Below are 72,089 nucleotides of genomic sequence, written 5' to 3'. Positions count from 1 at the left end.
TTTCTTTACAAATTCAAACGTGTTGTGATTTAGGTCATGATAGTGTGTTCTCTTATAGAAGACTCTCTAAACACTGTTGTACAGTGCATGACTGTAAAAGTAAAAGTCCAATAGTTTAAATTGATCATATTTTCTGCTACTTGGTGACACAGATGTGTAATGACATAATCTTCCTTCCTTGCTTTATATTTAGTCTGCTCTGCTTGGAAACGAGCATGACCTTTGACCTTTGTCCTCACCCCTTAACCCTCTCGTCTACACACACATTTCTGATAATATTGTTGCAGTCGGTGTGTTTTTTCATCTTTACAGGTGTGTGTGTGTGTGTGTGTACGGTAAGGACGGACAGATTCTGTTTCTGAGTGTGATTTATGTGTCACACGCCACTTTACCACTTTATGAACCACTTTACACCCTGGTATCAATGAGCCAATCACACGCATATCTGATCACAGAACAGCACTTTTGGAGCTTGCATGAACGTGAACTGACACATTAGAGACCGCGTCTTCAGTTGATGGCACCCATACGTTGATTGATTATTATATTTCATGTTACAGCAGCAGGAGTAGAGCTTTTCTCTTGGTCATTTACACACGCAATCACATCCGTTCAGTGTTTTGATTCGATCTTGTGCTGTAACAGATACAGGACACAGGTTAATACCAGGTGTGAACACACTCAGGACAGCGCGGTCTCTCCCCTCCTCATCTTTACCTCCGTCTGTGTTTACCTACTCGTTACTAACGACTCTCTTCCTCGCTAACACGCAGCGCCGTCCAGAGCCTCATTAAAGGTGGAACCCAGCCAAGCGAGCTCTTCTTCGCTTTGCATAAATAAGCAAACACACACTCCACACACACTCTTCCTCATTTACTCATCAGCTGAGATGTCATCACTCAGCGTTTCAGCAGGGATTTATCACACGCACACACACATATTGTTATAACCGTGTCTTTTAGTCTTCACTGTGATTCCCTGTGTTTGTTCAACAGCTAAAGGTCTGCAGATCAAACCTCGGCTGAAGACGGCTGAGAGCAGCAGCAGCAGCAGCAGCAGCAGCAGCAGTGGAGCTCCAGGTTTGTCCTGACCTGTGTTTGTGTCTCTTTCCTCTGAATCCCTTTTACCTCAGGAAAGTTTTTATCCCGTGTGTCATGATGATGAAAGTGTCAGGTTTACAGAACATATCATATTTTGATGTTTGTAAGTTTTGTAAATGTCTAAAAATTTAAAAATAAATTAAATGAAACAAATCAAACTCCACTGTGTGCTGTGTTGTTGTTTTTTAAGTGTAGTGACCGCTGAGAGTGTTTGGTGAGGAGGGTTTTCATCAGAGGGAGGTGGTGACAGAGGAGTCAGAGGAGACGAGACACATGAGCACATTGTGACTTCATCCTCACCCGCAGCAGATATTTCCTGACCCGAGTCTGAACCTGACAAACAAGGGAGGGCAAACGTCGATCTGTCTTCTCTGCTATGTTGAGAAAGAAAACTGAGTTTAAAAACGGGGAGACGCCGTCTTTGATTTCAGGACTTCTCCTCGGTCATTGCAACACAGACGAGAATGACAGATGACTTCAAATTTAACTTGGAGTTTTAGATTGATAGATAGATTTCTAAAACACTTTCTTTAACAAATGTGCCCAATAATTCCATTTGGACTAAATTATTATTATTCTCTGGTGTATCTGTCACTGACCGACCCGCCTTTTTTCAAGTGTTTTCTCCCAGGTGATTCAGATGTGATGATGTGGTTAGAGAAGCTTCCTCACAGCCACAGGTAACACTCACTCTCTCTCTTCAATCTGTGCCTGTTTTATCAATCAATCAATCAATCAATCTTTATTTATATAGCCCACAGTTTACAAAACATAGTTTGTCTCACGGGACTTCACAGGGTTGGTAACATCCTCTGTCCTTAGACCTTCGACCAGGGTAAGAAAAAACTACCAGGAAAAAAAAAAAAACCCTTGTAAAAGGGAAAAAGGGTAGAAACCTTAGGGAGAACCACAGGTGAGGGATCCACTCCCTGGACGGACAGACGTGCAGTAGATGTTACCCAAAACATACAATACACAATGACATGACACAATGTTTTATGGTTTTTGTTTTCACATGCGAGGACAATTTCAACAAATAGCTATTAAATAGTGATAAAAATAGTGATAGCTGATCTACGGATCACACCCAAAATTTAATCACTTGTTGAAAATTTCATCCAAATTGGTCCTTTTCGAGTTATGTTGCTAACGGACAAAAACTCTGCATTTATGGCACTTTTCCAGTGTACAGTTCCAACTCTGCTCGACTCGGGATACAAACTAGTGACTTGTGTAATGAGTCATTAGAATCAGTTGATTCTAATTAGAGCTGCAACTAATGATTATTTTTGTCATGGATTAATCGTTTGGTCCAGAAAATGTTAAAAAAAAAAAAAAAACGTTGATCAGTGTTTGTCAAACCTGGAAATGACGATGTTCTCGACTGTGTTGTTTTTGTCCACAAACCACAATGATTCAGTTTTAATGATTTATTTGTTAATATGGAGCAAAGAAACGATGAAAAAGTTCACATTTAAGAAGCTAAAACAGTCAGAAATCTTGTTTTAATCATGAAAAAATCCCTCAAACCGATTAATCGATTATCAAAATAGTTGACGATTAATTTAGTAATTGATTAATTATCGATTCGTCGTTTTAGCTCTAATTCTAATGATTCGATCTTACAGTCAAGACTGAACTGGACTGAAATACGACTGAAAAAGATCGCCGGCTTTCAGCAGTGCTGTCGCTAAACACACCAGACTCCTCTGTACTGAGATTATAGACATTTCCTTTGCTAAATGTTGCAGATTAACGCACGTTTTCATGTCATTAAGTCTTTTTACCTGAGCTACAGTTCGGCGTCGCGCTCACGACTCTTCCAGTGACGACGCTCTCTGACCAATCGATGGCCAGGCAATTTGTTGACATTGCATTTTAGCATCTTAGCTTGGAACCTCAACAGAGCAGGTACTAAAATAAGAGTTGAGTCGAGCTAGAACTGTGTGATGGAAAAGCATCATTAGATACTTTTCTATTTGTCCTGAAACTGGTAGGGTCCCTAATTATTCGTTTAGCTAGTGCAGCAGATTCAATAGATTAGGTTTGAAATCTGGATCTAAAAGGGGAGCTCCTCTGAAGAGCCAAGATGGCTGCCAAGACAATTTTAAGTTAATGGTCATTTTTGTCTCAAAAGAAGAAGAAACAGTCGACACGTTGCTCCTCTGTCATGTTTGTTTTTTTCTGTGAACCGAGATTGCGATTGAGTCAAGAGTTTGACGTTGGCAGACTCTACGGGGCCCGACGCTTCAGGAAGTATCCGATCTCAGTGGCTTATTTTGAAGTTTTTGGTGTAAGCGCTTGTTCAAATCTATCACTTTTATCTGCCACTTGATGGTCATTCAGCAACTTGGAAACGTACACATTGTCACACACTGTCAGCAAAAATGAGTCCACTGCATTCTGTGCGCGCCTAACTCCTATTCTCCGTCAGGTGGACTGACAGCAGCGAGCGGAGATGGAGAGCTCGACACGTTTCTGGGGAAAAAGCAGGAGACAAGGGCCCATCACTCTTCCCTCGCCACACATTCTTTCCCCCCTCCTCCTCCTCCTCCTCCTCTCCTACGTAGCCTCCTCTGCCGCGCTGAAGACATAAGTGCCTTAGACAGATGTCTGCTGCCGCTTGTCTAAAACCCTCAACGTGAGCTGCTGAGCTCGGCAAACTCTAATTAAGATCAATATTTCAATTTTTAGTAAAAGCGGCACGAGAGCGAAGACGGAGCGAGAGAAAATCATCTGTCCACGAAGACTCGGGGAGACAAAAGGAAAGGTCAACAGTGATTGTTCATCATGTGTGTGTTTGTGTGAGTTAGAGGATAATAATGCCCTGTTCCTCTCCAGGAGAATTCTCTATTCCTTATTTTAGCTTCAACTTTCCTTTGTAGCTACTTGTTTTCTAAGAATCAACTGATCTTATTTCCTCAACCCTTCCTTCCTTGTTGGTGGTTTGATCCTTCCTTTTTTGGCCAAGACTGAACCCTAATTCAGAGATGATACCAGGGGAGTTGGCAGGAGAATCTCAGGACTCAAGACTTCTTCTGTTGACGTCTGGAGGAATCTCCAGAAACGACGACGAAAACACTGGTGCTGACTTTGAAAGTTTGAAACGGTACGAAGTATAGCTTCAAAAGTTGATCATTTTAGCCTTTCGTTCATCCTTTAACACCAATTAAATTTATTGGAGCATCGTTAGAAGTGGGAATTTCACTCGGAAAGTCGGCAACTGCACATTCCTTATCATAGGATTCCTTGATTCTGAGCAGTACTGGAAAAGTCAGGGACAGATTTGGAGGACGGTTTCTAAGAAGATACGTCATTGTCTAAGGAAAAAATCTAGGAGGAAGTCTAAGGAGATGAAGTTTTACCACCTATTGATCTCGTTAAACTACAGTGGTGTAAGGCCCACTTTTCATTACGCTTTTCGCGACTACGATGAAATTTCCCGCGGTCCGGACGCCACTATCGCGACGCCTTTAGTCTGCCCCAGAAATCTGGCAGGACACCCGCGGCGCTTACAACTTTCCTCTTTACTTGCTCGAACTGTGCGATCGTAGCCGGCCTCCCGCATCCGCTGTTGCATTTTTTACGTAGGCCATCTTGTTCCTGGGTCATTCCAGCTTCTTCTTCTGGATCTCGTCCTCCGACCAGATACTGATCGGGCGCTTGGTTTCGGAAGGTGCCTCCACGTACAGCGTCCAGCACCCTCCTTCACCCCCCGCCATATTTTTTTTTTTAGAACAAAAGTCCCGCGGTTTATGCTAATTAGCGCGCGCTATAATATAGCGCGCGCGTGACAGCGGGAGGTCTGGGTTTAGGCGATTAGCATATTATGCTAATCGCCTAAACCCTGACCTCCTGCTGTCACGAGCCCGACGCATTCTCTTTATACGCAAGTTGTCGGGGACTCCCGATGAGTTGTTGGGCGACAACTTTGCAGTTTGAAGACAGAGGGAATTGTCTTTACACGGGGTTCCCGCTGTCGCCAGTCCCGCTGTAAAGTACGCTGAAAATCGTAATGTAAAGTGGGCCTGAGAGGATAAATCATGGTCTAAGGAAAAAATCGAGAAAGAGAAAGTCATTTGCTCACTGGAAAGATAAGGGACTACTGTTTATCGACACTGGTCGACTGGGCGTTCCTCTTTTTGTCTCTTAAAAACAGACCAAAATTTACCCTTTCTTCCACACCAGATGTTCTCAAGCGTGTTATACCGAGCACAACTAGATCTCTTGAAGTTGCACCTTTGTCGCCAACGTCAAAATACAGTGGTGTAAGAAAGGCCGAGCAAAGTCACCTACGGACTGTTCGCAGATCTTTATTCCCAAGATCATTTGCTCTCTCATCATCATCCTCTTCCTCACATATACTTCCAAAGTAGTACGCGAGAACTATCGCTCTACATTCCATGATGTCAATTGGTCAACGTTGTCCTCAGTCCTTCGTTCGTCTTGTGCTAAAAATCCCTCATTTTTTTAAAGTAAGCCTCCACATCCTCGCACAATTACAGCTGATTCCTCCACTGCAGCATTAGTGACTTAACAGCGGTGACAAAAACACCTTCCCCAGGCCTCAGATAACCCTGAGCTGCAACCTCCTGGAGCTGCTCCTTTCTTACTCCTCCTCGCCCACCGCCTCAAAGATCCTCCACCTTGCTGATGTCCGTTCCTCTTAAATCGGTAGAAGTGCGTTCGCAGCGAAGTCTTCGAATATGCAAAGACACAATGGTAGGGGAGAAAGAAAAAAAAAAAAAAAACCCTGACATCCAAAGAAATTGATGTCTCAAGCCCCTCTCGGCCGCATACTCTCTCCTCTTCTTTCCCCCTGACAATGAACGGACCCCAGCAGATCTTCTTAAATGCTCCATTTCAATGCCGACTGCTGAGCTCGGCGTTTGACGGCCCGGCAAAAGAGAAAAAAAGCTGCTCTCTTCTAATGACTAAGCTGCACCTAAACTTAAAATACCTTGATATGATTTCCGTCGCTTCATCTCATGCTCTTCCTTTTCATCCTGGCCAGCAGATTTCAGGGAGGAGGAGGAGGAGGCGGCACATATTTCATGGCCAGTTTGGAAGTTGAGCTCAGCACTTGTCCTCAGCTTTTTTCCTGCATATCTGATTCCGAGCTCCACTCTACTGCCACCTGTTTTAATTTCCTCCTGTTGACCTCCTCCTGCAGCAGGGCCGCATTTGTATCACTCACATGGGACCCTGTGGGGGGGGGGGGGGGGTTACGAGGGGGCCACATGGGTCAGGTGCAGCCCCCCATGCCTCTTTCGCTCCCATTGTGGGCTCGACTTATCACCAGAATCCTCTTGACATCCATGGCTCAAGCCTTCCGCTGTGATTTGCCTTCACACCTCCCTTTAAAAGCTTCTCCTCAGCCCACTAACCACACACACACACACAGGGCTTAATTACCCGTCGGTCCACGGGGATGAGTCGCGGATGCAATTTGTGCTTAATTGCGAATGAAAAGCCCGCAGACCACCGCCGGGACGATCCAATCATACTTAACCCCTGCGTGTGCGCACGCACGCAGCCGCAGCCACAGCGCGGCCTCCTCACATCCTCGCGGAAATGCGGATTGATTTTTTTTTTTTTGGCGCGTGCAGGCTTTATAAATCGATCAGTGATTGATAGATTGTGGTTTCCCTGGAGGTTGGAGACAATAAGCTGATTTTAACATCTCTTTAAAAAATACACTTTATTATAGAGATGAATCCATTTCTTCATTTTCTCCTTTACAAGTGTTCTACTTTTACTTTATTAAAACACTTTTAAGTGTCTCCAAACGTGACCAATCACAGTATTACATGTTTCCAAAGTTAATTAGTCACATTACTTGTTTTATTACTGTATTATTTTTTAAAAATACACTCAAATTTTTTTTTTTCCAGTTTTGGAGCAAAAACAGTCAAACAGCAGCCTCTAAAAGCAAAAACATGACTTTCTCTCAACTTTAACTGTGTTCATTTACAGCGTCATCATCGTCTCCGGAGGAAACACAGTGACAGTGAGTCAATGCACTTTGTTATTATCAATAATTAATTGTGAATCCTTCATGTTTTCTGTTATAGAGGCCAAAGGTAAAATTTGATGTATCCATTAATTGACTGATTGATTGGCTCATTTGGCTCCCTTGGTCACCACGTGTTGAGCGTCAGTAACAGTAATATACTCCTATAATGATTAGCACTGTGGTGATTTATACAAATACATGTAATAAATAGACTTTTTTTAAATAAGTAGGGCCTCTGTAAATGCTCTTTCGTCTCCCTCCGCCGTGCAGTAGCATCTGCTCGGTCACTAGAGGGGGGGATCTGCTGCACCTGTTCTGCAGCCTCCGCCTCCTCCTCCTCCTCCTGCTGCTGCTGCAGCTCCGCTCTCTTCGGCTCCGCTCGGCTCCTCTCGGTTCTTTTTTTTTTTTTTTCTCCTCCTCCTCTACTGTAGGCGAATGCAAATGCACCGCTGCTGCGATCTCCTCCCATTGGCCCGTCACACCTCAGCGTGGGAGGGTCGCTGGTGTGGGGGGCGGGGGGGTCCCCCCCCCACGCTGTCTTTATAAGTGCAGCTTTGCGTCCGGCGCCTCAGTGACACTGTGCGTGTTTTCACCGTGTGAAGCTCTCCGGATGCAAAAGTGAGGGAGAAGCAACTGGGATTTATCGCCTCTTGCATAATATTAGTAATAATAACAACAACAACAACACGGTTTCAACGCGTCAGAGCAGCGCGCGCGCCTCGGTGAGGACACTGGAGCTGAACTTGTGAGTGGACTGAAGACAGACAGACTGCAGTGTGAGAATTGTCCTGCAGATAAAGATCAACGTCACCTTTGGGTGAACTTTAAAAACTTCTGCACGTGCCCACTCTTTCTCTCCTTTTTTGGGGGGGTGCGGATTTGAAGACTTTGGCACACTTTTTACGCACGCCTCCAAAGAAGAAAGAAGTGCGTTTCGAAACTTTCACGCCGTGCCATGCTGCAGTGACTCCAGTCCGCCGTAACGTGGACTTCATCTGAAAAGTTGTAAACAGCGGGACGGGACGGGAGGAGGAGGAGGAGAATGATGAGGGCGAAGCCTGGAAAGTAACTCTGACACACCCGAGCACCGACTGCTTGGATCGAGCACAGGCGAGGACAGTAAATCACACACACACACACACACACACAGAGAGAGAGAAGTGCACCGCAGAAGAGGTGAAGCGAGGACAAGACAGGTCGGTGTCTCCAGATTTCACCGGACTCGAGTTTCAGCCGCAGCGGAGGGGCCTCCTGGTATTAAAGCGCGCATTTGACGTGGGATAAGTTGTCAACAAGAGCAAGGCGAGCGGAGGTGAACTGGCAGGTGTACAACTTCATTTACATGCAGACGTATATTCACGCCACTATATATAGAAGTTGTCTTCGGGGCGAGCAGCCTTAATAAGTTCCTCCACTCTCCACCCGCTGGCCCTGCTGCTGCTGCTGCTGCAGCCCCCGCGCACCGGGCGTGTGCGTGCGTCTATATATACACACCACACAGGCTTTTATTCCTCTTCGCAATCTGTATCCCAGAGCGCTGCCCGCCGTCGGTTTGGCTGTGAGGGCAGGAGTCGTCGCATGGACTGACATGGCCACCGACCTCGCCATGAGCGCAGAGCTGCCCAACAGCCCGCTGGCCATCGAGTACGTCAACGACTTTGACTTAATGAAGTTCGAGGTGAAGAAGGAGCCGCCGGAGGCCGACCGCTACTGCCACCGCCTCCCGTCGGGCTCCCTCTCGTCCACGCCGATCAGCACACCCTGCTCCTCCGTGCCTTCCTCGCCCAGCTTCTGCGCCCCGAGCCCGGGCGCGCAGCCCAACCAGAGCCTCTCCAGCGGGGTCAACGGCAGCAGCGGCGCCAGCAACAACAGCAGCGGCACCAATAATCACAGCAACGCGGGCGGCAAGCCTCAGCTGGAGGACTTGTACTGGATCCCCAGCTACCAGCACCACATCAACCCCGAGGCGCTCAACCTGACCCCCGAGGACGCCGTGGAGGCCCTCATCGGCAACGCACACCACCATCACCACCACCACCAGGCCTACGAGGGCTTCCGCGGGCAGCAGTACGTCGGCGAGGACCTGTCCACGGCCTCCACGGCGCACCACCACCAGGCGCACCATCACCACCACCACCACCACCACGGCCACCACGTCCGCCTGGAGGACCGCTTCTCCGACGATCAGCTGGTGAGCATGACGGTGCGGGAGCTCAACCGGCAGCTGCGGGGCTTCAGCAAGGAGGAGGTGATCCGCCTGAAGCAGAAGAGGCGCACGCTGAAGAACCGCGGCTACGCGCAGTCCTGCCGCTTCAAGCGCGTCCAGCAGCGGCACATGCTGGAGACGGAGAAGTGCACGCTGCAGAGCCAGGTGGAGCAGCTGAAGCAGGACGTGGCGCGGCTCGCCAAAGAGAGGGATCTTTATAAGGAGAAGTACGAGAAGCTGGCGAGCCGGACCTACAACACCGGCGGACCCGCGAACACGAGAGATCCGTCCGGGAAACAGGCCAACACCGACTTCTTCATGTGAGAGAGACTCGTGATTTCTTTGTAGCATTAGACTGAACTTGCAACAACCACCTTCTTATGAACTTTAATTTATAGACTTTTTATTTTTCTTCTGCCCTTTGGTGTTTTTTTTATGTTTACAGTTTGACAGCAAAGACTTTTTAAAAAAGAAAAACCACCGCATCTTAACAAATACGCAGCAGTTGCGCACAAAAGTAATCCTTGTGCGCACTGTTTCAGTCTTAAAGGTGTTTTTTTTTTTTTTTTTTTTGTTTGTTTTTGGCTCAACTTCTGTTCACAGCCCACAGCGACGTGTCAAGTCGTGACGTGGACACATTGGGATCATGATGATGTAACATGACTGTCTTAACTCCGAGGTGCTTTCGTCTTAAAGCTTATGGGTGAGGAGTGTTTCTTCTTTTCCTTTTTTATTATTAATGACACATGGACTGAGACACAGAAGCAGACATTTAAAAAAAAAAAGAAGAAGCAATACACCGCCTCTCCTTTCCTCTCTCTCTCTCTCTCTTTCCCCATCCAAAAACAATGCAAGTCTATATATTATAATTTCCCATCCCCACGTGCAACCCAGCATGCAGGACATGTATGGAAACCTCCAGTCATCTCCCACGATCCTTCCACATGTATGGAAAGCATGGCCCACGGTTCTCTCCTCCTCCTCATCCTTTCAGGCCTGGGCAAACGCAAGAAGCCACCAAACAAAATGTGTTTTTTCCTCCATTTAAAATAGAACAAACTGAGAGACAACACACACACACACACACACACACACACATAAACAATCTGCTACTGCGACAACAACAGCAACAACAACAACAACAACAACATGGATGCGTCTTCAACTGCTATTTTCAATCATTTTTTTAATGTTTTAAAGATAAAAAAAAAAACACAGATAACCTGAGCCAGATTTTAGACTGTATTTATTTCCAAACGTGTACATAAATAACATGTGGAGAAGAGCAGTAAACTGTGGTCTTTTACCTTCTCTCTCTTTTTAAAACTGCTTTTGTTTGTTTGTTTTTTCCTCTCTTTGTTTTTCTGTTGCTCGGATTATTCGACAATGTCTTAAAATACAAATGTTTGTATGTTGCAGCATGAAAATCGTCTATGGTATCCTCTCCTCCTCCTCCTCCTCCTCTGCTGTGTAATGTCAAACGTATACTGCACTAAGATCAAACTGGGTGTAAATTTGATGGATTTGAGGGATCTGCATTCGCTGCTAAAACTCTATGCACCAACATGATGATTTTAAAACGAAGGGAGACTTTTAGATTTTTTTTTTTTTTTTTTACTTTAGATATTTGTGGAGGAACATTTTCTGGGGCCTGCGCGGGTTTATTTCCTCTGCAGCCTGGGTGTCTTAATAGGAGCTTGTGTCTGATGGATGGATGATGGATGATGGATGGATGGTTAAAGAAAGGAGGACAAAGCTTAGATATAATGTGCAATATTGTGCAGAAGTGTCCGATGATTAGAGCAGTCCACCTGTTGCATGGAGGCACGTGCAGGAATGGAGAGAGAGAGAGTGGGGAGAATAAGGAAATAAAAAGCAAACGCACACAAAAACATGCTGTTTTAATCTGAGATTGTATTTATTATTATTATTATTATTATTATTATTATTATTATAACTGGAACACAAAAGTGTGATTTATTGCGACCAATGTATAAATTTGAATAAAAATATTTAGGCGACACACAAATTCTCTTTTTTTAAATTTCCTATATATATATATTATTATTTTTTTTAATTTAAATAATAATAATAATAATCATCCAAATTCGATTCGGGAAAAAAACACACACAGTTAAATTAAATTAAACGAAATAATCGGAGGTGACCCGGAAGAGCCGACTTCTGCACAGTGCTGTTAATGTATATCTGTACATATGATTTCTATATTTATTCGCTGAACGTGAACCTTTACGTGTCAACAAAGTGGAGAGGAAGAAAACAAAACAAAAAAACGAACAAAAAAACAGTGGAACGTTGTTGAGAATCTTGTTTTCATAATGTTTAATAAAAAGTTCTGTCCCAACACACACTGCTGCCGCCGAGGTCTTTTATTTTGAAGGACGTGTGTTTTTTCTTCATATACATTTGAGTTTCATCTAAAAAAAACACATACATTTAAATAAGATAAAATCGAAATTAGAAATAGTGAAATTATGTTATTTTGTGCTCATAATTGTTTTTAAAAAAGACTAAATTTGAACCTGATTTTAATAATGTATACAATTCGTGTTTATTTTTGATAAAAAAAATATAAAAAATATAAATACATTTAGTCCAATTATGACAGACTGTCAGAATTATTATTATCATCATTATTTTTTATTACTGAGTGTGTTTATAATGTTAATGTCGGGCCTCTTGTGAGTAAAAGCGCATGAAATGTAAAATCAGCATAATTATGAAACTTCCTTATTTTAATTGATTTATTTTATTATTATTTTTTTGTGATTGTTTACTGTATGTGATTTGTTTTCCGTTTAGTTAAACTCCTTCAGTCGTCTAGATTTTTATTTTTATGTTTATTTATTTTTTTGTACCGGTCACTGAGAGTCCGCTGAAGCCGCAGTGAAGTGCACGTTCTCGGGGGAAGAAGCTGCTCTTTTCTCCGGTAAAAAATCAGCAGAGACCGTCGCACAAGCGGAGGCCGAAACACACGCACACACACACACACACACACACGCAGCTGCCGCTGTCATCAGGCCTCATCGGCCTCAGTGATGGATGGATGATGGATGATGGATGGAGCCTCCTCTCTTTCTCCTCCTGACAGGTGAGCGCATCTCTCGTTCCTCTCACTTCATGTCACGCACGTGTTCACTGACTGAGCAGCAGCTTTGCATGAGCATGATACTCCCCACGTGCACGCTCGGTGCGCGCGCGCTCGCCCGTGCACGCGCGCCCAGCTGCACTAAGTGCTCTCTCTCTTTCTCTTTCTTTCTCTCTGTGACATAGATGCCATCGATGTTCATCCAGATGTGACACCGCGCCTTAAGGCCCGGCGCGAGGCACTTTGGGAGCATAAACATTGACCTTGTCAGGACCAGTATAGTCCAAAACCTGGTCCTAATGGAGGCAGAAGCTCATTTCTAAAGGAAGCTGACTAAGTAAAGGTTAGTCATGAACACAGTGTGTGTGTGTGTGTGTGTGTGTGTGTGTGTATACTTGTATCTATTGCCTCTTGAGGACCCTTTGGAGCATAAACACTGACCTTGTCAGGACCAGTAGTCCAAAACCTGGTCCTATGTGGCAGAACTGGTTAGATTTGAAGTGGTTAGGTTAAGATTGTGTGTGTATCTTTGTGAGAAACCATCTCAGATTATTTTTGGCTGATTCTCACTTTCTGTCACACTATTCATGGATTAAGTCTTGGTTTTAAGGTTTTAAGTTAAGGGTAAGTTCAGACATTTGTTTTGTGATGGTCAAGGATGCATATATAGGATAAAGGACCTGGGAATACATCATATGTATGAGTAACACAAATGTGTGTGTGTGTGTAGTCGGCAGTGACGACGTTTCTGACACTTTGTCTGGTTCTCGTGAGTTTAAGGTTTGGCTTTTTTGAGGAATAATAATTTGTTTTAGTGTGAGTCAGCTCATGTGCAGGTGTGTGTTTGTTTACATGTTTACCTGTTTGCTTTGACACAAACATGTTTAAACTGGCATAATATGCCAGTTTAAACATGTCACATGTCAAACATTTACATAAGTGTAAATGATCATATTATGATCATTTACACTTATTATACTTACACACATATTATATATGCATATATATTTGCCTGCAGACTCTCAGATTCTCCCATTTAAAATTCTGATGTGTTTATTCGCAGACGTCTGTGTCGTTTCACACGTGTCCCTCGTGTAAACACAAACATCAACCACGTTATTTTTACACTTACATGTCAATGAAACATGGGGAGATTTCAATTGCTAAATTATGGATTTTAATTCATTCTTCTTTGATTTTTTTCCCTTATCAGTTTCATTTCCTCTTTATACACCTCTCTCTCTCTATCTTCCTTACTCCCAGCCTCTCCATCACTCTCCTCCCCCTCTTCAGTTTTGCTGATTCAGAGGAAACAGTGAGCAGTGTGACAGCCGTCACTGCTGTGTGTGTGTGTGTGTGTGTGTGTGTGTGTGTGAGAGAGAGAGATCACTATGACTACACAGTTGTGCTTTTCTCTCCATTCACGACGACAGCATCCGTCCGAGCGGCATCTGAGGAAAAAAGAGCAAGTGAAGAGAGGAGGACGGAGGAGAAGGAGAGAGACAGAGGTGCAGTGAGTCTCTGGCGTCTGGAGCTGCTGCTGCTGCTGCTGCCGCCGCCCAGATTCAACACAGTCAGCGTCTCTTCGGCTCAGCTTACCTACAGTACGCACACACACACACACACACACACACACACACACACACACACACACACACACACACACACACACACACACACACACACACACACACACACACACACACACACACACATCACACTCATCATAAACAGAGTCCAGACAAACACTGTGGGAGCCTCATGCTGCTGCTGCTGCTGCTGCTGATAGATCCACATCCTTTTAATAAGAGTGATAACGACCTCGGCCTCCACTTCCTGCACCTGTTGTTGTTGTTGTTGTTGTTGTTGTTTGTGCTGCACAGTAAATGTGAGAAGTGTCCCCGGCAAACTGTGTTCGAGTCTCTCGAGACGGAAAAAACCTCGTACGCGGGGACGTCCACATCCACGGTGTGTAATAGTTCAGAGGAGTTACAGCAGTGCTGTTCCTGTACGGGGGGGAAATGTTGAATTTAAATCTCTCCTGAGTGGTTTTCGAGCAGGAATACAGACTCTTACATGTGTCTGGTGTTGGGAATTAAAGTGGAGAGAATTATAAGAATAGCTTAGTCCAGATTAACAGTTTTGTCCTCTGTAAACAGTGATTACTGGTTAGAAACAACCAAAACAACCTTTAAGCTTAAGGAGCCATGGTTTTGTAGTGTTTAATTTGACCTGCATAGAATTTAAATACATGGTGACCTCACGCATCCAGACCATGGTAAACATATTAAAACTAATCACATATTGATAGTTTTGAGATGACTCTGTTGAGTAGTTAAAGGGATAGACCTGTTTATAATCTATGCCAGATTAAAGCTGCAGTATGTAACTTTTGGGGACATTCATTTTGTCATCAATTCTTCAGGAAAATGTTTACTGATGTTTTAAATCAAGTGAGAATTATTATTCTCCTTTTCTTATCAACTTCTATTCCAATTTGTTTTTCTTTTTAAAACCGGCAGGCGCCCCCTGGTGGCTGTTCAGGATATTCTTACATCCTGGTTAGCTTCATACTGTAGCGTCCCTGGTGGAATGACGGTCCGGCTCATAACTGATGGTTTAAAATACTTTTTTTTAAAAACAAACAAAAACATTTTTTTAACCTCGCTTTTAGCTCTTTAAAGATGATCACTGACAACCTCCGTTAAAGTGCTAATTGTAAAATACATTTAACTACACAAATTATTCATATATTAATAAACATCAACTTGAAGATGGGAAGATGGCAATTAAATGTGTAAAATAAAACCGTTTCTTAATGAACTCTTCCTGTAATCTCACCGTTTTCAAAGGTGCAAAATGATAATCTATAAAACCGTGTAGCGCTAATGAAGTGGATAAACTACGAGCATAAAAGCTACTCATAGACATTAGAAGCAACTCAAAACACCCCATCTTTCCTGAGCTTCCGGTTTTTAACCCTTTCAAAGTAAAAGCACCAATTATAAACCAATTACTTGATATTTTTTTTATACCAGATGCTTTTCCTGACACAACTCTCCAATTTTTGCAGTGGATTTGGCTCCCCCTGTGTCTGAGGTCAGTTTAGAGTATGGATTGTGTACCTTGCTCATGGGCCTGGTGGGGTCCTGAACCGGCAACCCTTTTTTCACAGGCCAAGTTCCCTTTCTGCCTATATTATGGGCTGCCCTGAACAAACTACTCAACATAATCTTAACTAATCAAGCTTATTTTTGCCGAACTGGAAGATTGTACGTTTTTAATAGTGCTGGGCACGTTAGCGCGCTAACACGTCAACGTTAATGTACAAACGTGTTTCCATGACGACTGACCCGGAAAAAGACACGCGTGAAGTCATGTTTATGCGCCGCGGCACCGGAGTCCAGGCACCGTTTACCAGTTAGCTCCGTTCGCTGCGTTAGCGTCTTTAGCGCCGTTAGCGGGCCTACAGTCGAACTGGAGCGGTCTGTTTATTAAAGTTTAGCGTTACTTTAGAGACTCATTTTAACAATCGGCTAGTCACGTAAACATGACGTCACGTGCGTTTTTTTCGCTGCTAACGCGCTAATGTGCCCAGCGCTAGTTTTTAAACACAGTCGATGGTTGAGGATGTGAATGACCTGAGGGTAAAGAGTCCTGTGTTGGTCGCTGTATTAATGGCATTCTCCCTAGTGTCACTGCGTGTTTATTTAGCACAAACACACACACACACACACACATGGCTTCATACAGTATCCGTACTCCACACAGACAAATACACACAGACACACACACACCTGGTCCCTGAAGGAGGGGCTCAGCTTTAAAAAAGTTGTCACCTGCCGCAAAATGTAATCGACATTTTTGATAAATCACCGCCGTGCCGTTAATGCTCGCAGGGTTTTTTTTTTTTTTAATAATTATTACTCCTGATCTGGTGATTGAGTTAGTGACCCCGGGCCAGGGGCCCCCCACAGAGAGACCCCCCCCCCCCCACACACACACACACACACACACACACACACACACAGACAGAGCCAGACGCACCGGAAAAGCAATTTGGCACCGGAGAACGTCGGTACAGCCACGCCGACCCCAGAGTGTGTGTGTGTGTGTTGCCCTGCCTCCACCGGCTCCACGCTGTCTCACACACATACACATACACACACACACACACACACACACACACACACACACACACACACACACACACACACACACACACACACACACACACACACACACTGACACACTGCGTGCTGCTGAGTAGGCAAATTCAAACATGCTATCACAGGAGAAAATATGCCCAAACAGCGGATCCAAGCCTGTCCCCATGCTTTGAAAATACAGTAATAAACAAAACAAACAAACAAATAAATGAGAGCGGAGGATGGTGTGTGTGTGTGTGTGAATGAGAGGCTACATTTAATCCAGGAAATGGAAAAATCAAACCTTTTAAAAGTGAGAAAATGACCTCCCGTGAAGAATTTAAGGAGAAGAACTGTGATTACAGTCGCACACAGCTCTGTATTTATCGTTTATACAGTATTATAATCCCGCGCTCGCTCGGTAGCAGCAGATTCTCTCACATAATTTGTCTGTCGCTCGGTCACGAGGGCGCGATTTACTGAGTCAACCTTTTAAAATAAAACCAGGGGGTCGAGTTCCTGCTGAGTCACCGTAAACCCGCCCCACTATCACTTCCCCTCACGTTTCACTTCCACTTCTTCCAGTTTGACGCTAATTAAAAAAATAAGTCATATCTAATTGATTCGACGCATATTTAATAAACCATATACCATGAGGCAGCAGAAATCTGCTGCTAATACTGTTACTATATATAGAGAGGACGTGTGTGCATGACTCAGCATTTCTGTCTCCTTCACAGATCAAATCAGTGTTTGGGTTTTTTTTTGGTTTTCATAATAATAATAGTTTTTAGTGCTTTTTGCGGCTGTGGTTTGTGGTCACAACTGACACACACACACACACACACACACACACACACACACACACACACACACACACACACACACACACACACACACACACACACACACTGTACTGTACACACACACACACACACAGATGAGTGTGTGCTGTAATGCAGTGGTGAGGACCTTCCTCAGTGGCAGTGGAGGGTCAATCGACAATCAATTATTCCACTCAGCCTGGCCTGCAGCCACACACACACACGCACACACACACGCACGCACACACACACACACTCGTCTTTTTCAAGTAAAGCTTTAAACTTCACTTGTGTTGTTTACAGTTTTCGCTCTCATTCATTTCTAATTTCCTCTCCCATGTTGATGTGGTTTTGCCTAATTTACAGGCTAAAAAAACCGTCTCTAAATTGTTTCCCGCGCCGTTTACCGAGACAATAAACACGACATTAATTATTTTTGTAAACAATATTTTTTCCTGGCTCGGGTCCACACACTGTTTGTCACCGAGGAGACGCTGAACACTGAGGGCAGGAGGAGGAGGACGAATAATTCATGATGACTCAGGTCAGGAACTACTGTCTACCGTTTCCCCCCTCTGTAAAATAAAGAAAATAATCTTTAGATTACCTGATTTTAACTCGCCAATATCAACTGATTCTTTGGCACCGTTTATTGATTCTTTATGTGTGCCTGTGACCTTCTTACTTTGAGTAAAGTGACTCCAAAACCCTCTATCGATCAGGTGAATTTACACTTGAATCTTAAACACTTCAATAACCAGTTTCTCCAGTTGGTGATCTTATGGCGCTTTTCCACGATACAGTTCCAGCAGGACTCCGCTCGACTCTACTTGGTATCGTTTTTCCATTTCTACAGTTCCTCCTCAACGTAGCGACTAGTGCATTTGTAAAACGGTTGTTTTCGGTGTATTCGAATCATTAGAATCGGTTCATTAAAAAAAGATTTGTTCACAGAATCGTTCAGTACCGGAGCTGAACGGGTCGTGATTCGGCTCGCGATCGCTGGCTAAGTACACCAAATATTGAGATTTCCTCTGCTAAATGTTGGAGATTAACGCGTGTTTTCAAGTCTTTTTAAGTGATCTACAGTCCGGCAATGCTCGGTTTGATTCTTGTGTTGGACATCACGCTCATGACTCTTCCAGTCATGACACTTTCTGACCAATCAGTGGCCGGCAGTCTGTTGACGTCAAGCTTTAGTATGGTTCACAGCTGGTCAGTTAATGTGTAGTTGGTGGTCTTATGGCGCTATTCCATGATACAGTTCCAGCACAACTCGGCTCGTCACGGCTCGACTCTACTTGGTTTGGTATAGTTTTTCCATTTCTACAGTACCTCCTCAACACAGCGATTAGTGTATTTATAAAACAGTTGTTTTCAGTGTAATCGAATCATTAGAATCGGTTAATTAAAAAAGATTAGTTCAAAGAATCGTTCAGTATCTTAGCTGAACCGAAATACAGCTGAACGGGTCGTGATCCGGCTCGCGATCGCCGGCTTTCGCCAGTGATTGTCGCTAAATACACCAAACTTTGTTAAATATTGAGATTCTAGACATTTCCTATGCTAAATTTTGGAGATGAACGCGTGTCTTCACGCTTTTGCTTTTTTAAAGTCTTTAAAAGGGACCTACAGTTCGGCAATGGTCGTTTTTTTTCGACCATGACACTTTCTGACCAATCAGTGGCTGGCAGTCTGTTGACGTCAAGCTTCAGTATGGTTCTCAGCTTGCTCGGAACCTCGCCAGAGCAGAGACTAAAAAAGTACCAGGTACTATCACTGATGGAAAAGCAAAATTAAGTGTGCTGGAACTGTATCGTGGAAAAGCTTTCTACCTCTCTCAGCAGAAGTTTGGCATCTGGTATTTGCTAAAAGTTTTTTTTTTACTGTAATTAAATTCAGCTCTCAGACAGAAAGGAGGAGGAACATGTAAATTCACAGACTGTCGAAGTGACAGAAAGCGACGGCACAACTTCCCCTTTCATCTGCGATGTAACTTAAACTGGGGTACACTCGAAAAGCCCCCGCGCACGCCTTATAAAAGCATGTCCTCATTTAGCTCGTTTAATACCGAGCTGAAGGACTCACGCTGTGGGAAGAGAAATAAACAGAATCGAGAAGCATTTTGCGGGCGAAGGAGTCGCCGACTCAGCACGTGCACGGCGTTCTCACTGGAGACGAGAGCAGCCGCCGAGCTGCCGAGTGACAAGAGCGCTGTTGAGAGGAAGACGAGGAGGCAGAACAGAGAGAAACTAAAGGGAGTTAGAGAAAGAGAAAGCAGCTACTTGTCTGACATGTTGCCTTTTCATTTCCAGGTATTATTTGTGGTGAGAGATGTTGGCAGTTTGAGGCCAGCTGCTCTAGACTCTCTGCCGCGGTCGTTTCTCTAACTGATTCTGTTCTCTGCTGCTGTTGTTGTTGTTAAAGCTTTATTGTTCTCTTATGAGTCACTGATTCTCCTCTTAGTTCCTGTGCTTTCTTTCTCCAGTCTTCAGTTGACCTGAGAGTCCAACACTTCCATTCCCTGCACATTACTATACATTTGCACCCATCTTTTATGGCTGTGTAGAAGAGGACTTTTACTACTCATTATTCTGTTTCTGTCACTTTTCAAATAGTAGTACCTTGTGTGACACTCACTTTGAAAAGTTTAAAATCTGCTTTGGTTTTTGGACGTCAGATTTCTGTAATGCAATACAGTCTTTAGACGCCAGAGTTTTCTAACTCACTGTAAAAAAAAAAAGTCCTGGCACCAAGCACAGACACACGGATGACAAAAATGTGTTTACTATGTTTTAAATTCTGCTTTTAAAGGTCCATGACCAAAAATGGGACCAGTGCTTTGTTTTCTGTAACAAACTTCACAATCATCAATTCAACATTGTGTTTATTGTATTTCATAGAAATTAGTAAAAAAGCGCAACAAATCATTTAAAATAATAATTTTGTTTTAGCATGAAAACCAAACACCTTCTGTGTCAGACATGATCAGCAGTACCGACCAACAACCAATCAAACAGCCAATCAACCAACAAACAACCAACCAACAACCAACAAACAAACAGCCAACCAATCAACAAACAAACAGCTAACCAATCAACAAACTTGCCAACAACCAACCAACCAACAAACAGCCAACCAACCAACAAACAGTTAATCAACCAACCAACAGCCAACCAACCAACCAAACAGCCAACCAACCAACCAAACAGCCAACCAATCAACCAACAAACAGCTCACCAACCAACCAACTAGCCAACAACCAACAAACAAACAGCCAACTAGCCAACAACCAACAAACAGCCAACCAACCAACAAACAGTTAATCAACCAATCAACGAGCCAACAGCCAACCAGCCAACCAACCCGAAAACAGCCAACCAACCAGTAAACAGCCAACCAACTAACCAACCAACCAACCAACCAGCAAACAACCAACCAACCAGCAAACAGCCAACCAGCCAACAACCAGCCAACCAACTAACAAAGAAACAACCAACCAACCAACCAACCAACTAAGCAAGCAAGCAAGCAAGCAGATAGCCATTCAACCAACCAGCAAAAAGGCCAACCAACAACCAACCAGCAAACAACCAACCAACCAACCAACCAGTCGGCCAACAGGTAATAAACCAACAAACTATATCAATCTACCAACCATGCATACAGTCAGTGGCTGCACTGTACATACTGTATATTCACCCCCACTGCTCCTGCTGTACATACAGTATATCTACATGTTGACTCCTCCCACCTGTAATTCTCTCAGGTGTTGATCAGCATGTGAGCACGGTGACATCCGCATGCCATCAGCTGTGCTCCCACTCCACTCCACTCCACTCCAGTCCACTCCAGTCCAGTCCAGGCCACTGTAGTCCACCCCGCTGCACTGCCACAGAATGTGTCTCGGTCAAATCGGCCTCCATGAATAAATCATGTTATTCCACAGTCCGCTCACACGGTCCTGTTTACATGGATTAAATTTGCATGGCCTTTATTAAGATTTAAGGTCAGACACAGGAGCTGTGAGTGAAAGCCTCTGAAATGGAGTGTGCTGCTGTTGTTGTGGCTGCAACCTTTGAGTGATGTGATGTGAGGTGGGATTTGTATTTTTTTTGGTAGATGCAGAGTTGAGAGAGAAGTCAGTATTTCAGAGAAGTCACACTACGTAAAAACGGAAAATGTGTTTGCTTTTTTGTTTAAATATGGTTGTTTTGCCTGAGTCAAATTTAAACTTGTTTCTGTAAATAAACCTCAGACCAGGACATTACCAGCAGAGACAGGAGCAAAATACAGATTTTAACTTCTTAACAAAGGGCAAAACCAATATAATGTGCACCCCTTTAAGTCTTTGATATCTTATACATATGTTTGCCATCTTTTCAGCCATTTCTGGCTGGAAACCACTTATATCTCTCACCAAAGTTCATTAAGAAAATCAGCGATTTTACATCACTGCACACAGGAGTTGTTAATCCACTGCTGTACGAGTTCAAATGTAATCTTGTGACTTTGGCGTTTGAATTTCTTTAATCTGGTTTTTGCCTAACTGACACACATTTTCCAAACAAGGCGACAGAAGAGCATCACTTCCTGTTTTACCCCACAAGAGCTAAACAAACAGATTTCTTTAAATTAGGCACCGTACAAACTTGAGAATAAGTGTTAATGGTAGACTACAGCCATGTTATCAGTCAGGGCAACCACACTTTCTCTTTAAGTTTCCATTCTTTCCATTTCTCAGATCTTGAATCCATCAAAAAGGGGAAGTCATTAACCAGAGTTAGTCAAAGCTCTGACCGTGTGACCTTTGACACACAAAGAATGCAGCTTGGTTCAGATTCTTGCTAGTTTCTATTCTCGTTGTACTTTAATCAAATTTGACACCTGTAAAGTATTTTTCCACTTTCGGGGACATTCGGGGGTGTTAGAACATTTCACACTCCTTCGTTTGAATCTCTTTGTCATTTTTTTAAATGGATTTCACAGGGACTTTGACGCCTTCTCTGCTGAATTCGAGTCAAAACAGCCTCATGTTACAGCCACGATGACTGATCTGGAGCATTTGCTCTGTGACATCTCTTGACTTTTGTCCAGATCAGAAGGACGAGCCACATCTGAATGGTGAGTTTGTGTTAAAACCTCTGAATTTTGCGTCCACGTGAGAAACGGGGAAGGGGGAGATTCATCAAACCTGTCAGGTGAGGGTGGGAAATCCTCCCTCTGGTAAAGCGAGCTCACCGTGGTCCACGATGAGACAGATTCATCTTCCACGTCCTGTCAGACCACCAAAACATCCATGGTGATGTCACTGAGTCCTCACATACATCTTCAAAATACTTCAACAGCTTTTTTAGGGAGTGGAAACTGACGTTTTTATTTCCTCAACCAAACCCCATAGAGAAAATCATTGATTTTACATCACAGCACACGGGAGCTGTTGATTTACTTCTGCCACCATGACTAAGTTCAAATGTGTCATTTTGTGACTTTGGTGTTTGAAATCCTTCGTTCAGATTCACCTCAGTGACATAAACTTATCATACGAGTTAGCGGTGGACCGGCAGCTCCTGTGTCTCTGTGACGTAAAAACGCTGATTTTCTCTATGGACTTTGATGCAGGAGATTTTTACAAACTTCAGTTTCCACTCAGTTTTTTTTTTTTTAAGGGAGTGTGCAGGCTATCACATTCTCGTGTGTGTTTGTATGTGTGTTTGTATGCGTGTGTGTGTGTGTGTCTTTCACACTGTAGTGGGTTAATAATCAGTCTCAGTGGGGCTCAGATGGGATGTTTCTGCACGGCTCTGATACTGCATGTCATAAGACCAGTTCTGATTAAATATTCATGAAACATGGAGCGCCGTGTGTGTGTGTGTGTGTGTGCGTGCGCGCGCGCGCTTGTGTTGATGTGTGTGCGTGTGTGTGTTTTGATGGGGTGGATGTGATGTGACAGGGGTGTCGCTGTACTCAGTGGGAGGTCAACTTCAGCAGAGACGGAGGGAGAGGTGGGAAAGGTGCTGAGTTACCAAGGAGATGGTTCTCACCCCCCGCACACCCCACCCTGCATCCCCCAACACACACACACACACACACACACACACACACACACACACACACACACACACACACATACACAGAAAACCAAACAAACACACACCACATGTACAATAATAATCAACTCTTTATAGCGCTTTAGACCAACGCTTTGCTTATTATTATTTGTTATATAAATAGTGTAATTTGAATAGTGGGACGCTTCACTTGAGTTGTTTAGAATAGGTCACAGTTAAAAACAACATACACATATTATAATAATAATTTAAATGCAGTTGCAGTGTGTAACTTTTTTTTTAAAATGTTGATATTATTATTATTATTATTCCTATGTTTGGTCTCTGTAACATTATTTTTATGCTTCATCGTGTGTATGAAAAACTCTCAGATCTTACTGAGGGAGCGCTTGTGTGTATGCAGCTGCAGCACAGGGGTGGGCGGAGACCATTTATTTTTCATGATATAGTGTATATAGTGTTTCTGGAATGTTTTTATTTGGGGACCTGCTTTTTAAAGGTGTGTAAAGTGGTGCATAATGCAACATTTTTATCTCCATTTTATTTTGATTAGGGAAACAAGTCGCCCTTCAGATGTCTACAGGAATATATCGTAAGTAAAAATAACTCAAAAGTGCAAGTGTAACAGCATTTTTTGTCAGCTTTACTGTATATATTCTCCTCCTTTTTCCACTTTTTCAGCCTTTCTTTCTCTCACGTCCTTTTTTTTCTTAATTCACTTCTGTAATTCATCATGTGACCCCACATTTCTCATAAAAACACACCCAGCTTCTTCTTCTTCTTCTGCTTTTATAAAACACGCGTCGTCACCACGCTTTCTTTCTTTCTTTCTCTTTCACTCTCCCCCCAATTAAGGCTTTATTTCCCATGGTGCCGTTGGTGCTGGGACTCAGAGTGTGTACACTGACTGTCCATGGAGACGAGACACTTATGTTTCCTGTGTGTGTGTGTGTGTGTGTGTGTGTAAAGTGAGTATCAACTCTGATGAAAAGATGCACAGTCAGCAGAGACTAAATACACAGGAGAACGACATGATGAGGAGGCTGTGGATGGAGAGGGAAAGAACAGTGTGTTTATCATCACACGTTTGAATGACGAGGCCTATATATTATATAACATGACTGATGTTATATTTATATGTAAAACATTAAAGGTGGGGAAAAAAACAAAAGAAAAATGGTGAATTCCAGTCCAAATTAAATGCAGTTGTAAGCAACTTCTTAACATAACATTCCGAGTCACCTTCACTTTCTCTCACTATTTAGCAGCTACAGTTTCTCGTTTAATGATTTCTTTGTTCTATGGAGCAAAGAAACTGGAAAATACTCACATTTAATAAGCTGAAAAATCAGAGAAACTTGTTTTAATTCTTTAAAAAATATATCAAAATAGAAGATGATTAATTAAGTAACCAAGTATTTATTCAGTTTAAGCTGCTTAAAGGTGGTGATTTTGAATGATTAACTGTTTAAGTTCTCCAAAAGTAATTTAAATAAACAAACTGGATACATTGAAACCTTCTTTATTAATTTTTTTTAATTACAATTAATTTGTATTAATAGTATGCACTTAAAGTGGTTGTTTTTATGCTTTTATAGTTGTGAAAATGTACGTTGTGCTTCAAAAGTCGTCTGCTATTAAAGATTCTGCACAGCAGTAACTGCGTTAGCTAGCGCCTCCATATTGTTAGCATTCGTACCTGTTTCGTTGCTAACGCTAAACGGGGGAGTCCGAGTTGCCTCTCCCACTCTGTTGTTTGGCCGATTTGGGAGGCATTCGTCCACTCGTGAAGTAATGAAGTCACTTAATTTGTGTTTCCAACCAAGGTTGGAAAGTTGTAGAAATTTAACAGGTTCCTGCGGGTGCTTCAGAAGACACGGCTACTCACTATTAAAGATTTTAAATGTATTAAGGTTGAGCCCAGTATATCCGACAGTACTTGATCACAACGCTCTCTAGCTGTCAAATCAGAGGCTTTAATAGCTCCACACAGAGAAAGAGATGTCAGTTCTGCTCATGTTTGTTTCCTGATGTCAATGCTGCATATTGGACCTTTTTAAAGGTCCTCTTTTATAAAAAAATATTCCCGTGATGAATGAGTGCAGCCTCATAAATCACAGTCCACCGTGACTCAGCGTCCAGAGAAAGAAAGAGACGATGTTCTGTTGGAGAACTTTTCTGCTGCTTCCAGCTTCTTTACTCATACGTGGCATGGGTTCACGGCCGAGCTCTTTTTATAGAATGACTGACTTAAATGGCTTTTTTTTTCCAAATATATATGTGTGTGTGTGTGTGTGTGTGTGTGTGTGTGTGTGTGTGTGTGTGTGTGTGTGTGTGTGTGTGTGTGTGTTGCCATTAGCAGCTGCTAAAAACGTCTTCAGTGACCTCAGATCAGCATTGATTGATTCCCAGACGCGTCCTCGTCGTGTAATGACTGACACAATTGTTCACACACGGTGTTTTCACTCAGACTCATTATCCTGCTCAGACGTCGTAGCTCATTACAGAAGGAGAACAATCCTGCATCGACTTCTCGCTCCAATCATGTTTCCTGATGAACGAGGTACAGAAGTGTTAGGAAGGAAAGTTCAGGTCAAAACTGTGTTAAATTATTTTATTTATTTATTTATTTTTTTACTGTTTTCTTTTCTTACTTTGTTAATCATTTTTAAGTGTCCGAAAAAAGGCGATGGAATTTGATATATTATCATTAATGATAGATAGATAGATAGATAGATAGATAGATAGATAGATAGATAGATAGATAGATAGATAGATAGATAGATAGATAGATAGATAGATAGATAGATAGATAGATAGATAGATAGATAGATAGATAGATAGATAGATAGCTTTAAGCTAACTGACAGTTGTTAAGGTGATAGATAGATAGATAGATAGATAGATAGATAGATAGATAGATAGATAGATAGATAGATAGATAGATAGATAGATAGATAGATAGATAGATAGATAGCTTTAAGCTAATTGACAGATGTTGGGCTAGCAGATAGAAAAATAGCTTTAAGCTAACTGACATATGTTAAGCTGATAGATAGATAGATAGAGAGATTTAAGCTAACTGACAGATGTTAAGCTAGCAGATAGATAGCTTTAAGCTACCTGACAGATGTTAAGCTAGCAGATAGATAGATAGATAGATAGATAGATAGATAGATAGATAGATAGATAGATAGATAGATAGATAGATAGATAGATAGATAGCTTTAAGCTAACCGACAAATGTTAAGCTGATAGATAGATTTAAGATAACTGACGTTAAGCTAGCAGATAGATAGAAAGATAGCTTTAAGCTAACTGAAAGTTGTTAAGCTGATAGATAGATAGATAGATAGATAGATAGATAGATAGATAGATAGATAGATTTAAGCTAACTGACAGATGTTAAGCTAGCAGATAGATAGCTTTAAGCTAACTGACAGATGTTAAGCTAGCAGATAGATAGATAGCTTTAAGCTAACCGACAGATGTTAAGCTGATAGATAGATTTAAGCTAACTGACAGATGTTAAGCTAGCAGATAGATAGCTTTAAGCTAACTGACAGATGTTAAGCGAGCAGATTGATAGATAGCTTTAAGCTAACCGACAGATGTTAAGCTGATAGATAGATAGATAGCTTTAATCTAACTGACAGATATTACGCTGATAGATAGATAGATAGATAGATAGATAGATAGATAGATAGATAGATAGATAGATAGATAGATAGATAGATAGATAGATAGATAGATAGATAGATAGATAGATACTTAATTAAATTAAATACTAATTTATGCAAAACGTGAGGGTTGTTTTCAACAAACTTAACTAATGAAATGAATTCATTAATATGATTAAAGCATAATTAAATAACCACCTTTTAAAATTCATTTTTTAAATAAAAAATAATAATAAAACACGTTTCAGAGCTGCAGGATGTGAATTTAACTTTAACCGCAGTTAAACACTGATATGAAATAAAACAGACAGATTTTTTTATAAAATACCAAGGAAAAAACAGGTAATTAATTTGACACAGTTCCTTCTCAGAGAAGTGACTGAGCTGTGACTCAGTGAGAATCAGGTGTAAGGTTTAACACCGTGGGACGAGCAGGGACGTGAACGCAGCAGCAGCAGCAGCAGATACAGCATCAGGGACAGAAAAGGTGAAGAGAGAACATCAACAGAGAGATGAAATCTTAGCAGACCACTCACTGAATTATTCAGCTCTCCATTTTCTGCACCTGTCATTCCACCTTTACTCTGCTTTCTCTCCTCTTCCCTCTTGGTTTGGCTGTGGAACAGGTGGAGAAAGTGTCACTTCCACAGTGGGAGCTGTGATTTCCACTCTTTAAACACCTGCTGATGAATGGATCCAGTTGCATGGATTTGATTTGTGTGTCATCATCATCATCATCATGACGATGACGATGATGCTGCTGCTGCTGTGTGACAGGTGTGTAATGGACAGGTGACTCTAAGAGGGTCTGTCCCATCTCTGCCCGGTCCATTATCTTGAATTATTGAAGGCGGGGCTAAACGTAGGTGCTGTGGATGATTGACAGGAGGCCACGTTCATGTCTTTTCTGTCTATTATTAAAACACAGTCATAAGAAGTTCGTTCTTCTAAGTTTTGACTTCCCTCCTTTTTACGTCAAATATCTCTTAAAGGTATAGTTCCATTGTTTAAGTGTTTTTTCCTTTATTTTGTAATGAATTAAGAGAAACTTCTCTGCCTTTTCACAGAATTGAAAAAGTGCTAAGTAGAACCATAGGTTCTTCGGCTTGTCCTCATAGGAGAACCCTTTTTGGCTCCTGGTAGAACCTTTTTATAAATGTAACACCTGGAACCCTTTTGGAGGGTTCCACCAAGAACCCCTTTAAAACCCTTTATTCAGGAAAGGTGTTTTAAAGGGTTCTCTGGATCAAAATGGTTCTTACTGGAACCATTAGTGTTACCAAGAACCCTTGAAAAACCCTTTCTTCGGCTCCAGGTAGAACCTCAGCCCTTGTAGACAGACCATTTTGGAACCCTTATTTCTAAGAGTGCACCAACTGTCCTCATGTCCTCATGTCCTCCTCCTCAACATCTGTGGTCTTCATCTTCTCCTCCTGCATCTTCATCATCCTGACGTGACCAAACCCATCTCAACCCTGAATCTTCTTACTTTACTTTATCCTTTTCCTTTAACCGTTCAAACCTGAGCTTTCCCTGGATTATATGCTCATTTCCTAATCCTCCTGTCCATCATGGTCACTCCCAACGAGAATCTCAGCATCTCAACGATGGTGTTTGTTGAACTATTGTATGAAAATGGCACTTTTTCAACATAAAAACTTGAATAAATAACAAATAACACATAAAACACACTTACTCTTCCTTCCTCACATTCTGCACCGTGACAACACCATGATACATCTTAGTGTCATTTCAGCCCTATGGCTTGTCCTTCTTGTCTCTCTTGACGTGGCTTTAATGTGCTCATGTCATAATCAAGTATCTGTGTGTGTGTGTGTGTGTGTGTGTGTGTGTGTGTGTCTGTCAGCAATCTCTGCATCTCATCAATATTTATCGGAGTCAAGCAGAGAATGCATAAGCATTCAGTAGGCCTCATAAAACTAATCATGGGCGGCGTCAAAGGTCATGGGACACACACACACACACACACACACACACACGTGGCGTCGTCTTCAGCATTCAGAGGCGAACTTCTTGGGACTTTAACTTGAATGTATTTAATTGTGTACACACGTGTGTGTGTCTGTTTGTGTGTGTGTGTGTTTGCAGAAATCCCAAAGTGCAGCGTCGGTGGAGCCCGCAGCTAAAACACACACACGGCGGCGGAGAGCGAGGCTGACTGAGTAAATGATGAGCACTTACGTCAGTGTAAACTTTTGAGCTGGAGCGACGCGTGTTGGTCAGGTTCAGCAATAACCCCCTCGGTGTTTCGGCATCCAACCCCGGACAGGCCTCTTGTGTCAGCAGGTTGGTTTAAGGGGGGGAACACAAACGCAGACACACAAACACACACACACACACACACACACACACACACACAGAGTGGCTGAGCAAACAACATCAGCAGCACATAAACAGGTGTAATCAAACGCACAAAGTGCTGAAGAGGGCGGAATCCGTGACGTGTGCGTGATGAAAGGAGTCTTTGAGTAAAGTACAAAGCCGCAAACGCTGAAGACCACAGAAGAAGAAGAAGGAGAAGAGGCCTCGGCCCGAGGGCTTGTTAGTTTGTGTCTCTAACAGCAGTTTGTTTGAACCTCAGCGTGGCCTGTTTTCCCCGTTACTGACAGCTTCTCCTCCATCACCCTGCCAGGCTGCAGGGGCCACGGGGAGGGAAGGAGGGATGGAGGAAAGGTGGGTGGTGATGGGGTTGCAGCAGGGTGCTCCTGAGTGGAACAGACGCGGAGGGGGGTGTGTGGGGGGGGGGGGGGGGGGCGGTCGAGTGGTCTGGACTCTGCAGCTAAAGCGCTGATGGTTAGCTCCCTTTGTGCTGAAGCCCGAGCTTTAAAAAAATGCTGCGTCTGCCTCCCGACACACACACGTACACATCCGCACACACACACACACACACACACACACACACACACACACACACACACACACACACCTCAGCAAAAAAAAAAACACACACACACACACCCTAAGTCCAGTCCGTCGATACACACCCATCACCTGGCGCTGGACACACCGACAGCGCTGTGTGTGACATCACCTGCAGGCCCAGAGATGCCGCGCTCAGCTCTTCCGATGCCACTGTCCTGATCACACACACACACACACACACACACACACACAGGTCACGACGCACACTCTCAGAGGACGCCGCCTGCCCCACCAGCACTGACGCGGTCGTCAGAAGGGTCATTAATTGTGGCGTCCCTCAGGGACAGGAACATAGAGGCAGGGCGATAGGGGAAGGTGTGTGTGAGTGTGTGTGTTCATGTGGTCGCACACACCTGTCCTTGTGAGGACCAGAGTTTACTCCGCAGTGTTTATGAGGGAGGACATTTTGGGGATTTGAGGGCATTACATGGAAGGGAGAGTGAGACTTTTTACAAAGTGCGTGAAAATTTTTGGAAACATTTAGGGAGTGAGATTGCAAACAGTTAAAGGTCTACTAAGTGTAGATTATAAAAAATATGATAAGAACTAGCGATGGTACGATGCCACTTTTCCGTGTCCAACTTGTATCTGCTGATATCAGTCCAATACAAACAATCACACAGTGATTTTGACCAGTATTATACACAGTATTGTATCAGCGCATAGCTATAGGAAGAACAAACGTCTTGTAAAACCAAAGACCTATTAGGAGAATTGGGTTTTAGACAGTGTTTGCAGTTGCAGGATATGAAAATCAGAAAATTTTTCAAAGTAAGAGGCTCATTAAACTCCAGCATTTTGATTGTTTTTCATCTTTTCAATGAGACGTTTTGGGATTTTAAAGGCCCGGTGTGTAAGAATTTGTGTCGTGGAGCAGCACTGGCCTTCACGTAATATTTCAATTCAAAATGCACAAAACACACTCTGACTCTGGCTGATTCGTCTGCTCGAGCTGAAACAAGATTGTTTTCCCTTTTTAAAGCAAAGTCTATACCCAAAAAACATATAAAATACTTAATCTATGGCGACAAAAAACAAACGCTTATCATTTTAAACCATTTACACACTCATGCAAACGCAATATATTCAGTTCAAAACCTCCTGAATGTGACAAAATGAACCGTTAAAGGCTGTTTTTTTGTGTGACAATTCTTCAATTTGACATTATGAAGTGCCTAAGTGTAGAAGTGAAATTGTTTGTATGTGAACATGTGTGTGTGTGTGTGTGTGTGTGTAAGAGAGGGGGGTGTGGAGCCCCAACATCGCATCTGCTACAGGACATTTCTGCTGGTTTAGCATTTTCTTGTGTGAACGTTATGCACAGTAAGAACATAAAACTGTGTGTGTGTGTGTGTGTGTGTGTGTGTTAATAGAAGAGCTTGTCCACTCTTTCTGTAAAAGCATGTTGTCATTTTAAGCGTAAAACCTCAAAATTGGAGAAAAAAAGTGACAATTTGACAAATTGAACAGGTCAAATAGAGACAGAAGATGAAGATTATATTTAAAAAACTGATATCCAGGGACTCATCTTGACCCGTTTCTCGCTCGCTCTCTGTCTCTCACACTGATTGTTTTTGTCCATTTGCATTTGTGTGAAAATAGTGCGCATGTGTTGTTGTGCTGTAAATCCACTCTGTTTGTCTGCTTTCCCCCTCATTAGCAGAGAGAGAGTTAACGTTAGCACAAGTGTCCTGCGCTGGACCGTGAGATTAGTAATTAACGGCGAGTCTAACGAAGGGAGGAAAAACAACACCTCGACAAAGTCCCGCCATCAAGCAGCCACAGACCTGCTGACGGAGACAAACTTATCCACTGACGCTTCCAAACACAGGAGTGTGTGTGTGCATGCGCTATTATGTGTTTATTTCATGTATTAATACGTGTTTTATTGCTATGGAGCAAAAAAAAGAAAAATAGAGCAGGAACAGACAAAATAAAAAGGGGGTCAGAAATAAAACAAAGCTACATTTTTTTCTCTACAATTTGTATTCCTTTAATTTCAAAGTCAATCACATCTGTCAATCACGAGCAAACCACTTTACCCCGACCAACCGGCCTCTTCCAAACCCTTTCCGCCTGCGTCTGGCTTACGGAAATCCCAGAAATCCGAGCGGATGGAAGCTCCCCGTGGTTAATGATGTCACCGGCTGATCCATTCCAAATGTTCCGCCACACTCCTGCTCAAATCCTCCGCAAATTCCCACATGTGCTCCGCGATAAGTCCCATCATGCCTTTCAGCTGACCCTCCTCGGCTCCCTTATTCATTTTCGGGGGGCTGTCTCCTCCTCCTGAGCCTGGATTTGGACGGACTGGGCCGCGGGTTTGGAAGGGTTAATAGGGAGCTAAGAGGGAGGAGGAGGAGGAGACGGAGACGTCTTGAGCTGGGAATCCTTTTATTACTCCATTTGGAATGTAATGGGAGGGAAAGTATTATCTCTTTTTTTTTCTTTAAAGGTCAGATTCTCTTAGTATTTTGAAAGAAAAGAAGAGAAAAACACTTGTGATCAGCAACAGCATCACTTACAAATCTTAATTCCACGTCCTAGGAATCAGTGCAACACATATTATATATGACTGGTAGGGGGCGCTGTGCTGGACTTCAGAAGAAACCACACGATGACCTTCTGCAATGTTGCCACGTCTTTTTAATGTACTTCTATTGACGACTCCCCCTCCTCTCCCGTCACGTCACGTCGCAGATCCCAGGATTCTGGAAATTTGATGATGCAGCAATGACTCAAGGCACCTCTGCCAATTAGAGACTGTGACGGTGACAGCGGCCCCTGAACAGACAGGAAAAACAGCAGTGATTTATCAGAGAAGAAGAAATGAGTAAAAACAACTACAAAACGGCATTGTGACGATTTAAGCAAAAGCGGTCGAGCAATTCCCAAAATCACTTGTCTGTGTTACACATGGTCTACGGCTGAAACCTGAACGGGTAAACATCAGCAACTTCATCAGAGAATAAGCGGGAAAAAAAAGGACGAGAAACATGAATTGCTTCATGGCAAAAACACAGAGGTATCTCTATTTTTTTTTAGAAAAAGAAGCAGAGAAAACCCCGTTTCAGATAAAGCAAGGAAGAGGAATCCGGCATGGACATGGATCCACGGCTTGTGTTCGCCGTAGGATGAGAGACATTTTTAAGCAGAAATTTGAAGATGTTTGAATACTGCAGGACTTACGTAATGTCCTCTCTACCTGTGTCCATACACTACCGTTCAAAAGTTTGGGGTCACTTAGAAATGTCCGTATTTTTTTTTAAGGAAAATCACTTTTTTTCCAATGAATATAACATTAAATAAATCAGAAATACCCACTTTACATTGTTAATGTGGTAAACGACTATTCTAGCTGCAAACGTGTGGTTTTTAATGGAATATGTACATAGGTGTATAGAGGCCAATTTCCAGTGTTCTAATGATACATTTGCTAATGGCGTGTTTGCTAATGTCGAAAACCCCTGTGCAATAATGTTAGCACAGCTGAAAACAGTCTTGACTGCATTTTCTATTCATTTTGCAACTCTTTTAATGAATAAATGTGTGACCTTTAACGGAAAACACAACAAAAAATTGTACAGTTGACCCCAACATTTTGAACGGTAGTGTGCAATCGTAAGGGTTCTGCGATATATAGTATATATATGGATTTGAAGTGCGCAGTTAGCTCTGATCTAGCTTGATTGAAAGCAGCCCTGGAGCTGTGTTCACATTCACAGAAGCGTTTCCTGCCAACATGGCAATGTAAACAAACGCTGTACTGCCACTGAGAGACGTCCAACAGACCATACAGACGTCTGACTACCTGCTAGCTGGTTGTTGACTGTTAGCTAGCGCTAGTATTAGCCCCGGGTGAGGAGTTGTTTGTTGTGTTTCTTCCTCCTGTGTTGTGTTATTCGTTAGCATTCCGTGTGAGTGCACCTTTAGACATCAAGCAAAATTCTGCTCCAGGGTTAAAACACATTGTGAGTGAGTGAAAAAGAGAGAGGGGGGGGGGGATAAGGGGGTGTCTGTGAATAATTAATAATAAGTAGATTTCAATAGACTGAACATGTCCATGCCGATGAGTGACCTGTCAGTCACTGAGGACCTCTCTGTCATCGAATGGGCGGCCCGCCGTGGTGCTGATGGTCCAGACATGGGTGAGATTGACGGAGGACGAGCAGATAGAAAGCACGGGGGGATTGTAAGGGGCAAAGTAAGGCTCACCCTCCCCTCCTCTTCCCTCTACCATCTTCCGTGCACCTGGAGAGACTCCATGCGTTACAGCGTTTACTCCTCAGACCTCGGGGGACGTCAAACCCAAATGCGTCTGGAGCGGAACGCGGCGAAACCCCGGGAGCCGTGACCGGGGACTGAATTAGAGGAAGGAAAGTGGCTAAAAAGCTCTGAGGAAGTCGCTGACGGAGGCAGTTGTCGGGATCAACTCTTTCAGGTGGCTGCCAGCCTCACAAACGTTCCTTCCAGGCCTTCGAGACTCTGTCAACTCTGTGTGTTTGTGTGTGTGTGTGTCTACTACTGTGTGAGAGGCTGGTAATGGCAGGAGCAGCCAGTCGTCGTCTCTGTCGGACCAAATGGGTCTCAGCTGTCAGCTGCGGTCGAGCTAAACTGAGTTTAGGAGAGATTAACGTAGAATGACATCCTGTTTGCTTCACTCTAATCCTAATCTAATCTGAAGGGGCTGCATGTGGGGAAATTTTTTCACCCCCTCCCCCCCAATGACAGACTTGTTGTACATTCTTCCGTTGTGTCGAACAACACTGGGGAACACTAGTGTTTGGCTTTCTGTTCTTTTGCTAACAAGACCGACACAGAGTTCTTGGCCAAAATGTGCGACACCAAACTTTGACCCATTCATTTCAACGGATTTTGGACCAAACTGTCGGCGAATAGGACCGATACAATCCGTCAGAACTCAAGTCCGGGTAAATGTGCTGACGATGAAGATGGACAGCTCAAACTCATTTTTAGTTCATACAGCAATAGCTACAAACAACTCTCTTGAGAAAAATAAGAGCAATTTCAACATTATGCCTACATTTACCAGGGTTAGGGTTAGGGTTAGGTATTTACCACATGTGCATCACAATTTACAGATCACAGTGGATCTACAAAGGCGCAAAACATTTAGCAACAGCTCTCCGGCGCTAATAAATCTTGTATTTCACGTTCAAATTAGGTTGTAATCGTGAAATTTTCACAAATTCAACTTGCGGGCCGGATTGGACATATAAATGGATGGACCACAGACAGACAGATGGAAATATAGATAGTTTGCATTGGACTTCTATTGAAAGCACACAGAAAGTGATTCAAAGGTTGTGGGTTTGAGTCCCACCAGAGTCGTCTTTGTTTACCGATATGGATGAAGTTATGGTCATTAATGTGAATGTTTGGATGGAAGAAGATGGACAGAGGACTGGGGTGAATAGATCTGTAGATAAAGGACTGGTACAGTTCACATTATCACGGATCTGTTCATTTCATGTAAATGAGAACAACGCTAAATGGATGCTGAAAATCACACCTGTGATTTCCTTCCATCACTGTGGCTTTTCAAAATGGCTGCTGTGCAAAGCGCTCACGGACGAGTGGGCGCGGGGACGCAGGGACATGAATGAATGCATGAACGAGTGAGTGTTTCCAGCTCCGTCTTCCATCAGAACAAACAAACAAACAAACAGAAAAAATGGTTTGCCGCCGTTGTTGCATTATTACAGCGACACATGTACCGCGCTCATTCAACATGTATTGACGAGAGTGCTCCTCTACTGTCCCCTTAACCCCCCCCCCCCCCCCCGCCCAACCCCCACATAGTGTAGTGTGTAGTGTGACTCTGATATGAATTTTTAACCGCTGTGATCTGCGCTTTAAGTGGCAGACCCTTGGCTCTTCTCGCAGTCGTCTCTGCTGGGAGTTTCTCCTCCACACATGTGAAACACTGCTAACAGCTACCCAGGGAGGAGGAGGAGGAGGAGGGTGTGTCTCCCCATTTTCCTGCAGCTTATAGATATCTAACATTTCATCTTCACGTAGAAAAAGGTGCTGCCGACGTGCAGACGTGTGACGAGGACACGGATGCTTCTCTCTGTTTGGTCTCCAAACACATTCTTTCAGGTGAGCGTCCCCTTTACTCTCCTCGACTCCTCCTTCGTTCACCTCCTCCTGACACAGCCCTCTTCAGCACTGTGACAGGTCAGAGGTCAAGTTACTGGGATTCATAGCTGTAACTCTCCTTTGAGGTTTCGGGAACCTTGTTCGTTAATGAAACATGACACCAAACATAATATGGGATTTATATTTTTAAAAGATAATAAATACATTTTAACCTGAATAAATTACAGCTCTAATGTATTGCTAGATTTGTCTCTCTCTATAAGAAAATGCTGACTGTTACATTTTAAACTGAAAATCCCCTTAATCGTGAAAAGAAAGATAATGTATGCACTTATATATTGAAATAAACCAAATGAACTGTAACGCTCATGTAGAGAATAAACACAAGAATGAGTACATATGTTTTATTTCTTAGGTTCTAAATCAGCACGCTGTAGGTCAAAGGTCACCGTGACCTCATAGCACATATTTTGGTCATAACTCTGCAACTCTCACTCCTATACACTTATTTCATTAAAGCCTTAAATCAAGACACATCGACGTAAACAGTAAACATGCAGCATAGCAAGCAAAGTGCTTTAACTTAAAAATATGGTACTTGTTTTTTTTATACATTAAGTGTTTATTGGTTCATTGGAGTTGTTTGGGTACAGAGCAAAAAGTGTTTTCTATACCATAAAAATAACCTCTCTTTCACTTCTGTCCCAGTTGTGCTGTGACACTTTGGTGTTTTTAATCTGTATTTTCATGCTTTGGTTTATGTTGTTTATGTCCTTTCATTTTATAGCGTCTGTTTTTAAAAGCTGCGTGTCTGCAATGCTTTTATTTTGTAAAGCAACCTGGTCACCTGTGTACGGTGGGTTGTTGTAAAGGGGTATAGAAGTACATTACATAACATTACATAAATGTTAATACTGAAATCATTTTGCGTATCTTCAGAAAAAAATCAAAAGCTGTGCAGAATTCCAAGGCCTTTTATTCTGAAAAAAGACGAACAGCGCAGTTTTAAGATATCGTTAGCCCAATAGCGTGATTGCCTAAGTCGCTTTTTTGGTAATTGTGATATCTGTGTAACTCTACCAATGTGCTGCTAAAAAAACTATGTTATTAGGCTAACGATATGCGTAACAGACTCCCCCCCCCCCCCCCCCATTTTTGAGATTGAATATTTTTGATGAGAAGAAAAATGTTATTGTCTGATGAAAATATGATCTTTTGACCAAGTATACAATTGCAAAACTTACTTCAAAAGTCGCCGATTAAGTGGACGGTTCTATACGCTGTGAAAGTATTTACTTATTTCTTGAAAATCAGTGTTTTCGTGAAAGCAGGGACACACTCAGACACCTACAGAGGGTTTTGGTGTCAGAGCAACCACCCGATACCAAAATATTAGTAGATTACATTAAAGTGTATGGATGCAGGGATTTGGTCCCTACAGCGTCAACACAGAGTAGCTCAGAGTCCTCTGATCAACACATTGTCATATCTGAGGCCACAAACAGAGCTCCTTGTGTAGTGTGTGTGTGTTATGCTCTGTGATCTTATTGACATCACTTATTCATGGCCCCTACTGTCTCACACAGGCTCTCTCAGACCATTGTCACGACACACACAGTTTGAGTTGTACTGATCTGTGCGTCACCCTGTGTGTGTGTGTGTGTGTTATCTATGGTCAAATATTGGATGTGAAAACACACAGCGGGTCAATATCAGTCAATGCGCCCCTCCATTATCCATCACTTGATCACCTCTGTGTTTGCTCGCCGTATCATCGCCCTCTGCACAGAAACATAATCTTTATCTACGTGATTGTTTTTCTTCTCCATCCCCAAACAAAAGCTCAAAGCCGGGGGAGCGACTGTGCGCGAACGTGGACTTCGCTCAGTCTCACATGACGTCCCCCCCCCCCCCCCCGTCCCCCCCAACGTTCTCCACTTCCTCTTCCTCAAATCTGTGTCTCCAGCAGAGCTCCCCGCTAAGCTGACCAGAGTGGTCTTCTTGATCCCGCGGAAGCTGTTTGAGGAGTTTTTCGGCATCTCCGACTGACAGCCACGCTTTGCTGCCCGGTCCCTGGCCTGAATCCCCCCCTCCCCCACCCCTGCAGCTTTGGTTCTGTACAGCCAGCTCTCATCCGGGCCTGATCCCGCAGAGCAGAGCTGCAATGCCATCAGGATATATTTGACAGTCCCTCCCTCATCCCACGGATGTCCAAAGTGCTTTCACAGTGCCTGACCAAACCTCTTCTAACCTCGATCCTCTATCTCCGCCACAGCCAACTGGAATCCAGCAGACAAACGCACGTGTGTGTGTGTTGGCGTGCGTATGTGTGTGTCGCTTGATTCCAGTCGCTTCCTTTTGCCAAGGAGGTAGTCTTTAGCCCGATTGTTGGTAAAGCTGCCTTCAGACGTGCACGTAATTCTGGACACGTTCCTGAAATTGTCTGGAAGGGTATAAGGTGATGTGATCGAAGGCTTTTCTGTGGCTTTTCTGTGGGGTTCTCCTCCGACATGCAGGGGGGGATTGAGTTCCTTGGAGTCTCTTAATTGAACTGGAGCTGTGAATGTGAGGGTGAATGGTTGTTTGTCTTTGTATGTTGCCCTGTGATGAACTGATGAACCCATCCAGGGTGAACTCCAGTGCCCACCATCACCCTTCTTTTCCTGATATTTACCCCATCATAGCCTTGGGAAATGTGAGAACATCTCAGAAAAGTCCCCTGTACTGGACCCCTTACCTGTTGTTGTGAAGTCTTATCTCTTAAACAGATGTTTTGAACATTTTTCTGGACTTCAAGTCTGGTACTAACCTCTTCTTCCCTGACCCTAAAAAAATATTGCATTTTAAAGCAAATATCACCTTTAAAATTTGCAGTAGGAGCTTAAAAACACATGGAGGTCATGTAACAACAGGTGGACATGAGCTGTGCAAAGTCTGATGCTGCTGAAGTGAAGCAGAGTAAAATGACAGAGGTTTTAGTAAAGAGATGTCTAGGTGTTCTCTCATTTGGCACAGTTTGGCACCATCTGTGCCATTTGAGATCTCTTAGGTAGCAAATTATTAAAGACCCATTTATTTTTATTTACATGTTACTACCTTTCTGTGGGTATGCAGCATGACTGTGTTTATTAAAGTTAGACATGGTTTTATGACGTTTTTATTGCTGCATGTGACCCTACCCCCGGTAACGAGGGAAACAGGGAAGAAGAGGTTTAGAAGACCTCAGTTTCAGTGTAATTTGGTAGAAAGTTAGAATGGAGAGCGCCCCCTTGTAGCCAAATAAATGACACACCCTTCTCCAAAATCAAAGCGTGTTCAGACCAGTGGAGTCTGAGAGACACGATCCTTTTAATTTCATTATTTTAGACTGTGCCCTTTGAAACTTTATTTATATCCTAAATGTGCTCTGGCCCCCTTTTTTAGTCTTGCGATCCAGATATTTTCATCCTGCTTATGCTCATGTCTCTTTTGTGCAACATCTCGGCTGCAACAGATTTTTTTGAGAAGATTTTGTTCTTCATTTAATTTCTATTCACCTCCTTTTTTTTAACAGGATGAAGGGAAAACACCACACAAAAAACAACAACATGGAAGCTTCTCCATGGGCACAACTTTTCACCCTTGGATCATTACTTGTGTGCACATGTGACAGGAGACAGACAGACAGACGGGACATTGACTGGGACAGGAAGTGGCTGCAGTTTGTAGACAGAGGAGCAGCAGCTGAGCTCCATTGATGAACCTCCTTTGAGTCGTAGACGAGGAAGGGAAGCGGACGCAGGAGGGAGACGCTATGGATCCCAGTATTGGGACAGGAGTCCAGCCACTGCCAGCCATTGATCACCATCACAATCAATCAGGAAACCATCGAGCAACCTGGTCCATAAATAGAGTGGAGGAAAAAAAAGCACCTGAGAGTGAGTCAGGAGCAGGGTCATCCTGGAGTCAGTGCAGCTGACCTCCTGAAGACACTGCCCCCCCCCCCCCCCACCCCCAACCCCTTCTCTGACCGCCTGAGGCAATGGATCAAAGCGCCACCGCTAACCACACAGATTTGTTTCATAATGGAGTTTACAGGTTCACGCCACTCCGACCTTTGACCCCTCAAACATTATTGACACAGTTTCCGTGTTCATGGGTCAAATCCTGCTCCCTGGAGCCAGACATCTTTCAGCTTAATGCACCAGGTGGAGGCGGCACAACAGTCCGACGTGTGAGGGAGGAAAAACCTGAATTTATTTTATTTTATTTGAAGTCCTCAGTTATATCAATATAAATGTATGTAATTTGTTAGCATCGTCCTCGTAAAATCCCTCGTAAAGATCCAGCATGTAACACGTTGGATGGTTTTATTCGTAGAAAGGGAACATTTCATCCTCCCATACGTCTCCCATACAGAGGCACTACCAGGTTTCCACGGCAGCCTGAATGGACAAACCAGCCGACAGTGTGTGTAGTTTTACCCTTTTTTACTTTAATTAAGCAGACGTTTATTACACAAATGAAGAACACACATTTGATGCATAAATCAAGAAGAAGAAGAAGAAAGAGGAAATGGGTTCACATGAGAATGTTGAGAAAATGTGATTTATCTCCAGCAGTTTCCCAAACTGTACCAAGTTTAACGAGTCGTCAACTTTTAAAGCTGCATCTAAACCGAAGGAAAGCGACTCAAATAAACACCTACAAATTCCTGGACATACCTGTCATTATACTGGAGAGAATAAAGTCATCTCCTGAAGTAAAATATCACTTTAAGCTGCTTCACCGCGTTTGGGAGCCAGCGATCCACCGGTGGTGCCAAACTGGAGTAAATCTTCTTGGGGGGGGGGGGGGGGGGTTGTGTGTTAAAGCTTCAGAGAAGAAGAGAAGAGGAAGACAGAGGGGGGAGGAGGAGGAGGAGGAGGAAGAGCAGAGCAGGGGCCGGTGGTATAAGACGCCTCGGTCCTTCCTGCCCACTGGAGATAAGTGTCTGTCCTCCTCGACATCATACACCAGACCCTGAGAATATGTACAGTATGTATATGATATGGAGATGCACACACACAAACATACATGCATGCATGCATGCAATCCAGATTATCTACTGCAAGAGGTTTACACATACCTCACATCCTGAGCCCAACACACCTCAACACACACTCACACACACACACATGAACATATCCAAAGATAGCATTAAATGTGTGCAGGACAGCGTGCATCCAGCAGTGGCTGTGTGGAAAATCGGCCTGACTAAGCTCTGAATTTACATGGCTAAGCAAAGTTGTTAACCCTGAGAGGCAGGGCCAGAGAGGGAGCTAATGGGATTTCTCCGTTAATGAAATTTATGAAAAAGACGTGAAGGAAAAAAAAAAAAAGAGAGAGAAGCTAGAGGGACGACAGGAACGTCAAAAATCACATCGATTACTGATTCATGTCACTCCATTTATTTCAAGAAAACCAGGGAAAAAACACACCTTAGATGGACATTTATGAAGTTACCACAGCGCTGTTATTTATGTAATCTAGTCACATGCTTTAGAGGATGATAACGCGGCATTAGCTGATGAAAACTGATTCCAACAAAGTGCTGCAGCTGCAGAAACTAGTGACTTACTAGAGAAAATAAATCTGGATCTTAAGGAGTTTATGTCTCAAACATGAGTTTCAGGTCTTCTTCAGCGCTGCAGGACGTCCATTCTTCCCTCTTGTGGTTGACGGCTGTTATTGTCCAATATGTGCTGTGGCTGCAGGACAGACTGTCATGTCTATCCCTGCTCAATATATATTATACCAATATATCTCGTTTGAAAATACAGTATTTTTGAGTTAAGCTCACTAAAGCCTGGGTGATGTCACGGTGGGGTTTCCTGGGAACTCTTAGAACCGATCCTAAAATGTTTCACACATAGAGTGAGGAGATGTAAGTCTGACTCAAAGGTGCCTGAAGCTTTGTGCTGGAGGTGGCAAGAGCAGTGTCTGTCATTGTCTATCATCTTCTTTTCCTCCTTTCTCTTTGCTGATATTTTCCATTAAGCACCTCGTGGACGGTGTACAGTTTCAGCTGAAACTCTTAAAACGTGACCTATCACCCGTGTTGAAATCATTTGCACGACTTGATTTGACGGGCCGTCGCACGCTCTGCCACGTGGGAAGTCAAACACTCGTCAACACCTGCTGCACGAAGCACTCGGCTAACGAAAGCAAATGACCCTAATGACCCTTAAAGGTCACATAGAGTGGTCCTGTTGCACATATATGTGAGTTATGGAGGTCTACTTACATACATTAACTTGTTTTTATGGTCAAAAACCTCCAAGTTGCTGTAAACGAGCCGATAGAAATCTATCCTTACTGACACTCTCCTCAGCCGCGATATTTCAGACATAAATCTCACCCCCAGAAGACAGAGTATGTTGTGATTGGCCAACCAGCGTAGAGGCTTCCCAACCGTCTTGTGATTGGCCAGTACCCTGAAGTGACATATTCATCACACCTGCTCTCAGAAGCGCAGCTCCCCCCTCTGGAACGGTGGATGCACTGCCACCCATTATCAAAACATTGTTTTAACAATGTTTAAAAATAGCTTCTTCACGACTCCCCGCCGCAGTCCCTTTTATGACTTTGACCCTGAGTCAGACCCAGAGTCAGAAGACACTGTCGCTCGTGAAACACCTCCACAACGGACGTTATTCTTCTTCTGCGGTTCAATGTACGCAACCGGATGTGCCCGGACTAGTGCCCGGAGCAGGACAATCTGCTGTTCAGGAGAACCGGTGTTTACTTAACCGGACCGGGTTTTTTCAGAGATCTCACTGAGCCCGAGATTACAATAAAACACAGCGTTCTCAGCAGTGGCTGAACTGTTTGTTTAGAACCTTCAGGTCTTCTTAAACAAGGTAATGACGCAGATACACACTAAAAAACAGCGTTAATTGGAACTTCCGGTCTAGGTCCGCTTTAATATACAGTTCAGCAATGCTTGACATCCTCCAATTCAAAGTGAATAAGAAGTGCTTCTGTCCATGCCTCCAGTGAGTTGGCCTGGAGCGCTTTTATATTGTTAATGATTCATCAAGGTTGTAGTAAGATTAAGATCAGTATGGAAAAAAAAACACGAAACTAAAATTGCTAAACCAAGGTCCTGCAGATAAGACAGTGTGGGGAGAGCAGCCACCTGCCACAGTGTGCAGGACATTTAAATCCAACCACACACATTTATAACTGTTCCATCAAGTAAAGTGGAAGGTTCATCAAGTTCAACTAAGCCTGACTCTCGGCATGAGGACAATTTCTCCTGACATTCATGTATTTTATATGACTCTATAGCTTTTATAGTTTTATATTAGGGCTGTCAAAATTAACGCGTTAACGCAGGATGATTAATTTGTGGAATTAATGCGTACATTTTTTTAACGCACTTTCTCACTTTCATCGCGCTACGGGTAGACGTGCAATTTATGAACAGGCAAGGCGGCGGGCAACTGCTTGGGGCCCCGAGCCGATAGGGGGGCTCCCGACACTCGGAGCCCAAAGTATTTAATGCATCAGTGACCAGCTGCATCCCCGTCTCCATTAAACAACAATGACATCGCAGTAGGAAACCCCCCCAACGGGGCCCCACGTCACCTCACGTTAACCTGTGTGAAGCTGAAGGAAAATGAAGAGGAGTTATCAATCAGGAAGTTAGAAGAGGAAGAAAACAGAGGATGAAGAAAAAAGAAAGAAAGACACAGTTGTAAGTGGCGCTGCTGGCGCAGATAATGATATAATCATAACATTAACAGTCACTGTCTAACTAACGGGGACACAGACAGCAGCTAACATTAGCGTCAGAATGCTAGCTGACGCTAACGCTAACGCTAACTAGTAGAAGCAGTGCTTTAAAGTGCTGATGAGGAATTTCCTGCTGTGGGTTTAGTTCCCCCAAGAAAACTATTTAACTTCTATACTTTATATTTTGTTTGTAATGTGAGTTATTTACAGTGCAATGGGTAGTTTTTTTTTAAAGTTTTTTCAAAGTTATTTACAGTATTTTATTTTTTCTATTTATTTATATTGTCTTATAATGTGGGTTTTTTACAATGTAATGGTTTTTACAAGTTATTTACAGTATTTTATTGTTCTTTACATTTATATTTTCACATACTTTATTTATCTCTCCGTTCCTACAACAATATAAAGAGAAAATTAGAATTTTTTTGGCATATTTACGAATGGTAATTAATTGTGATTAATCGTGATTAATCCACAGCTACCCTGTGATTAATCTGATTAAAAATTGTAATCTTTTGACAGCCCTATTTTATATACATTCAGTCCTGGTTAAAGTTTACAAGCCTATAGAATTATCACACGAAGTCTGTCAGCCAAGACCAGACCTGACCATTTATGTTGACTTAATGTCCTACATCCCTGTCGAGGTAAGTTCATTTGATTTCTTATACCAGTTGTTTTTGTCGTGCATTTCCTGTTTTATTTTGAAACTCACATCTTTAACTGAACCTGAAATGTTATTGACTTTGATATTTGGATCTGTTTCAGAGCCTGCGTTTGAGTTCACGTCTCAATGGTTCAACGTGTGACACCTCAAGACTTAGCGGTTTCTCGGGCACATCGCTGAGCTGGTGCAGATAACTTCACTTAAATGCTTCAACTATGCAAGGTCATCTTTTTGGCAAACTTCCTGTCTTCGTCTTATGAGCACAGTTGGCGAGTGTAGGTATTTGTTCATGGTCAAGCTGCCTGACATTCCCGATCAGAGAGAAGAGTTTTCGCCTATAGGGATACTGGAAAAGTTTCTACTTTATTTACTGTCAGAGCCCAAAAAACTAAGCAAAACTCTCTGGATCATTTAAAGTCAGCAGCTATTTAACACATAATATTTGAAATAAAGTGTTTCATTAACAGCAGCTTTAAGCCACTATAGATGGTGGTGTTATGGGAGTGGTGATCATGGTTACTCAAAAAACAAAGCTCATGAACTTACTAAAAGAAAATGTTTTAATGATAATAAACAGTATTCCCGTGCCCCGTCTCTTCAGCATGAGTAAAGTTAAGACGTGAGGTCTCCTCAAACAAACTGACGCGCTTGGTTGATGTTAGTTTGTGGTTTCTCAGCAGGGTTCAGCGCGTGAGTCGACTGCCGTCCTCCGGCTGTGTGCGTTTGCCCCTGGAGTGAGTGGGCAGACGATTGTGATGATCAGGGGGAGGAAGAAGAAGAAGAAGAAGAAGAAGAGGGCGAGCGTTGAAGTGAGTGACGATGTGTGTGCTGATGGTGGAGGAAATGAAACCCCGAGTCTGCACCTTCTACTGTGTAAGCACACACACACACACACACACCTTTACGTTTTTCTGGGTTTGGTTTGCTGTTTTAGTTTGATGCTGAGGCAGATTTCTTCAGCCCCCCTCTCCTCCTCTTCCTCCTCCCCCTTCACCCTCTCATCACTATCACACACACACACACACACACACATATACACGCCCCACAATCCCTCCCCCCCTCTCAAACCCTCACCCCTTCGCCTCTCTCGCCCTACGAAAAACCCGGCACAGTCAGCATCGGTCGCGGGCGACACCAATCGATGCGCCGCGCCCCGCTGAGCGTGTCCGCACGAGGCCGAGCGAAGGGCCCCTCCGCGGGGGATTGTGGGAAATCTGATTTATGATGCCCGCGGTGTTGCTGACCGCTAACTTTTCCGCTCGCTCTTTCTCACGGTCTTTCCCTTTTGTCTCTCCATCTGTCTTCCCCGGCCCTCGCTCTCCTCTCCCCGTGTCCTACCTGTTTAACTCGCTCTTTTCCGCGCAGAGATGTCACGTTATGAAAATGAGAGTGAAAGCATCTGGAGCTTCGTAGAGTGCTCCACAGTGAGTGCAGACATTTAGGCAAAGGGGGCTGACTATGGGATGGGATGGGATGGATGAGGGTGAGATAAAAGAGGTGGAGAAAGAAAAGATGATTCCATTTCATAGGGATCTGCTTGCATAAGGAGGAGGATGTAGGAAGGATTTTCATGGCTGCTTTGGTGCTCAGCCTCGCTCATCTGCTGTCACCTCTGCCCCGGCACTCGTAGTGAACCAGCACGCACACGCACACACACACACACACACACACTGTCCTGTCACTCCACTCATGCTGGTTTCCCCATCTCCTATTGAAGATCAGAGACTGTTCAGAAACGTCTAAAGACACAGGCAGGAGACTGAAGAAGAAGAAGAAGAAGAAGGAAAAAACTACTTTAGTGGTTAACTTTATGGAATAAAGAGCAGTGAGTGTTCAGCAGAACTTAAGAGGAAGAACAAGGGATGGGAAGTTCCGCGACGTAACTTCAACATGAACTCCTCAAAAATGTCCAGAAAGTTGGCTGCAGATATTTATTTGCTGTACAAATCTGATGAAACACAGCTGGTGACAATCCTAGTGAGACTTAGGGCCAATTCCAATTCCTATCTTAACCCTAAAGCGCAACCCTTAATCTTAACAAGTGTTGAGGGTTATTTTGTCACTTAGAAATGGGACACCCCTTAAATGCAGATAAGTCTTCAGACTGTAGGGGGCAGAATAACGCGAAAGCTGCGTCCAGTCTGTCAACTCCAAAAAAGAAGAAGAAGAAGAACACATTTACGTCAGGATTATTTATTACGATCCGATTGTCAGTCAAGTTATTAGGTTGTCAGTTAGTTATAAGATGATACTCATACAAATACCACAACCACGGACATATTCAGCTGACAGTTACCACACACCACGGCTTATTGAAAAGTAAGCAATAGCAAACGATCGATTGTCCCCACCGGCCGGCTATTGACAAAAGATCGTAAAATAAAAATAAATGTTACGCAACAATGACGTCAGTAATCCATAATATGGGCCTAAACTAAGATAATACAATGGTTTTCATCATTTTTATATCTCTATTAACAAAGAAAATACTTAATTTGTAGCATACTCGTTTTGCTGCTTTCGCCGCCATCTTTGTTATGTCAAAACATGCAATGCATTCTGGGTAGCCCTTGCTCCCAAGGGTGTTCTCGGAAAAAATCTCAATATTGAGGGCGATACAGCCCTTAAACTTGGCCCTCAACTTAATTTTTCTGAGAATCGGGACAGCACTTGCACTAGAGGGAGCGCACATTTTTGAGATTGAGGGTTAAGCAAGGAATTGGAATTCACCCTAAGTCTCAACACCAGGAGAATCTCCAGAACATCCAGGCTAAGGTTTGATGTTCTGGACGTGCTTTTTCCTGCTCAGTTCTCAAAAGGAGAAGTTCATGATGTTCAAGATGTCCAAAGTGACTTTTCTGGACATGTTCATTCTCTCACACAGCCTCTCTGTCTGAGAGCAGCTTTATGTGTAGTACATCAAAAAGTACATCAAAGAACCTCACACCCTTGTGTTTTTGGTCTACAGATTACTATCAGAAGTAAGTACAGGTGTAAATACACTGAGAAATGGACCGTGAATGGGGTCAGGGATGAATTAATGTGGACAGAAAGACTTCTATGTATGAGTCAGTGTTTTTATTCAGTCCTCTGAGCATGTTTGTGTCCGTCTGAATCACGATAGCTAAACCTGACTGATGCGTCCGTTTTTCACGTGTCCAGAATCTGCCAGAATTGCTTTTTAACATACATAGTCATAGTCGGTGTGTGTGTGTGTGTCGGAGACAGCAGGGGGCCTCGCAGCCCCTTCTGCATGTGTCGCAGTCTCCTCCTTCCTCCTGCTGCTCCGTCTCATTCACGATCTCCTCCACATCAAGAACACAGTAAATTAGAAAGTTAACGCACTGATGGGGCGGAAGATTACCTTGCTTGGCTGTTGTCTCAGTGTGTGTGTGTGTGTGTGTGTGTGTCAGCAGTAAAAGCAGCTCCCCAAACAGCAGGAGGTATGCATTATCCTAATGTGTGATTAAACACATCCATGCATGTGATTGGCTGATTTATCTGCTTTGACAGTAGTAACCGGTTGGTTTTTATAGATCAATCATGAGGCAGTGGGGAGGGCGGGGCAAGTGATACATGCTTGTTAACATAGTAAAACCTTATTATTGTAATTTCTTTTGCATGTGTGTGGGTTAGCCTTAAATTCTCTTGGGTGGGGGAGTATGGAAGGTAAATGCAGGAAGAAGGGAGCTCATTTTTAGTCCTTGCTGTAGAAGCTACTGTAGCATGAGCACACCTGGGTCGTACTTTTCTGCACCTGCACTTCCACAGACGTCTGCTGTGCTAATGTAGATGTCATCATCCACCCATGTCCATGGATGTGCATGCAAAACAACGTAAGAAATGTCCTCTTGTTTTGCTCAACAGGGACTGTAGAACTTTCTAGCAGTTATTGAGCGTGTGCAGTGCGAAATCAAAGTGTAATCGTCATCAAAGCTATCAAAGGTCACACACACTTTTTGTATAGAGCTAATCTTTTATCTGTTTTGTCTTCATCTGTAACTTATCATCAGAACAAGTATGCTTTGTCTGTTTACAACCTATTAAGTAGTGTATTAAGTTGTGTGTAGAATAAAACCCCTTAAAGACACTCAAGTTGTCCGTCGTACTTGTTCTGATCACCCCTGTGTGTCGTCTCTGCTGAGACCCGACGTCACTGGCTAAGGACGTGTCGTCGCTGCTGAGACTCAATGTCGTGGGCCAAGGCCTCCACAGAGTCTCAATGGCTGTAAAGTCCAGACGATGGAAAACTTTAGTGATCCTGAATGTGCTCGGATTCATCGGGTTCATAACTTTTTGGACCAGAACCAACACGGCGGACAGTGTGGACGTCGGTGTGGAGCAGGTGGTGGTGCGAGAGCCCTTCAGTGGACAGGACGCGCTGATGAGGAGGCTCCAAGACCTGGAGAACCTGGTCTACAAGGAGTTAAAAGGTCTATCTGCATCTTTAGGCCTGGTTCAGGGTGACAAGGGTCCCGGTTTGGTTGGCAATCCTGCCTCGGTGGCAAACTTTACCAGACTTCAGGCCAGAGAAATGCAAAACCAGCACCTTCCCAAAAGACCTCCCAACAATCTCCGTCGTCTTCGTATTCGTCAATGAAGCTCTGTCCGTGATCCTGCGCTCGATCCACACAGTCGTCAATCACACGCCGGCTCACCTACTCAAAGAAATCATCCTGGTGGATGACAACAGTGATGACAAGCAGCTGAAGGTCCACTGGAATCTTATGTGAACAGACGCTTCCCCGGACTGGTGAAGATTGTCAGGAACCAGAGGAGAGAGGGATTGATCAGAGCCAGAATTGAGGGCTGGAAAGTGGCCACCGGAGAGGTGACGGGGAACCACAGGAGGATCCTTTTGCCCTCCATCGACAACATCATGCACGATACCTTTGCGGCAGAATACTATGGGAACTCGGCCCACGGCTACGATTGGGAGCTTTGGTGCATGTACATGAACCCACCAAAAGTGTGGTATGAGGCTAAGGATGACTCTCTTCCCATCAAGACTCCAGTCATGATCGGCTGCTCCTTTGTGGTAAACCGTCTTTATTTTGGCGAGATCGGTCTGCACGATCCAGGCATGAATGTGTGGGGCGGGGAGAACATTGAACTCGGCATCAAGGTATGGATGTGTGGAGGCAGTATGGAGGTGATGCCTTGCTCCAGGGTGGCTCACATCGCACGGGTGAAGAAACCCTACACCCCGGACCTCGGTACCCACATGCAACGTAACGCTTTGCGTGTGGCTGAAGTTTGGATGGATGAGTTCAAGTCCAGTGTCTACATGGCCTGGAACCTTCCCATGGAGAACCATGGTGTCGAGATTGGAGACATTTCCAAGAGGCCGCCCTGAGGAAGCGTCTGCAGTGCAAGAGCTTTAAGTGGTACCTCGACAATATTTACCCAGATCTGATCAGGTACAAAGGCACATTGTACTATGGCGAGGTTCGTAACGCGAAGGGAACACATCTGTGTCTGGATCGGGGTGACCAGAAGAAGAATATGCCCATCCTGCATCCATGTCATGGGTGGAGTCCTCAGATGGGACGTTACACCAAAACAGGTCAGTTGTATGTGGGCCAGATGGGCAGCATAGGAGAGGACACCCGATGCCTGGTGGACAACGATGTCAGCGATTTTCCTCAACTTGTCGACTACACTGAAGTCACCACCGTGAACCAAAATACTTGGGATTTCTCTCAGGACAAAGCCATCATAAACAAAGCTTCCGGACGATGTTTGGAGGTGAAGGAGGAGAAAGTGGACTTCGGGCACCGACTGATCCTAAAGACGTGTTCGGGACAAACGTGGAGCTTTAAGAACACTGCCAAAGTGCAGGACAACTGAAGCGAAAGCACGTGATAGCACCAGAACGTCTATAACAGTGCTTCCCGGGCGTCAAGCTGGAAGAATCAACTCGCCCAGAGAAAATCGATCTACTGATCCATGTTCAAGAGGGTGCTCTTGTTCCCCAAAGTCTACGAAGAGTTGGTAACCTAGTACTGTCGGATAGTCCCCTAGGCCAGTGCTTCTCAACCTTTTTGAGTTGCGACCCCCAATTTAACATGCACGGCATCATGATGGGTATGATGGATAAAGCACTGTCTGTGGTGCTGAAACAACGCCGATCAATACACCGTTGGCTACGTCGCATTTACAAATCAGACAAGCACTTATCACACTTCAGCTATTAGTTTTTATTTAGAAACACTCTTGGATTTTTTGAAAAACATACAGCAGCATCAAGAGGGTAACTTTTCACGTGAGTAATAGACCGACAATTGTCGCGACATCCCATCGTATTGCTGGTAGTTGAGCCGGTTAAAATGTAAACAGATAACGCAAACTTTCTTTTTCTTTTTAATGAAATAAAACGATAACTAGGGACGGGAATTACACGGCATTTTGAGAGTTGATTGTCGAGGTCCACGTGTCAAATTTTGTCTGTTTTTTTTTTTTGCGGGGGAGGAAACTATTCTACACTGTACTAATTCATTTTAAGCTCAAAAACATGGCTGTACTGTCCAATATTGACCATCAAAGCAGTGCTAATGAAAATGAGGGGCAAAAAAATAAAGAAAAACTCAGGTGTTTGAACCTGCGCTCGTCATTCTAACGTCTGATCGGACGCTACAATTTTGATTAAAAAAAAAAATTCCAAAATGATTTGGCGACCCCCAGAAATCATCTCGCGACCCCAAGGTTGAGAATGGCTGCCCTAGGCAACTGCAGGATAATTTCTGTTGACTCATGCGATTAACGTGAGTAAAAACAACTTGTACTCCTGTGAAATTTAACACAAAAACCCTTATTTTTTACTGTGATTGAAATGACTCAGTTTGTATTTTGGACTCCCTTGAAAAAGAAGTTTTTAATCTCAATGGGTCTTTACTTGTACCGTGTTGCTCTTTGATTCATTCTGCCTTTGTAAACGCCGAACAAATCCCTTGTCGTCTCCAGATGATGGAGGATCATTTAATGGTTCTGGTTTCATCTCTCCGTCTCCTGAGTTGTAATCCTATAATCGCCGTTAAAGGGAGATGTATATTTAATATCTCATCTCGCTGTGCTGATGATGTGGCATGTTTTGAAACACTGGTTTCATAACTATATCAATACCTCATCTCTTTTTCATGCCGTTGATGATCGTCCCCCCCCTCCCCTCAGCGGCAACATCCGCCCCCCGGAGGCGAAACAGAAGCACTTAACTCGGCTTATTTCAATACCTGATTGAAATGTGCTGCTTTGCTTTATTAGGACGCCACCACTCATCATCGGCAACACTGACACAAAGCAGTAAAACATATATATTGTGTTGTGCGAAAGTTTGTGATGAACTTCCTAAAGGAGATTTCGCAGGACATTAAGTTGACGAGCACGGATCTGCAAACGTCAGTTCTTGGTCCGAACGCCGTTTCACCTCTGTGTTTGTGTCGTCGTCGTCGGAGTTGTTTACTCGATGTACAGAGTGTTTTCATAGGCTCCGATTTGAGGCTGAGCAGTTGTGACATCTCCGCTACCCACAATCCCCTGCGGGAGAAGCTGGCTGTTAGCGATATTTCCCCCGGTGGTGGCTTAGGCCCGGGCTTTACGACGTGTTACAGCAATTAGATCTCAATTAGCTCAGGAGTAAACACACACTGTGTGATAGAGAGAGGGAGAGGAACGCACACAGAGAGCTGTTAGCAGATGTAAAAGAAGGGAAAAAAAAGGCTGCGTTCTCTCAGGGGCCTTGTTTGAACCTTGGTGTCCCACGTGTACGTGCTGTGGTCCTGTGGGCTGAATTCAATCGACAACACACACACACACACACACACACATAACGCCAGAAAACACATAAGGGACGGCAAACACTCAGAATGAAACCATGGTGATGCATCACGAGGCGTTCGGGGCAACTATTTTTAGAGGGAAAGTTTCCGCCACCTTGTTTTTTAGGCAAATTTTAATTTTGCACGTTGAATGGAAACAAAACTATTTTGCTAATTTACTTATACTTCATCATATCATTCATTCGTTTACCAGTTTATCCTCCACCTGAGGGTCAGAGGGGGGCTGAGCCAATCACAGCTGACCACTCGCACGGTCAACATCCACGCGTTTGAGTCATATATGGCAGCCACTATTCCACCCAGTGACCCTCTTGACATATCAGTAATAAGGGTTCCAAAAGGGTCCTTCAACAAGGGCTGAGGTTCTACCTGGAACCATTTGCATCTGAAAAACCCTTTCCGAAACAGTTAAAAGGGTTCTTGGCAGAAGGTTCTACCTGGAGCCAAAAAGGGTTCTCCTATGACGACAAGCCGAAGAACCCTATATGGTTCTACTTAGCACTTTTATTTCTAAGAGTGTGTGTTGTAAAAACTCCACACAGAAAGGACCTTGGTCCAAACCAACGTCTTTTCTTGCTGTGAGGTAACTATGCCAGCCACTATTCCACTGTGTGACCTGCTTGGCATATCAGTAAAAGGTAAAATACGTGCAATGGAAACAGATTTCATCCAAGATGCAAATGCTTCTACAATAATAAATAGGAGGCAGCAGCAAAAACATGACCATGTATCAACAGCTATACAGGCTCTGATTCTAATGCTCTCTAAATGTTAAAGCCCTCGACCGCTTATCTCTAATGTCAGGGCATAAAAAACATAAAAACATAAATGTGAAGTTTCCTTTGTCGAAATGTTCAAAAATTCTGTTCAAATTTGACCTCCTTCATCCACTCATTTCCTCTTTGTCTTTCTTTATAAATATTTAAATGAGTTAAGTTAATTCAAACTAACATCAGTGGGTTCCTAATTTCACTTTAAATGTACTCCGTTTCTTTCTTAGTCAACACGTACTGTATGCGTGAATGATTCTGGAAACAATCTTGTGACCTTTTGTAACCTCTCCATCCTCATTTCCTCATCTCTACTCCCTCGTATCTTTCCTATCTCCTCTTCTGTGTCCTTCCTCCCTTCCGTCTTCTCTTCTCATTTCTCCTTTCCCCTCCTCTTGACACACATCTCCTCCTCTCCTCTCTTAATTTTTTTACCTAATCTCCACTACACTTTTTTTTTCTTCTTGTCTTCCTCCCCTTTCTGACCTCCAGTCCTCTCTCTCCTCATTATTCCGATAAAACCTCCTCCCATCCGCTCTTCTCTCTTCTCTCTCCTGCTCCTCTCCTCTCCCTCTCCCTCTCCTCTCCACCGGGTTCGCTGTGCTTGTCGAGGGTGATAATCCGTGTCACGGCGGCTGATTGGGGATTAGGACTAGCAGTTTATTCACGGCAGGGAGAATGATACAGCGCTTAGTGGCAGCGGCTCCCGCTGCAGCCGCTCTCTGCTGAATTAGCAACATGTTTGAATGAGATAAAAGGGACAGCTTACCCCGGCGCACTCCAGCACCTAATCCCTATACAGCTGTGAAATGAGCCGGGGCCGGCCCTGCACCGCACACCTACACCAACACTGGACGTCTCCATCTCACACACACACACACACACACACACACACACACACACACACACACACACACACACACACACACACACACACACACACACACACACACACACACACACACACACACACACACACAAACACACACACACACACACATATCTCTGATTCTAAACCTCAGAGAGCACATACCTTCACCGAGGATGCACAATCCTCTCAATGTGGCATTTCAATAACAAGGAGTGTTTTTTTTACCTGGATTTTTACCAGACCTGCATGAAAATAAACACACAGTCATAGACAATTATGTCGATTAGTTTTTTTTTGTAACAAAACCGAAATCCTGTAAAGGAATTTTAGGCTTTTACTGTAAAGGTCAATACGAACATGTGTTAATGTCGTGCACTCTTAGAAATAAGGGTTCCAAAAGGGTCCTTCAACAAGGGCTGAGGTTCTACCTGGAACCATTTGCTTCTGAAAAACCCTTTCCTGAAAGGGTTTTTCAAGATTTCTTTTCAATGGTTCCAGTAAGAACCATTTTGATCCAGAGAACCCTTTAAAAACCCTTTCCTGAATAAAGGGTTTTAAAAGGGTTCCAGGTGTGGAGCCAAAAATGGTTCTCCTATGAGGTCAAGCCGAAGAACCTTATATGGTTCTACTTAGCACTTTTATTTATTTCTTTTTTTTTTTTTTTTTAATATTTTTATTAGGAGGTAAGGCACATAAGCACAGCAAACAATGTTATAATTACATTGAATATTACATCACATCCACATGATAATTGGAAATGTAGACATGACGATACAATACAAATACTGTGCATCATAATGAATGAAGAGTGAGGTATACGGTCTGCCTCCTAGGATATTTTCTATTTTTATCTATGTGGCCCAATAGGAACATAATCCGGCAACACACAATGTGCAAATACTAATAGAAAAAATAAATTAAAATAAAGTAACAATAACAATTGAGGATACTTGTATGTAAAAACTGAATAGTGTGTCTAAGCTACAGGGTGTAACCATAAATACAAGGGAATCCAAAAGACAGAAGAAAAGGAAAATAAATAAATGAATAAAAAAAAAAATAAAAAAACAGACATACATAATAATAATAATAATAATGATAAAAAGAAAGAAAGGAGGTGAGGGTCCATCAATCAGGAGGCATAGACTGAAGAGAGTGAAAGAATGTTAAAAAGGGAAGCCACTTGTTATAAAATTTATCAGAGTTACCTTTCACTGAATATCTGATCTTCTCCAGCTTCAGAAAAGACATGGTATCATTGAGCCACTGAGTGCTAGAAGGCGCTTTAGTTGACTTCCAATGGAGAAGAAGATGGCGTCTCGCCAGTATGGAAGTAAAAGCTAAAATATGTAATTGGTTAGAGGTAAACCGGTTGTGGTCTTCCGGGAGCCCGAATATGGCGACATGAGGGGAGACTTTAATGGTCAAAGAGAGTATTTTTGACATGGTATCAAAATAATTCTGCCAAAAACGAGAAAGTAACGAACAGGAGTAAAACATATGAGCTAAATTGCAAGGTGAAGCATGGCATTTGTCGCAATTGTCAGAGATACTGGGATAGATTTGTGACAGTCGAGTTTTGGAATAATGGACTCTAAACAATACTTTAAACTGTATTAGTGTGAGACGAGCGCAGGCTGAGCTAGTGTAAATTTTCTTAAGAGCAGTGTCCCACCAGTCATCTCCCAGGTGTAGACCGAGCTCTTGTTCCCAAGCAGCCTTGACTTTGGTAACTGGTGAGCAATCAAAAGACAGGATGTCATTATAAACTTTAGAGATGAGTGACTTCTGAAGTGGGTTGTGGCTTAGAAGCTCCTCCCACTGTAGACCAGGTGATAATGAAGGAAAAACTGGAAACAAAGCGTTAGCGCAGTGTCTAATTTGAAAGTAACGAAAGAGATGAGAGGGTGGGAGATTAAATTCTCCTGAGAGATCTGCAAAGCTGCGAAAAATACCATCCTTGTAAAAATCTTTAAAACATTTCAGGCCCTTATTATGCCATACAGAAAAGGTTGAATCTGTAAGCGCAGGTCGAAATAAATGATTCCTCAATAACGGAGCTAAGGTAGATGTTGACTTACATTTAAAGTGCTTCCTAAATTGATACCAAATTCTAAGTGTGGAGCGAACAACTTGGTTATTTGTAAAGCCAGAGAGGTTGGATGGAATAGAAGAGGTAAGTAAAGCAGTTAGGGAGGATGAAACACATGACTGTGCCTCTAAATCACACCATGGCAAATCAACTGATTTGAACCAAAATGAAATCTTGTGGATATGTGCTGCCCAATAATAAAATTGAAAATTTGGAAGTGACAATCCACCATTGAATTTACATCTCTGAAGTGTGGACTTGCGGATCCTGGGTGCCTTCCCACACCAAAGGAAGTGAGAAATAGTTTGATCAATTGTTTTAAAGAACTGCTTTGGGAGGAAAAGTGGGAGACATTGGAACAAAAATAGAAATTTGGGCAAAATGTTCATTTTGACTGCATTAATTCTTCCAATTAACGATAGAGGTAAGCTTCCCCATCTTTGGAGGTCAGATTTAATTTTGGACATTAAAGGCAGGAAATTAGCAGAAAAAAGAGAGTTAAGGGTTCTGGTTACATTGATCCCTAGATACTTAAAACCAGACAGGGTAAATTTAAAAGGGATGTCAGACTGTTTGAGCATTGATGCCGAAGCATTGACAAGGTAGCATTCGCTCTTAGATATATTTACTTTGTAGCCTGAGAATGATCCAAATCTCTGAAAAGTAGATACGATTGTTGGGATGGCAAGGACAGGATCCGAGACATACAGCAATAAATCATCAGCATACAATGATAACTTAAATTCTGTGCCCAATCGTGAAATCCCAGTAAAAATGGAAGAGGACTTCAGAAAGATTGACAAGGGCTCTATAGCTAGTGCAAACAATAGGGGCGATAACGGACACCCCTGCCTAGTGCCACGGGCAAGAGTGAAAAAACTGGACTGTGTATTATTGGTGGAAATAATAGCTTGTGGAGATGTATAGAGGAGACGTATCCACGAGATAAAAACATTACCCAGCCCAAATTTCTTCAGTACAGTGAATAAATAGTCCCATTCAACCCTGTCGAACGCTTTTTCAGCATCAATCGAGATCACTACTTCAGGTGTTGCTGTGTTAGTTTTCGAGTAGATAATATTTAGAAGCGTACGGACATTAAAAAACAGCTGCCTCCCCTTAACAAATCCAGTTTGCTCAGGTGAAACAATAGTTGGTACAATATTTTCTAGGCGATAGGCCAAAGCTTTCGCAAGAATCTTAGCATCCACATTTATTAATGAGAGAGGTCTGTAGGAGCTGCAGAGAACCGGATCCTTATCTTTTTTCAAGAGGAGACTTATGGAGGCTTGTCTTAAAGTGGGAGGGAGAGTGCCATGTAGTAGTGATTCCTTATATACAGCATGCAATAATGGGGACAGTTTATCCTGAAATTTTTTAAAAAACTCAACTGGGAATCCGTCCGGGCCAGGAGCTTTATTATTTTGCATGTTTCTCATAGCGAGAATAATTTCTTCCACCGTTAATGGTGAGTCAAGTTCTTTAGCAGAGTCTGGGTTAATCACTGGGAAATTGAGGCGGTCTAGGAATGAATTCATTTCAGTAGTGTCGGGTGGAGACTCAGATTTATATAAAGAGGAATAGAATGAGTGAAAAACCGAATTAATGGTGGTGGGATCTCTATGCAATGTGCCTGAAGAATCTTTTACCTGGAGAATCATACGTGAGGCTGCCTGGCGACGTAGCTGGTGAGCCAGAAGCCGGGTTGCTTTGTCACCATGTTCATAATATGTGGCCCGTGATCGTAAGAGAAGTCGCTCTGCATCATTAGTGGTGATCAAGTCAAATTCAGTCTGTAGCTCAACACGTTGTTTAGCTAAACTGGGAGAGAAGCAAGTAGCAAGTTGTTGGTCTAATTTAGTTATATTAATAGAGAGTTCTTGCAATTTGGCCTTACGGGACTTGTTCAAATGGGCAGAGTATGAGATTATTTGTCCCCGAAGGTAAGCTTTTAACGATTCCCAGAGCAGTGAGCATGAGACTGGGTCCGTGTCATTTTTATTTATAGTAATAAAATCTTCAATCTTAGCTGCAATGAATGTATTAAACTTATCATCTGAAAGAAGTAAAGCATTGAACCTCCAAGGTGTTGGGTACCGAGGTTGTGAGGAAAACTGAATGTCCAAAGAAAGAGGGGCATGGTCAGAAATAACAATAGGGTGGTAGTTAACAGTAAGTACTTTAGAAATTAGTTTAGAATCTATAAAGTAATAATCAATCCGAGAGAAAGACTGATGCATCTGTGAAAAGAAGGAATATTCCTTGATGTGAGGGTTGTAAAACCTCCAAGGATCAATGCAACCATTTTTAGACATGAAATCAGAAAGAGACCTCGACATTAATGATGGGGTCAGGGTTCGCGGGTTAGAGCGATCTAAATTGGGATCGATTACACAATTCATGTCCCCACCAATTATAAGGAGATTGTTATTCAATGAGGGAAGACATTCAAAAAGCTTATTCATAAAATGCGGATCATCGAAATTTGGGGCATATATGTTAACTAATACGATAGGAACATGGAATAGTGTACCTGTAACAATTAAGTATCTGCCATTTTTGTCTGAGATAATCTTAGAAGCTGAAAACTGAATTGACTTACCAATTAAAGTAGCAACCCCCCTGGCTTTAGAATTGAAATTCGAATGAAATACCTCAGAAACCCAAGGACATTTAAGTCTGACCTGATCTTTGGTGCGCATGTGGGTTTCCTGTAGAAACACTAGATCAGCTTTAAGACGCTTCAAATGTGCAAAAATTCTAGATCTCTTAATTGGACTCCCCATGCCTCTAATATTCCAGCTCAAAAATCTCACAGAAGACCCAATATGTGGGATATCAGAAGCCATTTATAAAGTTCTTAAACATAGAAATAAACTGAATGTGGACCCCCAAAAGGAAGAGAAAAAACAAAAAAAACCAAAACAAAACAAAAACACAGAAAAAGCACAAAAACACTCGCAGAACACAACACCTCCCCCCCCCTCCCCCCACCCCAAAGCACTTACCACGACCCCATCCCCAAACGATGGAGAACCCAGTGCTAACTCCACAAGGAGTTGATCCCTAAAACAAACGCTTACGGTTTTTTGACTAATAGTAATAGTAAGGCTTCGGTTTGAGCTCCTGCAAACCTAGCAACATTTGGCAACAAGGCACTAATCAAATCCAAATTAAAGTGAGAACCACTGAATAGTGAAAAAAGAAAAGAAAACAAGACACAGGCCATAAAGACGTGAAACGCGTCCATATAAATCAAACATTAATACCTGTCAATATGAACTGTGAGTCACTACATCAGTGTTGCGTATCTTTTTTTCCCTTACGCGTCCAACGACCTGATGAATGCGCTGGCTTCTTCTGGTGATTTAAACTCCTTCTCTGCACCATTGTGTGTAACCCGGAGGCGCGCCGGGTAGAGCAGCCCAAAACGTATCCCCGGTATCTCACGGAGCTGGCGCCGGACATCATTAAAGGCGGATCGGGCACGAGCCGTCCTCGGAGTGTGGTCGGGGAAGATAGAGAAACTCATGTCACCAATCTTGATCCGTTGCTGAGCCCTGGCTCGGCGTAGTATGTCCACACAGTCCATATGATAGTGGAGACGAGCGACTATGGGACGGGGGCGCTCCCCGGGTTTCGGCTTCGGCTGGAAAGTGCGATGAGCGCGGTCCACGAGAGGCTCCTTCTCGAGCTTCAGTGCCTCCTTGAGTAGAGATGAAATAGCTGTAGCAGTAGAAGAGGTGGAAAAGTCCTCTGGAATTCCCACTAGCCGTATGTTATTGCGCCGAGATCTTGCCTCCAAATCCTCACATTTATTGTCCAATCTTATCAGTTCTGTTGACAGATGCTCCACTTTCGCTTGTAAGCTAGTGATGTCGTCAGTGCAGCAGGAAAGCGATGTTTCCATTTCACCAACGGTACCCTTAAGAGCGCAAACATCAGACTGGATGTTTGTAATGCTGTCAGATAATTCCGACTTCACGGCTCGTAGCTCAGTCTTGATGTTTGACAAATTCTCGGTCAACGCCGCTTGAAGCTCGGTTTTGAAAATAGCCGCCATCTCGACGCGAAGTGACGCGAGCAGCTCGGCCTTAAAGTCGGGGCAAGCAGTGCCGCCTGCAGCTCCGTCCGGGCAGGAGGGGGAGAGACTAAGAGACGAGGATGCAGCGGGCGGAGTAGGCCGCGGTGGTTGTTTAAGTTTTGGAGGAGGCATTTTGTTCAGCAAAAGGTCAGCGTTGAGTAGAAAATATGGTGGTGGGGAAAACACACACCGAAAAAAGATACAAAAGTGTGCCTAAAAAAGTTTTGTTAAAGTTGTTGCAGGAGCTCAGAGAGGCGCGTCCTACTCCATCAGTCTCGAACCCGGAAGTCAGCACTTTTATTTCTAAGAGTGTGGATTGTAAGACATTAACGGTGCCATATGTAAGAATGTGGCCAAAAACGGTTACTACATTCAAATTCAAAATACCGAGGTCTTTTAGGTTTCGTTTTCTGGTGTAACTGGCAACCCCGTGGTTGCTCGGCAGCTGAGACTCTACTGACTGCAATGATTGGTAGACGGCGGTAGGTGGTGCCACATGCCAAAACATGATTTCAAAACATAAACATGATTTGCAGTCTGCAAAATATATTTTTTTTTATGCAAATATTTTGGCTGTACTGTTGTTGTTGGTGAGTTCAGTTTGTTATATGAACATTATTCCTGAGTCTCTGTGACATATTAGGAGGATTTTATGGCCAGTTGCTTTAGATTTATTACATAATGCACCTTTAAACAGTAACTTCAGAGTGTTGACTGTATAATAGGGAGGGAATATATCAAGAATCACTGTAACAAACAAACAAAACAACAGTGTTTCCAGTCGTGCAAGATTGTTGGATGCAATGCAATGGTGGATCTTTGTGTTTTTCTATGTTATTTCTAACCATCTTTAGGGCTGGCTTTACACGGCAACGCTCCCGGGTGAAACCGACAAAATATTTTATCAGATGTGCCTTTCGTTTAGACGGCGACGGCGTTTTTGGGGCTTAAAAACGCAAAAAAATTAACCCACCCTCAAGAGTGGAAATCTTAAAAACGCTCCGCTGTTGCATTCCCATCTAAAGGGTTGAAAACGCAAAAGTGTTTTCTGAGCTGCTCACGCTGGCACGACACCACATTCGCCCCCGGTTCTCTATAGAGAACCGGAGGCGAATGTGGTGCCAACTTCAGCATCGTCACACTGGCTATCCTCCTGTACACGTTGACGTCAGATCCATGTGCAGTACAGCCAAACAACAACAAACATGTCGGATTCGATCCATTTGTCCGACATTCAAGTTGCCTTAGCTGCTCTGATACCTATCCAGGAGTCATTTCAGCAATTACGGCGAGTTTATGTTGTGGTTTTTGACTGTGGGCGACTCAGCGCTACTAGAGAGAAGTAGAAGGACGTTTCTGCGCATGCGCACGCTCCTCGTGTTGTTGTATGGCAGCGCTTCACAGCGCCACCTAGCCACCTGGCATACATACTACATCAAATTTCACACACTTTTGCGTCACCATGTGCATGCAGATTTCCACCCAAAGACGCTCGTCTAAACGCAAAATAAAAAGTGGGAACGCAACACCACTTTTGCGGTTTGTGTTCAGATCGTTGTCGTGTAAAGCCAGCCTAAATCTTACCTGCATGGAGTCATCGGTGATGTAACAAGTGCTTTGTTTTCATGCAGATCCACAACATCATAATCTTGACAGACATTTGAACATATCAGAAGTTTATCTGCTTGTTAAAGGTGCATTATGTAATAAATCTAAAGCAACTGGCCATAAAATCCTCCAAATATGTCACAGATGACAAGGAATAATGTTCATATAACAAACTGAACTCACCAACAAAACTAGTAAAAAAAAAAATATTTGCATAAAAAAATGTTTATGTTTTGGCATGACGCGCCATCCACCGCCGTCTACCAATCATAGCAGTCAGTAGAGTCTCAGCTGCTGGGTTGCCAGTTAAGTAGCTACAATCGAAATGAAACGTTAGGAAACCTAAAAAACCTCGGTTTTTGAGTGTAGTAACCGTTTTTAGCCACATTGTTACAGATGGCTCCTTTAAGTTTTTGTTGGGCCATAACATAATTCTCCCTGTTCTTCACTTGTTCCCTCTCCTTTTTCCTGTGATTAATCAGAGTATAAATTATAGCTTGAAGGCTGTTACAAATAAAAAGGCACAAAAACTGCAAATAACACAGTGGAGTCGGCTTTTAGGAATGATGATCTGCTGCTCAGTTATTTTACTGAGTAAAAATAAAATATTCACCTGGTTACAGACCAGAGAGGAGAGCATGTTTGGGTTCAGGAAGTCAAATTTTATAATTTCACTGCTTCAGGATGGACTTTAGGACGGTATGATGACATAATGTCATGATGAATAAGTTCCAGTTTGCTTATAAACAGTCGCAGCTCTTTAACTGTATTTAATTATTGGAATATCTTGACCAACAATGCACTTTCTGTTTGGTTAGATGTGTACGTGTGCAGTGAGAAACTTAAAGAAAATGGACCTCAGTCCAAAAGTCCTTTAAATTCCATCGCTTGTTTGAATAATATGATTAATCTGCAAATAATTAATCTGATCAAATATCTTTATAATCAAAAATAACCTGAGATATAACCCAAACTTTCCTTTATTGACAAGCAATAAAGCAAAACAACACTAAAGTATAAATTCACATTACAGACGTTTCACTCACGAGCCAGAAACACTAACACGTTTATAAATTGCTCCAAAAATGACATTATAGTCCCGCGTGGTGCTTTAATGCACGCGGCAAAGGGCTTTTAGCCGCCGACTGGACCTTTAAACCACGCTCATTTAAATGTCACATTTCCACTCTGCGGGGCAAAATCTCTTAATTGCCGTCCTTATTAACCTATCAGCACTTATTTGTGTTACATACATACAGATTCTTTTTTTAATCCAGTCATGAATAAAACACACATATATATATAGGAGGAGGGAGATTACAGGCGGGCTTCACTTGAGATCCAGTTTTTTCGGACGGGCCGTAACTTGAGCTGATTTGTTGTTGTTTTCCACATGTGATTAAGCTCTAAAAATACCCAACACACACACACACACACACACACACAACAACCTGAAAACAACGCAGAGACGAAGTGTGGTCCATTTTCTTAATGGTTTTGGCCAGAAGGGATTGGGGCATCTCCACCAATAAGCCGGGGGCCGTATATATCTCACTTCATTTGCTTCGCGTCGCGTCAGCAAAAATAAGGCAGGGGAAAAATAATAATGTGTGGCTATCTACATATGGAGAAGTAATGAAGGGGAGGAGAATTACAGCTGATATTAGAGGTGGAAGATTTGCACTCATCTCTCTGATTCACTTGAGGGGGGAAAAAGGTGAGTCACGGAAAAGTAGAGAGCAAAGCAAAGCGTTTTATACGTCTTCACAATGTTCTGCGCTGGTGTAACATACGTGTCTCCATGTTGGCGTCTTCCTGCTCCAGCTCCAGCTTCGTCTCAGGTTTTATTTGTTACTGCGTCCGTGTCGTGTGTGTGTGTGTGTGTGTGTGTGTGTGTGTGTTTGTGTGTGTGTGTGGAGTTGCTGCACATGTCGTCATATGTATAAACCTCAAAGTCATCTGACTCCGCTCTTGTCAACAGCAGGATGCAAGAGAGGAGATTTCTGCAGGGATTTGGAAATACTGCTTTTATATATTATATATTGCAAAAAAATGGAAGTGCAGAGGTTACATTTTTCTTTTTCGTCCCTGGTTGCAGCGCGATTTCATCAGGAATCTGGGAGATTGAGCAGAACTTTATTGTGCAGCTGAATCAAGTTAATCATCACACACACAATTAAGAGCAATGACTATTAAAGACAATCTTTAAAGGTTTATCATGTGATAACTCTAAGGCAACTGGCCATAAAATCCTACTAATATGTCACATAGACTCAGGAATAATGTTCATATAACAAACTGAACTCACCAACAACAACAGTACAGCCAAAATATTTGCATTTAAAAAAAAATATTTTGCAGACTGCAAATCATGTTTATGTTTTGAAATCACGTTTTGGCATGTGGCGCCACCTACCGCCGTCTACCAATCATTGCAGTCAGTAGAGTCGCAGCTGCCGAGCAACCACGGGTTGCCAGTTACGTCAGAAAACAAAACCTAAAAGACCTCTGTATTTTGAATTGGAATGTAGTAACTGTTTTTGGCCACATTGTTACATATGGCACCTTTAAAGAAAGTCTTTCTGACCTGAAAGGATATATCCTGTAACAGGAAGAGGAAAGAGAATCTGCCTTTATTTAGTTTACTTCTTGTTTGTTGAAGACGTCTGGATGCCATAAAAGTTACTATTCCTATCCAAATGTGACTTTTTACTGTTCATAATGAATGTTACGTCCTACATCTCTGAAATGTTCCAATTCATTGATTAAATCCTCACATGGGGGTGCGAGGTGTATATAGAGGATAAGATAATAATTCTCCATATTACTGTTAACTATGCTTATATTCGCAGGTTATAGCCTATATTTTGAACCTTGTGAGATAGTGTATTGACACTGTGGGAATCTTGGCGGAGGGCCAGATGTAACTGTCATACAGAATAAATATAACTAAATGTTACCAAATATAATGTTATATGAAGATAACTATCCGTAACATGTTGCTAAATAACTTTCTGTATTTATTACTTATTCCATTTCACTCGTCGCATGATGCATATACCATGATACACTGCGATCTACTGACGGTGTAGTCACTTTGCGGGTAACACAATCGCCATGCATTGTGGGAAATGTAGTTTATGGTCAACGCACGCTTTAAAGCAGTAGACCTATATTTTAACACTGATTTTTAAGACCAATTAATCACTCGCGGGCCACATAAAATGATGTGGCGGGCCACATCTGGTCCCCGGGCCTTGAGTTTGACACATGTGGTCTAGAGCGACTCCTAGGTGACCATAACTGACACATTTGTATGTTTTACTTCACACAATATGAAGCAAATCATTCAGAATCTGATCGAAATCAAGGTGCCAGTTTGGAAATATTTCAGATTATGCAGATTATGGCTGCATCGTCTTTCCATCTGAGTTCTTGTCTCAGGGTCTCGGGGTCACGTCAGTGTCACCTCTGTGTGCCGTAGCCGCAACCGTCGCCTCCGTCATCTTTGGTTACCAGCGGATAAGCACTTTCCCCCCTGATTGGTTTAAGCCAGTGTCTCCTAATATCATATTGATGATAATTTCCCTGTAATGCGCCATTTGCACTAATTGTGATGCAGGCAGTGAGTAATGGCATGTGACTGCGGCCGCTCCCCAGCCGCTCCTCAACACTTAATCTCCTGATTGTCCCGGAGAGACGGAACGTGACAAGATCGCCATAAACAACCTGCTTCACCCTGCCAGCCACGCACACACACATGCACACACACACACACACACACACACACACACACACACACACACACACACACACACACACACACACACACACACACACACACACACACACACACACACACACACACACACACACACATACACACTCTACTGACCTCTGCGCCTCCCTACAGTCCATCTCTCTCGTCCCCATATTCAATCTCCCGTCTCTTTTTGACTGAATCTTCTCCACTTCTTTTGCTTATGATCATTTTATTTGTGTGTCCCCCAGTTTTCTCTTGTAATATGACAGATTTGAGTAAACCACAGTCAATTCCATCAATTCCATTTACAAATATTCCGTTTTTTAATGTCCAGACTGTCCTCGGACTGGAAACAGACGAGTGAAACCATCAATATATGAATTAAATCACCAAAAAACATCACCATCCAGATTAAATAAGAGCTTATTTATCTGGTTTCTGGTTACGTTACTGTATTCGTTGAGGAGATTGATATCGATAACTGTGATAAGTGAGCTGACACCTGATCCACCTCCACGTCACAAAACGAAAATGCACATTCGCACGTTCATGTTTGAGGCCATTGGGGAAGCTGTGGCCTAGTGGTTAGGGCTTCGAGCTTGAGACCGGAGGGTAGCCGGTTTGACCCCCTCACTGCTCCCCGAGCGCTGCTGAATGAAGGCAGCTCACTGCTCCGGGTAAGCGTATACTTCTAAATTCCTAAATTCCTAGTATACGCAAGTATACATGGTCAATAAGCATGGTTTTTCTTCATCTTCTTCAGGATGACAGTCGTGTAGATTTAGCTCACGAGGAACCTGAAGGTGTGACGTTAGACACCAACGCTCCACAAGTTCACTATTATGTCACCTTTTTGTCTTAATAATCCACTCAGGTGTTAGATATACTGATGGTTCTGTGTGTCATTATGGCATATCATGTTCTAGAATGAGTTTGGGATGGTTTGTGTGGAAAAAAAAACCCCATCAAATTCATTTTTTTGTATTGTATTGTGGAAATGAAAAGGTCCAGTATGATTATATTGACTTCATAATCTCAGAGTGTACGCGTTTACGCTGCTGTGCATTTATCTATTTATTGAAGCGTCCGTCGCTGTTGGAAAATGCCATCTGTAAAGCACAATTTATCGTCAAGGGACAACAGAGACGGCAAGAGCTGAGATTGGTCCTCAGGACAGGCCGAGCTAACGCTACTCTGTGCCGGCTCACAGTGCGCACCGAGCGTCCAAAGAGGCGGAGCTGATCACCGCCGACAACGTTGCTGCCAAACTATAAATACGTTATCTTACTATAATACACACAGCACATGTTTTGACTCTAAATGGCTAATTTCTCGCCTCAAATTATCTTAAAACTGCGCCCCGGGACACAGAAAAGTGAGAAATGGCCACTGTTTCAATGTTATTCCGCTACAACAACAACAACAACAGTCTTTCTCTCTCGGACGCCATTGCTCACTGTAGCCAAAAGCACAACAACCTTGTGTAGCGACCCCTACTGATCGGGCGCTAAATTGCAGTGCGTATCCGTCACCATGATGGAGAAGTATGAAGGCTCGAGTGGTCTCCGTGGTGACGCAGTCGGATAACGCGTAACGCTGTCGGAGAAGTATAATGTGGCCTTAACTTCGAATGTATCGACTATTTGAATCAAACGTGACCGTTTCACATTAGTGATCGAGTTCAGCACCAGTATCTTTTGTTTGATACTTGCAAACGTACCAATTATAGCTCAGTCAGACTGTGCTAAACTGGGTTCACTGTCAAAATGAGAAGTGAAAACACTTTGGGAGGTGAAAAAAAATCTACTTTTTTTGATGAGCTGAGTTCAAATTCCCACCGTTACTAACCGTGCAACTTAATCTGACCTCATACTGGACTTCAAAAGGAACCAAAAAGGACCTACACCTCTGTGTATGTGTGACATGTAAGATAGAAACTAAATGAAACTTCATTTATTATCACATATGTAGCCATAAACAAAGCTTGTCTTCTCTTGTACAGACACCCATAACTAGATATGAATGCTAAAACCACTTAAGCAAATGGAATCATGACCATAACAGTCATTCATTCAAATACACTCTTTTTTATATACCTTTCACTCATATATTCACTATATATTTGCACACAGCCACTCATCGCAGTGGACGAGCTGATTTCCTACTCTTTATTTTGAGATTTGGGTGTGAAATCGATGTCGGGCGGCCCATTTCCAGCCCCGCAGGAGGGAGAGCGTGGACAGAGCGAGGGCAGCTGGAGAATGGAAATCTCATGGAGAAATTATGATAATAATCTGTTGGTCATAGTTTTAAAGAAAAAAAAAGAAAGAAAAGAAGCTGTTGCCTTTCTTTATGAATGAATAAAAAACGTTTTTTATGTTCTTGGATTGTTTTCCGTCCTCCTTCTCTCTGAGCTGGAAAAGAGGATGAGCTCCTAGTTTGGGGGTGGGGGGTGAAAATGGAGTGCAAAGGGTTGAGTCAGGGACTGTTAACCCCAGGGGAGGTTGAGAGCATCGGACCTGATTCCCAGGCTATCTCATTGTTCCCAGCTAGGCTGTAATTTAGGAGGAAAGCGGCGTCAGAGCGCCCATAAATCCTCGGCGTGCCGAAAGCGCCCCAATCTCAATCTGTCAATGAGACACTGGTCAGCCGGTAAATACCCGTCGCCATGATCTTCTCTTCTCGGGAACATGTACACGTACACAAATGCACAGTTTTGTTTGTGTGTGTGTGTGTGTGTACGGATTATCTACTTTTCAGGTTCTACATGAGGAGGCATGCTTTTTGCCGAGCAGGCACTTTTTGCGAGATGAGTGCTAAATGCACAGATGGGCAAACGCTCTCACACAGCATACTGTCCAACATATGTACAGGTCAGGCATTGTTCATATAGCTGCTGGCAGCGGAAGATTAAAGAGTACATTCAGGTTTTAATAAACAGTAAAGATCAGAGAGAGCTGCTGATTTTAGAATTACAACTAAACTAGTCTTTACTTAAGTCATAACCTACCACCAGTAAAGGTGAATTTTTGATACAAAAAAAATAAATATATATATATATAAGTATAATATTGTGTCTTTTCATCAAACTGCCCTAAAAGAAAAGGTTGAGCGTTCATGTGACATCGCCCTCTAGTGCCCAGGTCACAAACTCCAACAAAGTCCATCCAATCGTTTTTCCTGCGGTCCGCCTCTTAATATCAAGTTATCAACACACTTTTATTTTGAAATTCTGGGGAATATTATAACAGAGATAGAGTTAGTTGACGATGTATCATTCTGTCATTTTAAGTTGCCCATACTGAACAATTCCTTTTTTCTTTTTTTTTTTACTTGACCCTTGGCCCCCTCCCTGACCAGACTACGTGCTCAGTGGCCCCCTACAGGTCGTTTGAGTTTAAAATGAAAGGAAGTCAGGTGACATTAAAAAAAAGATATAATGTCTTATATACAGATTGGTCAGATTTGATTGACATCATGTGACAAAGTATAAACTTGAAGTTCCACAGTGCCAATAGAAGGTGATGCAGACCTGCTCAGGCTTTGACAGAGGTGTCATTCAAAAAGAAATACAAGGCTCCTCAAAGCTGAGCACCCAGTAAATAAATGCTGACTCACCTCTGAAAAACGTTTTAGGAACTATGCAGAGTTGCTTGTAGCTCAGTTTGTTCAGACATGATGTCCACACTCTCTGTAGGTTTCCTTCTTCTTTCTCTTCCTCTTCTTCTGGATATTTCTGGTCCAAAGGAGCCGCGAGGGCATGAAAGTTCACACAAGGTTACAGTGAGACAATGAATCCTTTCCCTCTGTCTCTCTGTCACTCCCACATACAGGTGAGTTTCTTCAGGACGACCCTGGGGGTCATTCAAATTTAATCTGGACACACATAAACAAATAAGCACACACACACAGTCGGATATGCATAGAGACATCTCCGTGTCGATCAATAACCCTCATAGATTGTCAATTACGCTGTGGATGGGGAATGAATGGGATTTACATATATAGAGCTGGGTCTACTCATGCGCTCACACCACGTCCACAAAGTGCCACCCTCAGCACGCTGACCTGCACGGCAGGGGTGGGAGGAGGGGTGGTGAAAATTGGGGACGTGTAAGATATTGTGGTGTGAATTTACATAATACAATGAACCATCACTTTGGTTTAACTAAACTCACAGTGACCTGATTGTTATAAATTAGGATCGCGAGGCAGAGATGGTGATTCAGTAAAGGTGCAGAGGGAGTCATTCACCACTTCACCAATCACAGCGTAAATAACAACACACAGATGAGAGGCAGGTGGTGTGAGACATTGGGGGCGAAACTCTGACAACAAATAAAATAGATAGGGACAGTGTGTGGAGTAATGTTGAGATTTAATTTAATTTATTTCACTTTAAGCTGCTGTCAGTGGTTTATTTTCTTCTGTTGGGTCACTTCCTGTCTCTGTTGGTAGTGCACAGACCTTGGCATGGTGCAACAGTGACCCTCAGAGCTATGCCGGCTGTAGCCTTGTGCCACCCATGCCAGACAGGTCTGTGTAGGGTAGAGGTCAGACAAAGAGGTGCACACGGGTCTTACAGGCTGGGGGTTCAGCTTGGGGTCTAAACAACAGTACCAACCAACCATATCTACCAACCAACCATATCAGCCAACCAAAAATGCAACCAACCAACTAACAAACAGCCAATCAACAAACCAACCATGCAAATAGCCAGCCAATGAACAAACTTAATCAAACAACCAACCAAATCAACGAACCAACAAACTTAATCAACCATCCAACCAACCATACAACCAAAACAGCCAATCAACCAACCATACAACCAAACAGCCAGCCAACCAACCAACCTAATCAGTCAACCAACCAAACAACCAACAAACTTAATCAGTCAACCAACCAAACAACCAACAAACTTAATCAACCAACCAACCAGCCAACCAACCAAATCAACTAACCATGCAACCAAACAGCCAGCCAGCCAACCAACCAACCAAACAACCAACCTACAGAATCAGCCAACCCACCAACTAACAAACTAAATCAACCATCAACCAACCAACCAACCAAATCAACCAACCAACCATACAACCAAACAGCCAGCCAGCCAACCAACCAACCTGACCAACCAACCTACCGAATCAGCCAACCAACCAACATGACCAACCAACCTACCGAATCAGCCAACCAACCAACTAACAAACTTAATCAACCATCAACCAACCAACCAACAGTCTTAATCAATCAACCAACCAAATCAGCCAACCAACCAACCAACCAACCAACCAACCAGACAAAAATACAACTTCCTGTCTGTTGCTGCTGTTATCTCAGTATCACAAACATGTACTTTAACTGGAGAATTTCAATGAAAACAGCTTGAACCTTTGTCAAAACTGAACATTTACAGCTTAAATTGGTGTTGAGGTTTCTAATTATGCAATTAATTCTCATGAAACATGAATAAAATAGTATAAAGGACATTCAGTCTAATCTTTGTGCAGTGTAAATATACTTTAATATGACTTGAGAGGGGAAACACAGCAGAATCAATAGCGACTGTGTTACTGCATGACATGTGATACATATTTGGAGCTGATTTGAAGAGCCCCAAAGAGAAACTTCATGGAAAATCAATAATCTTAAATGTTTTGTTTTAAAATCCCCAGCCAGGAAATTCATATGTATAGTGGTGGACTTCCACAAAAATGCAATGTGCACTTACAACTTCCTTTTCCTTTCCTTTACTCATGTATCTTAGATTTTCAGAGGCTTACGTGTCGATCAAACTTGTGATTTAGTGGTTTTTAGTGGACCTCATAAGCTGCTCTATTTGTATTTTGTTCAAATTACAGTAAATTGTTGGGTTAATTATAATTAAATGTTAAAACATAGACTGTTATGGAGCAACATGATACAGAAGAATCCCTTTCACAAGCCTTACAGTTTATTTACAGATTATATTTTTACCATCATACCCCTCTACTATTAGTATCAGCTTAGTGTGTGTGTGTGTGTGTGTGTGTGTGTGTGTGTGTGTGTGTGTGTGTGTGTGTGTGTGTAAGTGTGTGTGTGTGTGTGTGTGTGTGTGTGTGTGTGTGTGTGTGTGTGTGTGTGTGTGTGTGTGTGTGTGTACAGTTGTGTATGTATGTATTTCTGTGTACCTGAGTCACTACAGTGGCATCAGGGGCCAATTAGCATGCTGGATTATGTTTCTGAACTCTGGCCCTGAGGGAACCAAACCACACTGTGAGGAGGGAAGGAGGGAGCGGAGGTGGGGGCTGGTGTTTGGGAGTGGGTGGGGGGTGGGGGACAGGGGGCGCTGCGCTCACCACATGAAGCCGCACAAATTACACCCGCGTCAAACACATCAGTTCACTGTACCAATACTGTATTAGCCGTCAGCACAGCGGTGCCT

General features: G+C 43.1%; 2 protein-coding genes and 1 pseudogene across 3 annotated transcripts in view; all 3 read left to right on the top strand.

Annotated features, from left to right (window-relative positions):
• zc3h3 (zinc finger CCCH-type containing 3) overlaps positions 1 to 1,204 on the top strand; it is a 66,081-nt gene extending 64,877 nt beyond the window's left edge. Inside the window, exon 12 of the mRNA XM_083887679.1 lies at positions 996 to 1,204. Within this exon, the coding sequence (XP_083743805.1) occupies positions 996 to 1,090 (95 nt within the window). The 3' untranslated portion in view covers positions 1,091 to 1,204. The remainder of the gene's footprint in view (positions 1 to 995) is intronic.
• A 6,289-nt stretch (positions 1,205 to 7,493) lies between these two features.
• Positions 7,494 to 11,373, top strand: mafaa (MAF bZIP transcription factor Aa). Its single transcript, XM_083887518.1, has one exon. It carries the CDS (start codon positions 8,705 to 8,707, stop codon positions 9,644 to 9,646), a length of 942 nt encoding a protein of 313 aa, XP_083743644.1. The 5' UTR covers positions 7,494 to 8,704; the 3' UTR covers positions 9,647 to 11,373.
• Positions 11,374 to 48,307: 36,934 nt separating this feature from the next.
• Positions 48,308 to 50,495, top strand: LOC310926179 (polypeptide N-acetylgalactosaminyltransferase 17-like; annotated as a pseudogene). The gene is made up of 3 exons: positions 48,308 to 48,314; positions 48,791 to 48,996; positions 49,097 to 50,495. The product of its transcript is annotated as a polypeptide N-acetylgalactosaminyltransferase 17-like (transcript).
• The last annotated feature ends 21,594 nt before the right edge of the window (positions 50,496 to 72,089 follow it).

Source organism: Microchirus variegatus, assembly GCF_963457635.1.
Source record: "Microchirus variegatus genome assembly, chromosome: 4".
In the NCBI taxonomy this organism is placed as follows: Eukaryota; Metazoa; Chordata; class Actinopteri; order Pleuronectiformes; family Soleidae; genus Microchirus; species Microchirus variegatus.
This window is presented reverse-complemented; position numbering and strand designations above follow the sequence as displayed.

What these genes read in the sequence shown, in the direction of transcription:
- mafaa (XM_083887518.1), top strand. Translation starts at nt 8,705, where the DNA reads ATGGCCACCGACCTCGCCATGAGCGCAGAGCTGCCCAACAGCCCGCTG.